The sequence below is a fragment of the Indicator indicator genome, chromosome 26 (genome assembly GCF_027791375.1).
Source record: "Indicator indicator isolate 239-I01 chromosome 26, UM_Iind_1.1, whole genome shotgun sequence".
Taxonomy (NCBI): Eukaryota; Metazoa; Chordata; class Aves; order Piciformes; family Indicatoridae; genus Indicator; species Indicator indicator.
Window position 1 is genome coordinate 10,206,147 of NC_072035.1, and position 70,880 is coordinate 10,277,026.

Here is a 70,880-nt window from a genome sequence, read left to right on the forward strand (position 1 = left end):
TGGAGGTCACTCACCTGAGCTGGGAACAAGGAATTTCCTGCAGGGTTTTACAGCCTGGGAGGGCTGGTGAGGCAGGAATGATGGCAAGGAAAATAAAATGCTATTAGAAACACACCAGAGCATTTTATTTCTGGAGACCTGTCGTGGTGAAGTCACCTCCCACTTGGGAAGCAGCTCTAAGATCCTAACCTGTGTGAGGTGCAGAGAACTGCAAGTTCATGGACTTCAAAAACCTCAAGTCAAGGAGCCTGGGCGTGGTGGGGCAGCTCCAGTGCACAAACAGCTATCTACAGCCACGTGAAAGCTGGACTCAGCAGCATGGAGAGCCTGGGGACTGCCAGTGGCCCATGGCACACCTCAGACCATGGATGGACATAGAAACCCTTCCCTGCATGGAACTTCTGCCTCAGCATAAGAAAAGGGCAAGGAAAAGGTGCCCCATGGAGGAATCCAAGCTGTGGGGCTGTCTGACAAAGGCAGCACGGGCCTGGTTTGGAGGTTCTTCAGGGTGGAAAAAGGAGAGGATGCACCCACCTCATTCTGAGCTTTTTGTTTGTTTGTTTTCTCTTGAAACTGTTAGAAAATGGCGGTGGGGAACAGGAGAAAATAAAAAAGGCAGCTTGGAGGGTGGCTGAAGGGGGCTCAGCAGCAGCCACACTGCAAAGGAAAGCAACCTGATTGTTGAGAACAAAGGATTTCTACAAAAATCACTTCAGGTTTTTTTGTTCTCTGAAGGGTTATGAAGATCCACCAGGTACACACACACACACCCCCAGCACTGTCCCTTTACATCTCAAACACAAATACTGCAAAGTGGCAAAGAAGGAAAAAAAAAAAAAAAAAAGCAAATTTTTTTCCTTTTTTTTTTTCTTTCTTTCTTTCTTTCTTTTTTTTTTTTTTGGCAACTTTTAAAAAAAGAATAAAACTAAAATGATGGTTAAAAACAATGTGGTATTGGTCCCTAAATCTAGGAAAAAAAAAAAGATATTTGGGCACAACACTGAGAGTCAGAAGGGATTTGTTCTGAAGAATTTGTAACATCTGGAGGAAAAAAAAAAATAAAGACTGTAAAAGTAGCACTGGATTCTTTTTGGACTCGTTTGACACAGTCACATAAATTCATTAAAACATCAGGAGGGAAACAAACCCCCCCCCCAAAAAAAAAAAAAAAAAACCCTTTCACTAAAAAGCTTGGCCTTTAATCATCAGCTCTCGTTGAGGTGAATTTAGGAGAACAGGAAAGCTCGTACTGGAATGCTGCAGGCTGCTGCTTGCCAAACTGGGGAAACTGGAATGTGCCTGGGCCGGCGGCAGGGGGCTGGCCCTGCTCAGTCCGCGAGTTTCGCCATCTGCTGCTCCAGCTTGGAAATGCGCTCGTCCTGGCTGCTGATCGTGTCCTTGATGCACCTCAGCTCCTTCAAAATCTCATCCAGCTTGGCTTCGTTTTGCTGGGAGAGAGGAGAGAGGGAAGGGGCAGAGGAGGGAAGGGGCAGAGGAGGGAAGGGGCAGAGGAGGGAAGGGGCAGAGGAGGGAAGGGGCAGAGGAGGGAAGGGGCAGAGGAGGAAGGGGCAGAGGAGGGAAGGGGCAGAGGAGGGAAGGGGCAGAGGAGGGAAGGGGCAGAGGAGAGAAGGGGCAGAGGAGAGAAGGGCAGAGGAGAGAAGGGGCAAGACAAGAGGGGGCAAGACAAGAGGGGGCAAGACAAGAGGAGGGCAAGACAAGAGGAGGGCAAGACAAGAGGAGGGCAAGACAAGAGGAGGGCAAGACAAGAGGAGGGCAAGACAAGAGGAGGGCAAGACAAGAGGGGGCAAGACAAGAGGGGGCAAGACAAGAGGGGGCAAGACAAGAGGGGGGCAAGACAAGAGGGGGGCAAGACAAGAGGGGGGCAAGACAAGAGGTGTTGGTTAGATCAGGTGGCACACGTGCTGCAGACAGGAGGTTTCAAAGCAAGAGGCTCCCCTGATGGGGTTCTTGTGAGCCATAAACATGCCACAGGAGCACATCCTGCCCACCTGCCAGAGACACTGCAGTAGCTGTGGTGCTCAGGACCACAGCTGGAAAGCTGCCCAGCAAAAAAGGACCTAAGGGGCCTGGTTGACAGCTGGCTGAAGATGGGCCAGTGTGAGCCAAGGTGGCCAACAGCACCTTGGATCAGCAATAGCATGGCCAGCAGGACCAGGGTAGGGATTGTCCTCTGTATTGGGCACTGGTGAGGCCACACCTTGAGGACTGGGTTCAGTTTTGGAGTCCTCACTCCAAGAAGGACACTGAGGTGCTGGAGCAGGTCCAGAGAAGGGAAACAAAGCTGGGGAAGGGTCTGGAGAACAGGGCTGGTGAGGAGCAGCTGAGGGAACTGGGGTTGTTCAGCATGAAGGAGAGGAGGCTGAGGGGAGGCCTCATTGCTCTCTACAAGGAGGCTGGAGCCAGGTGGGGCTTGGTCTCCTCTCAAATGCAGTAAGTGACAGGACAAGAGAAAAATGGTCTCAGGTTGCTCTAGGGGCTGCCCATGGGGGTTGTTAAGGCCTGGCCCAGGCTGCCCAGGGCAGTGGTGGAGACCCCATCTTTGGAAGGGTTCCAAAGCCATGGAGACATGGTGCTGAGGGCCATGGTTTAATGGTGACCTGGCAGTGCTGGACCTGCACAGGCTGAGGTTCATTCGTCCTACTGTCTGTGCTGGGTTTTACACAAAAAACAGAGGTGCACAGCAGCTCTGCCAGACAGGTGGGGGGTCTGGACCACCAAGCCAAGCTTCCCTTTGTGTCACAATTCCCAGTAGTTTTCTACAGCTACAGAAACCTTGCCTGTAACACCATAACTCATGTACCACCTCAACTCCAGGTGACCCACTGGCACCCATCCCCAGGGCACTCACATCACACCTGCCTGAGCTTTGTGCTGAGCCCTCCTGCAGATGCAGCACTCTGGTAACCATGTGTCAAGGCCACCACAGCCCCCAAAAGCTTCTGGATTTTACTCACAGGGTTTGAGGCATCAGCTGCTTTCTTTGGAGCATTTATGAGATCACTCTTCTTGTTTGCAGCAGGCTTGTTGTCCAGTATGTTCTTCTTGACCACCTTGAGATCCCTGTTCTTGCCTGGAATGTACCCATGCTTCAAGGAGATGAGAAGGGGATCAGCATTCTTCCCCTCAAACCACTCCTCTGCTTCCAGAGCTGCTTCTGGGCCAGCTGTATCAGGGTACAGATCATCCTGGAAGAGGTCCGACTGCAAGCCAGAAGAGATGAGTTGGTCAAGTGCTTTGGGGCTGGGAGGCATGGGATGGTTTCAAAGCACATAAGCAGGAGGCATCCTGGCTTGGATCAGGAATGCTGTGTCAAGCAGAAGTAGAGAGGTGATTGTCCCCTTGTACTCAGCTCTGGTGAGGCCACACCTTGAGTACTGTGTCCAGTTTTGGGCACCTCAATACAGGAGAGATGTGGAGGTGCTGGAGCCAGTGCTGAGGAGGGCAAGGAAGCTGGGGAAGGGTCTGGAGAATAAATCTGATGAAGAGAGACTAAAGGAGCTGGGGATGGTTAGTGTGAAAAAGAGGAGGCTGAGGGAAGACCTCCTTGCTGTCTACAACTACCTGAAAGGACATTGTAGAGAGGCTGGGGCTGGTCTCTTCTCCCAGGTGATTAGTGACAGAACAAGAGGGAATGGCCTCAAGCTGTGACTGAGTAGGTTTAGACTGGACATTAGGAAACCTTTATTCATGGCAAGAGTGGTCAAGGATTGGAATGTGCTGCCCAGGGAGGTGGTGGAGTCCCCAGGCCTGGCTGTGTTTGAAGGTGGTTTGGCTGTGGTGCTTGGGGCTACGGTTTAGGGCTGACCCTTGTAGAGTAGGGTTGTGGGTTGGACTTGGTGACCCTGAGGGTCTCTTCCAACCTGAATGGTTCTGGTTGTGTGAGTGTGAGGCAGTGCTCACCTTCCGAGGAACCGTCATGATGATGGGCTCGCACTTCCGCTCGTGAAGCTTGAAGAACCTTCCAGAGAGAAAGAAAAGTGTCAGCCAGGTGTCAGGACAGACAGCCTGGAGCAGAGGAGGCCTCCACTCTGCTGCTCTACCAGGAGACACAGGCAATGGGAAATGAGCACCCCTAAGGAGTCCCACGGCCCTGCAAGGGCTGGAGGAAACCATCTGGGTATGTGCAGAGCTCCCTTCTTAGGGTGACCCCAGAGGGTGGCACTCTGGCCAGAGGGGGTTCTCAGTGAAGTGCAGCCCATTGCTTGGATTACCAAGGCAAGCACCACAGCCACAAACTCCAAAGTCCTCAGCCTGGCCACCAGGCACTGCTGCTGGAATATTCATGTGCTCCTGGGCGGTGTGGGCTCTGCTCCCTTTCAGGTCCTGCTTCCCACAAGCAAAAACTTCAGTGTGAGGGTGCTGGAGCCCTGAAGCAGGCTGCCCAGAGAGGTGATTCCAAACTCAACTTGACATTGTGATCCTAGGCAAGCTGCTAGGGGTGCCCCTTGAGCAGGAGGGTTGGACTTTCTCTCCAGAGAAAGAGATCACCTGCCATTTTGGGATTCAGGGATTAATAATCAAAAGAAGCATCAGAAGGCTTCAGGGACAACATCCAGCTAGGTCCCTACCAGCCAGGAGCCATCTCAGTGTCACAGACCTGCCTTCCTGAGCTGCTCCCTTCCTTTGCCACAGCTGCCCTCTGCTCATTGCACTGCTGCTTTAGGTGCTGTAAGGTCTCCCCAGAGCCTTCTCTCCTCCAGGCTGACCAGTCAGGACCTGAATGTCAGAGGTCCCAACAATCATACGGCCAGAGAGCTCTTCCCAACAGCGAGGTCCTACACCCAGCAGGACTTCCCATCTCCAAGGGCCAAGCTTGTGACACAGTGGTTTGCTAAGGGGGCAGGAGGCAGGCGCTGGCAGCCCCTCTGCTTACCTGGCAATCTCACACTTGTTGACATCCAGGCCCCTCTTTGGCATGAACCCCATGCCCCTCTGCGGCTCTTTGCTGCTGAAGGTGTTGAGGTAGTGAACGTAGGGGGACTCGTCCGTGATCTCGAAGTAGCGAATGCTGCTGTCACCCTGCAAGAGAGGCCAGCAGGCACCACTCCACAGGCTGCTCCTTGCTAGCCACGGGTCTCACCCAGCTGCTCTCCCTGCCAGGAGCACCGCCACAGAGCAGTGCGTGGTTTCGTAGATTCACAGAATGGTTTGGGTTGGAAGGGGCCTTCCAGATCACCCAGTTCCACCCCCGCTGCCATGGGCAGGGACACCTTCCACTAGACCAGGCTGCTCAAGGCTCCCGTTCACAGCTAGGTTTGCAGGCTAAAACCTCCACTGCTGCCCAGTCTCACCTCTGCAGCATCAGCAGAACACCCCTAAAGAAGATCCCTGCTGCAACCCCCCTACATCAGCTGAATATTTGCTCAGGAGTAAATATTCAAAATGCTCTCAAAATGTCATGGTGCAGTGACCTGAGCTCCTGTTTCAAGGCTGGAGGTGTCACCCTCCACATCTCCTCATGTGGAAAAGCTAAACTTCTGGTCCCAGTCAGGCAGAAGGACTTTAAGCCAGTTTCTCCTTGATTCCAGGCATTTCCAGTACACTAGCACCTCTGAAACAGCAGATCTAAATCAAGTATCACCTAGAAAAGCTGGAGCAGATGACCCTTGGGGTGCTTTCCAACCTGGCATTCTGACATTTCTCATTAGGTGCTTACAGAGATGGGATTCTTGAACCTACTTGCCTGGATCCTCCTTTGCACTCACATCTTGTCTTTGGCTCCTATTTGCAGGAAGTCCAAAGCTCTGCCATATGAAGTGGGGGACCTCAGAGCACTTAATGCCTACAAGTTGCTTTCAGAAGGGGGCAGTGGTTCCAGTTTTCTAACTCACAGAGTGACAGTGATTGTTGCCATGTGCCCCACCACCTTCAAGCACAAGCAGAACACCTGAAATGCACCTTCCTCCCACACTAATGTACAGTCATAGAATGCTTTGGGTTGGAAGGATCTTAAAGATCATCTGGTTCCAACCCCCCTGCCACGGGTAGGGACACCTCCTGCTAGACCAGCTTGCTCAAGGCCCCATCCAACCTTGAACATTTTCAGGCTTGGTGCCTCCACAACTGCTTTGGGCAACCTGTTCCAGTGTCTCACTACCCTCATGGGGAAGAATTCTTTCCTAATGTCTCATCTCAATCAAGCTTCTTCAAGTTTGAAGCCCTTTTTTCTCATCCTGTCAATCCATGGTTTGTAAGAGGTCCCTCTCCAATCCTTCAAGTCAACAAGATGTTTTGATGATGGTATCTCACTTGTTGCATTAAGAAGAGCTTCACCTAAGTAAATGCACCTCAGAGAAAGATCCATTTAGAGACCAGACCTTCACAAGCTCTCTGTATGGTCCCGCAGCAAGGACCAAACCCATTTCAGAGCAGCCTGATTTGTCTGTAGCTCTGCAGGGCTAACGTTTTGGTTCTACCTTTCTCAACCAAGATCCTTGGGGAACAATTTCCCTTAGCAGCAGTGTCCCTCTAAACACACCCAATGGCTCCCAAAGCTTCTTTTTTACCTTGCCACACAAGTAAATGATGTTGGTATCTGGATCGTAGAAGGGCAGCAGGACCCCGTTGCTGGTGTCCATCTCATGAAGGGCTATGGGCTCCTCCATGTTTTTCTGGAAAGAAAAATGATGGTGATGAAGAATGGAAAAGCTCATCCAGGATCTCAGTTATTATCAACTCTTTGTAGCCAGTGAACACACAGCAGCATCTCCATCCCCCTGAAGGGTCTTTGTGTTCCAACAACAAAAGCTGTCAAGGGTCACAAGCTTTTCATCCCCTGAGGGCATCTTGATCACAGGAATGCAGGAAAAACAAGACCCAAGAAAATTCAGAGCCAGGGGAAACACGTGAGAGTCATGTCAGCAAGTGCCTTGTGCCTGTGGGATGGGATTGTCACTGGATTGCTCTGCACAGCCAGTCAACACCACCCTCCTGGTGTGAAGGGCACATCCAGTGGCCTGGGGTACAACTGACCAATGCACACACTGCTCGTGTGAAGGGCACATCCAGTGGCCTGGGGTACAACTGACCAATGCACACACTGCTCGTGTGAAGGGCACATCCAGTGACGTGCACACAACCCCTCTGGGTACATCCCAGACACTTCAAATGTGCAGCTGCTCCTGGTGAGGCAGGAACTGACAGGAGAGCTTCACTGAGTGAACACCCAGCCTAAAGAACAGCAATATCTTCAGGCAGCCCAGAGAGGTTCTGAAGTCTCCTTCTCTGGAGAGCTTCCAACCCCAGCTGGACATTGTGATCCTGAGCAAGCTGCTGTGGGTGCCCCTGCTTGAGCAGCAGGGTTGGACTGAATGATCTTCAGAGGTTCTTTCCAACCCTGCCATGCTGGGATTCAGGAATTCCGGCAGAGGAAACTTGTGCAAGTGCAGGCAGTAGATGGAAGAAGGACTGCAATCATGACTTTAGCAGGTAACTGCAGGTCTGGCTTATTAACTCAAGGGACATTGGAGGAGGCAAGCAGTACTGGGACAGGAACCTACTGGATTCCACAGGGCCAGCTGCCGTTCGCTCATGCGGCTGAAGCCGGTTGTGAAGATGTTGCCATCAGCAAGGAAAATGGCTCGCATGGGCCGGGCTCCCTCGTGGGCTTTATCTTTCTCCTGAAAGAGATGGAGAGGTTAGCATCAGGGAATGCTTTGGGTTGGAAGGGACCTTCCAGATCATCTAGTTCCAAGCCCCCTGCCATGGGCAGGGACACCTTCCACTAGACCAGGCTGCTTAAGGCCTCATCCAACCTGGCCTTGAACACCTCCAGGGAGAGGGCATCCACAACCTCCCTGGGTAACCTGTTCCAGTTCCACACCATCCTCCCTGGAAAGAATTTCTTCCTAATCTCCAGTTTGGTTAGCTTCTAGTGAGGAACAGGAAGCCCAACTGGAGGTGGCTTCTCCTCTGGCTGTAGGATGTGCTGCTCCTCCATGTAGGTTGCCTTCTACTTGGAGCAACATCCAACAACCTTTGCTAACCACTTGAGGGAAGAACCCAGTTCCTAAAGTCCAAAAGAAGTGGTCATTCCTGGCTCCTTTCAGCTTCCAGGCTGAAGGAAGACTTCTCTGCAAGTTACAACACACAAGCAAGGCCACTGAGTTTCTGCTTTGCTCCCAGAACTTTGGTTGTGTAATTACACCAAAGGATTAGATGTGGAATTACAACTCCTGCAGGTTTTAAAACTGAGCCCTAAAATCCGAGTTCAAACACTAATCCCAGCAAAGCCAGACAAATCCTTCCACTGCTGCTAGCCCTCCTCAAACTTCTTCCTCCCTTTGAAAAATGCAGACTAGGACATGGGAAACACCAAGCAGGGAAGTTCATGGTTTTCTTTGGCCTATCTTTTAAACTGGGATCGAGTGCATCAGCAGCAGCTTTGCAGATGACACCAAGCTGTGTGGTGCTGTTGATACACCAGAGGGACAGGATGGCATCCAGAGGGGCCTGGACAAGCTGGAGAGGTGGCCCAGGAGAACCTCACGAGGTTCAACAAGAGCAAGTGCAGGGTTCTGCAGCTGGGCCAGAACAATTCTCACTATCAATACAGACTGGGGGATGAGGTGATAGAAAGCAGCCCTGTGGAAAAGGACTTGGGGGTGCTGATGGATGAGAAGCTGGACAGGAGCAGGCAGTGTGAGCTTGCAGCCAGAAGGCCAGTGACAGCCTGGGCTGCCTCAAAAGCAGCGTTGGCAGAAGATCCAGAGAGGTGATTCTGCCACTGCTCTGCTGAGACCTCACCTGGAATACTGTGTGCAGGTCTGGAGCCCTCAATATAGGAAGGACATGGAGCTGATGGAGAAGGTCCACAGGAGGGCCATGAGAATGATCAGGGGGTTGGAGCACCTCTGCTATGAAGACAGGTTGAGGGAGCTGGGGGTGTTCAGCCTGGAGAAGAGAAGGCTCTGAAGAGACCTAATAGCAGCTTGCCAGTACCTGAAGGGGGCTACAAAAAGGATGGGGAGAGACTGTTTACAAAGGCCTGCAGTGACAGGACGAGGGGCAATGGCCTCAAACTAGAGAAGAGCAGATTTAGATGGATATTAGGAACAGGTTCTTTACTATGAGGGTGGTGGAACACTGGAACAGGTTGCCCAGGGAGGTGGTTGGGGCCTCAAAGTGGAGCTTGACAGAGCTCTGGGCAGCCTGATCTAGTTGAGGATGCCCCTGCTGAGGGCCAGAGGGGGTTGGATTGGATGACCTTCGGAGGTCCCTTCCAACCCAGAGCATTCTGTGACTCCTCTGCATGCTCCTGCTGGTTCTCTGCTGCTCCTGTGACCATCATGGCAACTTACAGCAACGATTTCTTGTTTCCTGGGGTCGATGACTCGAACCTTCTTGTCTTTGGAAGCTGTGCAGATGAGGCTGCCGTTGCGATTCCAGCTCACGTTGTAGATCATATCCACGTGCATGTCATCCAGGGTGATCAGGGCTTCACCCGTTCCCACGTTCCAGATGATGATTGCATTGTCACAGCCTGGAAGAGAAAACAGCAGCTGAAGGCACAACGCTGCGGCGGCGGACGGCAAAAAAAAAAGTTAGCCCCAGAACAGCAGCAGGGAGCAAGGGAGAAAAGCTGCTGCAGCTCCAGAGCCTCAGGTGGTGACTCTCAAACAGGTGGGGCCAGTTCTCTTCCACATCTTTATTGGTGATCTGGATGAGGGAACTGAGTGCACTCTCAGTGAGTTTGCTTGACACTACGTTAGGTGGCAGTGTTGATCTGCTGGAGGATAGGAAGGCTCTGCAAAGGGATCTGGCCAGGCTGGATGGATAGGCTGAGGTTCAACAAGGCCAAGAGCTGGGTCCTGCATTTGGGTCACAACAAGCTCATGAAGGCTTCAGCCTTGGGGCAGAGTGGCCAGAAACTGCCCAGCAGAAAAGGACCTGGGGGTGCTGGCTGATAGTGGCTGAAGATGAGGCCAGGGTATGCCCAGGTGGCCAAGAAGGCCACCAGCATCCTGGCCTGGATCAGCAATAATGTAGCCAGCAGGAGATGGGAACTGATCATGTCCCTCTACTGGGCACTGGTGAGGCCACAGCTTGAATCCTGGGTTCAGTTTTGGGCCCTTCACTCCAAGAAGGGCACTGAGGGGCTGAGGCAGGTCTAGAGAAGGACAACAAAGCTGGTGAAGGGTCTGGAGAAGAGGGCTGGTGAAGAGCAGCTGAGGGACCTGGGGTTTTTTAGCCTGGAGAAGAGGAGGATGATGGAGAACTTCCATCTCTCTACAGCTCCCTGAAAGGAGGCTGGAGTGAGGTGGGAGTCAGTCTGTTTTCCCAAGGAACAAGGGACAGGACAAGAGGAAATGGCCTCAACTTGCCCCAGGGGAGGTTTAGGTTGGACATGAGGAACAAATTCTTCCCTACTCCCTGAAAAGGCTGTGCTAATGGACAATGACTTCTCCATTTAATTCCCATAATGATGGGATTGTTTTTCAGTGCCCAAAAGGATCTCATTGTACAGATCATACCAGGCAAGGAGAAAACTGATGAAGAGCCAGATTCTGGGATACCTGGCAGGGATCAGTGAAAAGGAGAAATAGTTTAGCCTTCTATAGAGGTGGATGGAAAGAGGGATGAGGAGAGTGCAGAAGGAAGCTATCACAGATGAAACCTGCAGATCAAACACAGCATGGAACAATTTCAATCCTGGAATTCATTCCTCCAGACAACCTCCTGACCTCTGTCCCTGGAGTGAGTAAAAGGCCAAGAGAAGGAAGGGGCTGCGAGCCACACGTCCTGGTGGTCCTAGCTGTTAGTCTTGTGATTCACCAGCCTTAAGCTGGGAAAGGAGAGAAGGAAAAGGAGCCCACAAGCTCTCCTCTGGGTGTGCAAGCAAAAAGAGGCAGGGAGGTGCTTGTGGGGGCACAGACCTGCGCTGAGCAGCACGTTGCGAGCCGTGGGGTGCCAGGCCACGATGCCAACTCTCTTGGAGTGACCTTCTAGCACCACCACCGGCTCCGTCAGGGACAGGGTCAGGCCGTTCTCGGGGATCTGCCACACCTGCAGAGGGGAAAGCAGAGATGGTTAGCCAAGGGCTGCCCCCCCTGAGGAGTGTGGTACCCAGCTGCTTCCTAGAATTGAATTGTTTGCGTTGGAAAAGATCCCCCAGTCCAACCAGCAACCCAATACCACCATGGCCACCAAGCTGTGTCCCCAGGTGCCATTGCCACACCACCAGGGATGGGGACTCCACCACCACCCTGGGCAGCCTGTTCCAATCCTTGACCACCTTGCAGCAAAGACAATCTTCCTCATCTCCAACCTAACCCTCCCCTGGCACAGTTTGAGGCCATCTCCTCTCTTTCCATCACCTGACCCAAGGAGAAGAGACCAACCCCACTTCACTGCAACCTCCTTTCAGGTAGTTGTAGAGAGCAATGAGGTTTCCCTTGAGTCTCCTCTTCTCCAGACTAAACAATCCCAGCTCCCTCAGCTGCTCCTCACCAGCTCTGTTCTCCAGACCCTTCACCAGCTTTGTTGCCCTTCCCTGGACACCCTCTGGCCCCTCAAGGCACTTCTTGGAGTGAGGGACCAAACGTGAGGGGCCTGCTCTTCTGAGGGAAGATGCTGCAGCTATGGTGGTGCTTACTTTACATCTCCTCTCTGCTGCCATTTAACTGGGGAAGAGCAGTTTGGTCCTGGCAAAGGTTAAAGCTGTCCAAGCCAGCGCTAGAGCAGCCACCTTTGAGAGGAAAGGGAGGTACTTGAGGGGAACAGAAATGAAAAGGAGCTTTCAAAAGCCTCCAGAGGACAGACAGATTTATTGTTTTCTTTAAGGGAATGCAGCAAACTGCCTGCCTGCTTCTTTCCTTCTGTTGTTCCTTCAGGAAAGCACCATCAGGACAAGGAACAGACCCCCAAGGATCACAGAAATTCCAGCTGTGGGGTCAGAGTAGGTTTATGCAGCTTCTCCAACTGGCAAGGTCCAGAGATGGGATAAACAAAACTCATCACCCCGTGCCCCAAGGGCAGGATCAGCCCCACCAAAACTATTCCTACAATTCAGCACTGGACAATCAGCTTTGAACTGGATTTGACCTAGATACAGTGCATGAAAAGCTGGAGGAACCCATCAGAGAGCAATTGTAGCTCCCTGTAGGTAGATGGCAGCATCAGAGCACTTTTGCTTCTCCTATTGTTTGCTGGCTCTGGAGTTGGAGAACAGACCCTGCCCACTGTGCCCACGCAAGCTGTGGGACCCAGCAGATGCGAGCAGAGTGGATTTGGGAAGCCAGGCAGACAGACAGTCAGACATGCAGGAGGGGGAGATGGCTTTTGGAGCTAATCCCAGTTTCTCCCTTTTCCCAGTGGTGGCTGCTGCTCAAATAAAGCCCCCCCGAGATGCAGAAAATCTCAGAGGGTACCAGCCCACTCCTAAGTAACCTTAAAATGATGTCACTTCACACTGACATGGCTCTTGGTGACATCACAGAATCACAGCATGGTAGGGGTTGGAAAGGACCTCTGCAGATCATCCAGTCCAAGCCCCCTGCCAAGGCAGGGGCACCTAGAGAAGGTCACACAGGAACACATCCAGGAGGATTTGGGATGTTTCCAGAGATGGAGACTCCACCACCCCTCTGGGCAGCCTGCTCCAGGGTTCCAGCACCCTTAAATTCAGGAAGTTCCTCCTCATGTTCAGATGGAACTTCTTCTGTTCCAGTTTGTGCCTGTTATCCCTTGTCCTCTCACTGGGCACCACTGATAAAAGCCTGGTGCCATCCTCCTGACACCCAGCCTTGAAGTATTGATCAGCATTGATCAGATCCCACCTTGCTCTGCTCTTTCCCAGCCTAGAAAGCCCCAATTCTCTCAGCCTTTCCTCATCAGAGATGTTCCAGGTCCCTCAGCATCTTTGTAGCCCTTGGCCAACCTCTCTCCCAGCAGCTTCAGCATCCAAGAAGAATGGAGCTGCAATGAGCACACAACCTCTGCAGGCAACTTCTCTGCCCTCTCCAAGCAGCCTGTTCCAGTGCTGGACCCAGAGGGGTGGTGGAGTCTCCATCTCTGGACACTTTCAAGGCCCATCTGTACTTGTTCCTGTGTGACCTTCTCTAGGTGCCCCTGCCTTGGCAGAGGGATTGGACTGGATGATCTCCAGAGCTCCCTTCCAACCCCTACTATAGTGTGATTCTGTGAGCATGTGCAAGACCATCTTCAGAGCAAACTCCTGTGCCAGGAAACTCCAGGACCACGTCTAAATGGCAGCCAGCAGGAAGGGGGAGAGAGGAAAAGGAGGTAAAATCCCACAGAAAAGGAGTTTTTCAAAGCCTCTGGAGAACAGATTTTTTTTTTTCCCCTCCAAGTGAAAGCCCCTGTAGTTTACAGCAGCTGCAGAGCAGTGTAATCCCTGGCAGATTACACAATTAACCTAATAATCCTGCTGGGGACTGAAACAAACCCCTATCAACCTACAACCCAACCACCTGGGAGTGTGAAAGGTCAGGGAATGCTCCTGAGGGATTGAGCCCACTCATTCCTGCACAGGGTGGGGTGCCCCCATCTTCAGCGTGGGATGGAATGAGATCCACAGGGTAAATGAAGGAACTTTCCCTCTGGGTGCAGGAACCAGCTTGCTGAATCCTAGAATGCTTTGGGTTGGAGGGGTACTTCAAGATCATCCAGTTCCAACTCCACTGCCATGAGCAGGGACACCTGCCACCAGAGCAGGTAACTCGAGGGCCTCTCCAAGCTGCTGATGGTGAGAACTCAGGATGTGCACACACCACCGCAAGAGGAACGTGACAGCAGTAGCAGCTTGTCAGTGGTCTCACTTGAAGGGGTTTTGGGGTTGGTTTGGGTTTTGCAGGGTTGTATTTTTAGCATTAACCTGACTGGTTTGTTTGTGATGGAGGAAGTGAAGTCATGGCACGGTGGCAGGCAGAGGTTTGGGTCTCAAAAAAGCAAGGTTTTTGCACCAAGAGCATGTGAGAAAGAAAACAAAGCCCTGTAAAGAGAACCAAAACTCTGCACCAACCTGAGGAGAAGCTGAGATCAGTTTCTAGACAGATCAGCAATTCCTCTAGTCACATTTTGGGAGGGAACAAACGAGTTTTCTTTACAATGTGAGTGGTAAAATTCTGCAACAGGCTACCCAGGGATGTAGTTGAAGCCCTGTCCCTGAAGACATTCAAGATCAGGCTTGATGTGGCCCTGGGCAGCCTGATCTACTTGGAGATGTCCCTGCTGCCTGCAGGTGGGTTAGACAAGATGACCTTTGAGAGTCCCTTCCAACCTGCTGCAATCTGTGCACGTGAGTTGGAGCCCTGGGTTTCATCTCCATTGCTGCTCTTGTTTCACTGGAGGAAGAGGCACTCCATGTTTTGGAGCTCTGGTCTTGGTTCATCTTGCCCTGCTATCACATCTTGACTGTCTTCTGCCAGGTTGGTGGCCCAGGGTCACTCCTTGCACTGTTCCACTTTTAAAGCAATTTGCTCACTCAGATGAACTCCACTCTGACCATGACATGCAAACTTCTTCTTCTCATGAAGCAAGCTTTCCATACCTTACAAAGACCCTTTGACACCACCTACAAGCCCTTCTGCCACCCAACATTTTCCAGCTGGATTCAAAAGCCTGCAGTGCATTACACTCATCCAGCAGAACGTCAGGCATGAAGATTTAAGTAATTCCTTATTTGCTGGCACAAGAAGATCATTCTTCAAAGGGAACACCAGAAGAGGCCAATAGAAGGTATGTGTGTGTTTTCAAGGAAGGTTTGCTGAGGAGATGGGGAGTCCCTACCCAGCTTTTCTGCAGAAGAAGGGAGAAGTCTGGCAAGAAACCCAAAGGTCACTGCTGTTGCCTACATGGTGTCACTTGTCTTGTCCAGGCTCTTGTGTGACCTGGACGTATGAAATGAGCCATGTTCTGGAGAACAAGGCAGAAAGAGGAAACACTCTGCCACTTGCAGACTATAAGCATTCCATTATATCTCAAACCACTTCAAGGAAGTTCTGTTTGCCAGCTCAAAAGGAATCTGTTGGCTTCACACTCCAACTGGCAAGGGCAGGAAGGGATGGAGGCCAAGGCATGCCCCAAGGAATACCCAGTGTGGGATGAAAGAAGAGTGTTCACTTCTCCACTCCCACCAAGGATAAGGCAGGCAGGGCTTTGGAGCAGCCAAACTTTTCCCTCTTTCGTTTTCCCCACACTGGGATCAGACAAAATGGCCAATGGTCTCCTGCAGTGCATAAAGAAGAGTGTGGCCAGCAGGACAAGGAAGGTTTCCTACCCCTCTACTCTGCCTTAGTTAGGCCACATCTGGAGTGCTGGCTCCAGTTCTGGGCTCCCCAGTTCAAGAGGAACAGGGACATGCTGAAGAGTGTCCAATGGAAGCTATGAGGATGATGAAGGGACTGGAACATCTGTCTGATGAGGAAAGGCTGAGACACATGGGGCTGTTTAGCCTGGAGAACAGCAGCCTGAGAAGGGATATGATCAATGTTTGCAAATATCTGAATGGTAGGGGGCAAGAAGAGGCCAGTCTCTTTTCAGTGGTGTCCTGGGATACGACAAAAGGCAATGGATACAAACTGGAACCCAGGCAGTTCCACCTCAAGATAAGGAAAAACTTCTTTGCTGTGAGGGTGCTGTAGCCCTGGAGCAGACTGCCCAGAGGAGTTGTGGAGCCTCCTTCTGCAGAGACTTTCAAGACCCATCTGGATGTGTTCCTGTGTGACCTGCCCTGGGTGACCCTACTTTGGCAGTGGGGTTGGACTTGATGATCTCTGGAGGTCCCTCCCAACCCCTAACCATTCTATAGTTCTATGACTCTATGACAGTGGTGTGCTCATATCCCATGACCTGCACAAAGGTGGTCTCTGTGCTAAGCACTGCCCTTCCCATCATCTTTTTCTACTCTACCTCCAAATGATCTCTGAATGCATCAGATGTGACAGCAAAATCAATGTGTATCCTGTCAGATCACACCTATCAAGGGCCTTTCACCAGAAGAACCTTGGTGCTGCTACAAAGTTAAATCTCTCAAGCTGTCCAAGCTACAAAGCCCAGCAGTACCAGGAAAGATGTCTTCTTCCTCAATCCTTTATTTCAACCCCTAGCCTAAGGACCTCCAGCACCATACCTGCAGTTCTCAGGGTATTTCCACCTTCTATAAATCTGAGGTTTTGTTTATAGGGAAATGCTTTTAGCACTGAAAAGAGCCAAGTTAACCAACACAAAGGCTGCAGACAGCTCAAAATTATGGCTGGAGGGAAACAAGCCTCTTCAACCCAGAGACACTGGTTAGATAGCATCTCAAAGCCATGCTCTCTCCCACAGCAAATGTCTGCTTGGCACTGATGAGAGCTGTTAGGGCTGAGGGTGAGATCCTAAACCCTTGAGTGCCAAGGCACAGAAGGTCTTCAAAAACACCCAGTGACTGATTTTCAAAGCAGCTGCCACTTGTGCAGGAAGCCCCATGGCTCCTCTACCACATCAACCTTGTCTCATTTCACTTGGCTACTGAAGAGCTCTGAGCTGATGAACAACCACTTGAAAGCCAGAGGAGTTTACTCAGTGACAGACTGTCCTCAGGAAGCAGGGACTCCAAACCCTCCAGTGAAGACAAGCAAAGCAAACAGGATGCTAAATTAGCTGTGCCAGGACACACCAGTGATTAAAAATGGGAAGGCTCATTAGCTCATCCACTTTGTTTCCAAACAGGCCAGGCCAGGGTAGTTCTTCACACACTCTAGCTCTGTCCAGCCCAGTTAACAACTCTCCCAAACGATTTGGGATACATCATTTCCCATCAGACGTTATGCAACACTTACAGCAGAGTCAACTTAAGCCTTCAGTTCTCTTTGCTTTCTTCATTGCTATGCTGGCAGCTGGCACTAAGCTTCAAGATGATTTAAACCTCCAGCTGACACACACCTAACATCTTCCAGACCATGAGCTGTGTGTGGTTGTTCCTTCAGGCACAGTAAGAACTTCATTATTCACAGATTCACAGAATGGTTGGGGTTGGAAGGGACCTTAAAGATCATCTAGTTCCAACCCCAACACCTTCCACTAGACCAGACCACTCATGGTTCCAAGCTGGCTTTGAACACCTCCAGGGAGGGGGCATCCACAACCTCCCTGGGCAACCTCTCCAGCTGCTCAGTGCCTTCCTCTGAAGACACAGTTGGGCCAGCAGGTACCACACACAAATACAAGCATGCAAGCTCACACCAGCTACACCACAGTGCCTGTCCACACATGAAGTCCACAGGGATGGAGGGAAGTTCACCTCTCTCTTCAGTGGGGGTAGATGAGCAGACAACCCACCATCAACCCAAGCCCCAGGGAGCTTTTTCTTTTTTGTGCAGTTGCAGGCTCAGATCCTCACAGACACTTTGTGTCTATGTTAGGAGCATCTGGACAACTTGTAATTGAACCTTGCTGGATTTTCTGCATCATGCAACCCCTCTGGAGCCTCACAACACATTTCTCATTGCACTTGGATTAGAGACTCATTTTGCCTCCAAAAGGCAGATCTGGACCTCAGCTTCACCTGCTTCTGTTGATGCTCACGTTTCAGAGAGCCCTTCCCCTGGATCCTAGCTTCTGGAGGGACATTCCTGCATCCTTGCTTCTAGCCCAGTAGTGAAAGTTTCAAACACAGAAGCTTGTTGTTTTGGTTAATATTAAATATAGGACATTTTGTTAACATGCTTCAGCTTCCAAGACTGCGAGATCACAGGCAAAGAGCTGTCCCAGGAAAAGCCTCTTGGGATGAATCCCCTCCCAAACATTTGAAGGATGAACAGAAGCAAAGGAATTTATCTGCCATGATCTATAATAAGATTTCAATATAACATTCAGCCTACAGCATTTCTAAATATGGCCAAGGATCCCTGAAGTTATTTGGCATTCTTTCATCTCCCAAGGATTTTCTTTCACTCTTTTCCTGCCCTATTTCCATACAGAGGGTTCCACATCCATCCCAGAGCAAGGTCTTCTATTGTTCAGTGGGCTCTGACCAAGGGAAAAGAGGTCTCAGGACCCAGGCTGGCAGGTGCAGAATTTGGATTGGGTTTTACTTATTAGAACAAAAAAATATCCTTCTGACACCTACTCACAACCTGTAGATACAGGAAAAAAATTAAAGCATCACCCTCAAATCAAGGACTGAAGAAATTCTGAACCTTGATGGGCTTGTTCCCTTCCAACCCTCACCTCTTCCTGACACACAGCACTGCATCCACTGGGTTATTTGAGGTAAGGAACCACCTCTGCCTTCTGCAAAAGCATTGCCAAGCAAAACACCTCACCACTGACCAGCACTTTCTCATCTCTCCTCTTCCCAAACATCAGGCAAATCCCCAGGGGAAGGAAAAATACAAGAGCAGTGGAAGCCAAAGCCAGGAAGACACAGGGCAAGTCCATGACACAAAGTTCCACCTCAGTGGAATCATGGAATGATTTGGGTGGGAACAGACCTTTCAAGGTCATCCAGTCCAACCCTCTGGCAGTCAGCAGGGACATCTGCAACTAGAGCAGGTTGCTCACAGCCCTGAACAACCTGACCTGCAATGGTTCCAGGGATGGGGCTCCTCCCACCTGTCTGGGCAACCTGGGACAGGCTCTCACACCCTCAGTGCCAAACACTCCTCCCTTCTCTCCAGTCTGAATCTCCCTCTTTTAGTTTAAACCCTCATTTCTTGTCCTGCCACCACAGGCCCTGCTAAGAACTCTGGCCCCAACTTTCTTCTTGGACGCTTTCAGCATTGAAAGGCCATCAGAAGGTCTCCCAAACTTCTCAGAAGTCTGAGGTTGTGCCTTCTCAAGCAGTACCATGAGAAGAAAGTGCCAATCATGAGAGCCCAAATCCTGCTGTTGTGCAGCTAACAAAGCTGCTCATCTCTACTCCAGTTTTCAGCGAGGTCCTGCAGCCAAGACAACATCATTCACTCAGCTGAGACAAGATGTGCAGAACATCCATGATGACTCTCACACCTCCAGACTCTGCTCTTGAGGTCAGATGAGATGTTCTTCAGCTAGACAAGAGCCCAGGGCAGCAGCATTCTGAGCAAACGAAAGGCACTCACCATGACAGTGCAGTCCTCGGAGCCGCTGGCGATGACCTGGTCATTATGGGGACACCAGTCTATGTCCAGCACTGGTCCTGTGTGACCACACACTGTTGGGTAGGACTTGTCAATCCTGCCTGTCTGGAGGGAGGAAACAAGAAAAGAGAGCTGTAATCCACACAGCACATCTCAGAGCAGAGGAAGATGCTTCCTTATCGTAGATTCACAGAATGGTTTGTGTTGGAAGGGGCCTTCAAGATCATCCAGTGCCAACCCCCTGCCAGAGGTAGGGACACCTCCCACCAGCCCAGGTTGCTCAAGGCCTCCTCCAACTTGACCACAAACACCTCCAGGGAGGGAGCATCCACAACCTCCCTGGGCAACCTCTTCCAGTGTCTCACCACCCTCACTGAAAAGAATTTCTTCCTAACTGCCAGTTTAAATCTCTCCTCCCCAAGCACCAATCCATTCCCCCTTGTCCAGTAACTCTTTCCTTAATTAGTCCTCCATTAATTTAATTAATCCTCCATTAACTCTTTCAGTATTCAGAATGTCATCAAATTGGAATCATCTCATGGATTGGAGGAGGAAACAAACCAGCACCTCTCCTCTCCAGCACCAACTAGCTGGAAGCTCCTGATGGTGCAGGGAAAGGGCTCAAGGTTCAGCACAGCAGGACTTGGCTGCCCATATCTCAGCAACTGCTGTGACATCTTCCCTTTGGCCATCCCCAGTGTTTTGGGAAGAGGGCTCTGCCCCACCACTGAAGCTCTGGCTTAGTCTGGGCTTCACAGCAGTGGACAGGGACAGCTAAAGACAACCAAGCTAGAATTTTAAATGGAGTTGCTGGTCACTGAGTTCACCAAGCCTGCTTGTTTTCATCACTGAAGGACTTAACCTGGACTGAGAGTTTTGAGGACAGAGTTATGCAGAGGAAAACACTGATTTCAGGAATCAGTTCTGTAGACACAGCCAGCCCCAGCCACCCCCTCCTGATGTGAGCCTCTCTATGGCCAGAACACCAAGGCCACCAACATGCTGACAAAGCCAGGCTCACCACACAGACAAGAGAACAAGCTAATGAGATCTTCCCATCTGAGCAGAGATACACCCAGTGATGCCACCCAGTTGCTGCCAAGACACCGACTTTGCCACTTGGGTCTACCCTTTCCTGATGGAGCCCCTTCATATCCTAAAGCACCTGACCATGCCCAAGCTGCTGGTGCACCCAAAACTTCAGCTTCTTCCCTGAGCAAGGAAACAAAATCACTCTAGCTGATCATCTTGGGCAAGTCTTGCACACGTGGGAAGCAGCACCTAAAATCCTGAAGACACAAAGGCAGGGTGAGCAAGAGACACCTGTACTTCCAAGGTCTTGCTCCAAGAGGTTTTGTTTCCTGGGAATGCTGTTGTGGCCTTTTCAAGAGCTATGGGAGAAGAGAGGCAGGAGGAAAAGGTCTGGGATGAGGTCTTCTTCTTTTGTGTTTAAACATGCAGAAAAATGGCTGGCATTTCAGCTCTGCCATTCCACAAGCACATTCCCCAACCTTGGAGGTTCTATCTCCTAATGTATGCCTCCCACCCAGCTCCATGTGGAAGGCTGGTCCTATTCAACACTGCCTTAGGTACAAAAGATCCAAAATAATGCTGGATCTTGGCTTTTAAGGACTACTGACCTGAAGACCTCTACTAGCAACAAAACAAGACATGGGTCCAAACAGGCTGAGCTACAGAAACAAAACAGAAACAAAATGGGCAGATTTTGGAAGAAAAGAAGGGAAAAAAGGCTAAAAAAGCTGTCTCAGTGAATCAAATGCTCCTGAAATTATTACAAGTGAAAGTGTTGTGGCTGAAAATCCATAAAGCAGACATTAAAAAATTAGAGTCTCTGTAATCCCTCTTGGATGTGAAATAGGATTAAACCCAAATAATATGAATACACCCAACTTGCCATGTGGAGTCCAACAATTTTAACTGATCTAATTAAAAGAGAATCATGCAGAGCATTATGCCCATGGATTTCAGAAGGCACATTGCAGGCTAAATACAAACAGAGACCTAAAAAAAAAAAAATACAAAAAGGAAGAAATATGATTACTAGTGTGATAAGTCAGTGACTACCTGCTCTGGCTCCTCAGCAGGGCTGAGAGTAATCCTCTAAGAAGCAGGCAGGATAATGATTTGCAGGCTGCACGAGTGCCTGTCACTTTAGGTTAGAGGTTTTTACAGTAATTTATTACTGGAAGGAGGCAAAAAAAAAAAAAAAGTCAAAACTAAATTCAATTTGCACAAATTAAACCTGGAACTTCACCTTTCAGTTTTGATCAGGGTGAACCTGACCAGCCTCAGCAGCAGCAGCAGCCAACTGCCTGTGACAGGCAGCTGACCCCAGGGAGCAGGCAAGCCCAGGGGCTGCTTTTGATCATCTCCAGAGGAGCTCCTGTCTCTAACAGCCCATCTTGTACTTCCATCAGCTCACTAAACAGCTGAGGGCAACGAGGAAAAGGAGACAACAGAGCCTCTGCTCCAATGCAGAAGGGACCTGCACAGCCATGGGCTTCCAGCTCCCACAGAGTGAGGCCCTTTGCTTCAGCAGGCAAAGATTAGGTTAGACACGAGGCAGAAATTCTTCCCCGTGAGGGTGGTGAGGCACTGCAACAGGTTGCCCAAGGAGGTTGTGGATGCCTCCTCTCTGGAAATGTTCAAGGCCAGGATGGATGAGGCCTTGAGCAATCTGGTCTAGGAGAAGGTGTCCCTGGCCCATGGCAGGGGAGTTGGAACTAGATGATCTTCAAGGTCCCTTCCAACTCAAATCATTCTGTGACCCTACGAAAGCAGCAAGCCAGATGAAAGCTCCACCTTGTAACGATAGAATCACAAAATTGTTTCATTTGGAAGAGACCTTTAACATCACTGAGCTCAACCCAACACCACCATGGCCATTGAACCTTGTCCCAAAGAGTCATGGCCACATTTCTTGAACACCTCTCTGGGCAGCCTGTTCCAATTCCTGTCCACTCTTGCAGCAAAGACATTTTTCCTCATCTCCAACCTAAACCTTCCCTGACACGATTTCCAGCCATTTCCTCTCCTTCTATCACCTAATACTTGGGAGAAAAGACCAACCCTCCCTCTCAGGGAGTTGTAGAGAGTCACAAAACTGAAAGAATCACTGCTTCCTAAATGGGCAAATTTGGGGGGGAAGGGAGAAAAAATAAAGGGAAAAAAAAAAAAAAAAGGCCTCCCCTCAGCCTCCTCTTTTCCAGACTAAAGCTGGAATCAACCAAGCTGAGATCTAGCTCCACCAAGCTGGAGTCAACCTCAGTCTTGGCATCAAGGTGCAGGTCTTTTGGAGAAGGACAAGATACACTCCTGAGGTCAGAGCCATCTAGATCAAGCAGAAATTGCAGCTGCACAAAGGGGAAGTTGAACCAATCCAGGCAGACATCTCCCTGCACTGCCTCAGAGATGAGCAGAGGCTTATCTTTGTCATCTGTAAAGCACAGCCTTCTCCTGCCTGGATGTGCCTTGTGACATCTGAAAGCCATTTCCAGCAAGGGAACAGACAGAGTGAGGACAGGGGAAATGAGAGGTTATTTAGAAGCAGTGTGGGAGATGCAGCAACCTCAAGCTCATTTATTCACCCAAAGGTACAGAAGCAAGCTAGCAAAGTGCAAACAAGAGGAGGAGATGTCACACTGCCTGCAAACATGACAGCTCCCCACGGGAAGACACCACCAGGGAGATGCACAGCTCAGCACCATCAGCTTCTACACTGGGGCATGGTACTGCTGCATGAGGACCCAACTCAGCTGCCCACCAGGGGTCACAGCAGGCTCCAAACAGCAAAATGAGACTAAATAAGGGTTCACAGAAAGGTTTGGGTTGGAAGGGACCTTTAAGATCATCTAGTTGCAACCCCCCTGTCATGGGCTCATCCAAACTGGCCACAAACACCTCCAGGGAGAGGGCATCTACAACCTCCCTGGATAATCTGTTCCAGTTGCAACCTCACCACCCTCACTGTACAGAATTTCTTCCTAACCTCCAGTCTAAATCAGCTCTCCTCAAGCTTCAATACATTCCCTCTTGTCCTATCACAACAAGCCCCAGGGACAGAGAGGGAGAGAATGGGTGACATTAAAAGGTTGCAGAGCTGCTGCAAGCTGCAGTTGAGCAAGGAGGAGTCACTTTCAGAGAAGCTACTGACTTGTGGTTAGAGACAAAACTGTCTTTGCAGGGCAGAGGAAGCCACAGAGCCTTGCTGAACACATCAAGAGCAAGAGTTCCCCTCGGTAAGGCTTCCAAATGCTCCTCATCTGCTCTGCTTTAAAACCCCCAACACTTTTATTAGAAAGGGGACAACCACCTGCATCACCACCCCAGGGCCTGCCCCAGCACACTGCCCCTCAGCCACCCTGCAGGGTGAGAAACAAGTGGTGTGCAACTGGGATGTGTAACTTCACCCCCTCTCCAAGGCAGCCTTGCAAACACCATCCATGCAGGTTAGACAACAGCCTGCTTCCTCCTCTCAGCAGCATTTCCCCTCTCCAGAGCAGGGCATCCCCACTCATAACATCACAGAATGGCTTAGGTTGGAAGGGACCTCAGACATCATCTACTCAGAGATCATCATGGGCAGGGACACCTCCCAGCTAGATTTGGCTGCTCAAGGCCTCATCCAACATGGCCTTGAACACCCCCAGGGAGGAGGCAGCCACAGCCTCCCTAGACAACTCATTCCAGTCTCACCACCTTTGTTCTGAAGAACTTCTTCCTAAGCTCCAGTCTAACCCTGCCCTCCCTCAGCCTCGAACCATTCCCCCTTGTCCTGTCTCTAGACACCCTCATGAAAAGCCCCTCTGCAGCATTCCTGTAGGACTCCCTCAGGCATTGGAAGGCAGCTCTAAGGTCCCCCCCACAGTATCCTCTTCTCCAGGCTGAACAATCCCAGCTCCCTCACCCTATCCTGACAGCAGAGGTGCTCCAGCCCATGGATCATCTTTGTGGCCTCCCTCTGGGCTCACTCCACCAGCTGTGTGTCCTTCTTACGCCAGGGACACCAGAACAGGATGCAGCACTTGAGGTGAGGTCACTCCCCAGAGCAGAATAGGGGCAGAATCCCCTTTTGTGACCTGCTGGCATCATCCACAATTAGCTGTGCACAGAAAAACTTTGAAAACCACTATCTGGAGAGGTTTTACCAAAAGGGAAAGACCAGGGTATTAAAAACCCCTCACCAGCCTCTAAAATCACCAAATGTCATGTTTCTAAACCCAATTCCCTTGAAGAGATGCCTCTGCCACAAGGACACCACGAGGCTTGCAGCTTTGCTGCCAAATGGGTGAGTTTTCATGCTGCTGTTAATACCCCCAGGTTTGGGGCTTGCTTTAGTTATTTTCCAAATGTAAGCTTTTAATTAGGGAAGGATTGAAAAATAAATCTCAAGTGCTGATTCTGAGCTTAAAATTAACTCATTCTGACTTCAAGAAATTCAATCCTCCTCATAAGCCATCAGGACACTCTGGCTGAGCAACAGCTCACAGTAAGGACTTTGGAAACTTTGAGTTGTGTTTTGTAAAAAAAACAAACAAACAAAAAAACAAAACAACAAAACTCAGCCAAAAGAAGTGGAATTTGAGATTATTGATATGCTGGATGGTGGTGACTAGGGGCACACTCAATATTCAGGGGCTTCCCAGGGATGTGGTGATGCTTTTCACTCCTCTTCTTCTCCCTCCTCCCCACTGAGGCCTTTGGAGTCTCTCCTCTCAAGACCTGTTCCTTTGCCTGTCCTACTGCTGTGGGATCCTTCCATCATTCTTCACCCATCCATCATCCACCCATGATGATGCTGAGGGGCCTGGAGCATCTCTGTGAGGAGGAAAAACTGAGAGCCCTGGGGCAGCTGAGCCTGGAGAAGAGCAGCCCCAGAGGTGATCTGAGCAATGCTCAGCAAGAGCTAAAGGACCTGTGGGGGGCAAGAGGATGGGGACAGACTCCTGTCAGTGGTGCCCAGGGACAGGACAAGGGCAGTGGGCACAAAGTGGAACCCAGGAGGTTCCATCTGAACAGGAGGAGAAACTTCTTTGGTGTGAGGGTGCTGGAGCCCTGGAGCAGGCTGCCCAGAGAGGTTGTGGAGTCTCCTTCTCTGGAGAGCTTCTAAACCCATCTGGCCATTGTGGTCCTGGGCAAGCTGCTGTGGGTGCCCCTGCTTGAGCAGGGTGGGTTGGACTGGATGATCTCCACAGGTCCCTTTTAACCCCTATCACTCCCTGATTCTGTGCAGAGGGGGTAAGCTGGCCTCACCAAATGAATTAATTGAGTGCTTTCATATAGCCCAGATCAATGAAAAAAAAAAATAATGAGAATGATGAGAATAAAAAAACCACCACCAAACAACCTGTTATTAAATCCAGAAGGGCCAGCAAAGTGGCACAGGAAAACTCTTCCTAAAAGTGGTCATTTTATGAATTAATTTGACTGCCTTACAATCACTTCTCTGCCAAAAAAGGGCAATTGGTTGCAGGAAGCAGCTAATGGATTATGGTAAAAATATCATGGAGAACAGCTGCTTCCCCCAAGCCAGGGCTGCACTCATTAAAGTCTCCCTTTAAAAGAGGGAAGTGGCATCGAGTTGCACAAGCCAAAAAGCAACTCCCCCCACCCTTTACTCTGCAGAAGTTTGAGGAAGGAAATCAGGTCACAACTGCAGTTTGAAATACCAACTGGCTGGAACCTCCTCTCTGTTAGAGCAAACACCCCTTTCTTTGTCAGCCTAACTGTGCTGCTTTCCTCCACCAAAGTTTCACAGAGAGTCCAGCTGAGTGAAGTTTAACATGCTCTGGCCACTGAGCCTCCATCACTGCCTTGCAGCAGCTGGCTGGGCAGGAAGAAAATACTGCAGGAGAGTGTAATAAAGGGGCACTGCTCTCTTGTGACCATGACAAATAGACATTAGTCACCCAGTGAACCAATCAAGGCATCCAGAACTAATTCAGAAGATTACAGACAGTGTGGTTCCCCCTAAAGGTCTTACTGTAGTGTCAGGCCACGGGAGGCTTTAAAGCCTTTGTAACTATGTAACTGCTCCCAAACCAGACCACTCTCAGCATTCCTTCTGCCCTCCAGGAATTCCTCAGCGTGCTCCTGATCTCCTTTTAGCACCTTGACAGCTGCAGGGGCTGTGACATTACAGTAGACATTACAGCCTGCTACAGAGCAAAGACAAAGGTCCTTGTTCTGGAGTGCCCAGGCTTCAGTGGATGCACAAAGAGGGAAGAAAAATGCAGTGACAGGCAGGGGTCGTGCACAAAGCCAACCCTGCCCTGAGCAGGGAGAGCAAGGCTGCAGAAACCATGGCACTGTGCAGCCCCTGAAGATTTGGCATCACAGTTTGGAGGGGTTTGGGTGTGTGGGCAGGATGGTGGAGCTGGCAGCAATAGAACTGCATCAGCTGGGGGACTTCATGGTTTGCAGTGGGTGCTTGTAGCTGACTGGAGCAGCACCTTGAGGACTTCATGGTTTGCAGTGGGTGCTTGTAGCTGACTGGAGCAGCACCTTGAGGACTTCATGGTTTGCAGTGGGTGCTTGTAGCTGACTGGAGCAGCACCTTGAGGACTTCATGGTTTGCAGTGGCTGCTTGTAGCTGACTGGAGCAGCACCTTGAGGACTTCATGGTTTGCAGTGGGTGCTTGTAGCTGACTGGAGCAGCACCTTGAGGACTTCATGGTTTGCAGTGGCTGCTTGTAGCTGACTGGAGCAGCACCTTGAGGACTTCATGGTTTGCAGTGGCTGCTTGTAGCTGACTGGAGCAGCACCTTGAGGACTTCATGGTTTGCAGTGGCTGCTTGTAGCTGACTGGAGCAGCACCTTGAGGACTTCATGGTTTGCAGTGGCTGCTTGTAGCTGACTGGAGCAGCACCTTGAGGACTTCATGGTTTGCAGTGGGTGCTTGTAGCTGACTGGAGCAGCACCTTGAGGACTTCATGGTTTGCAGTGGGTGCTTGTAGCTGACTGGAGCAGCACCTTGAGGACTTCATGGTTTGCATGGCTGCTTGTAGCTGACTGGAGCAGCACCTTGAGGACTTCATGGTTTGCATGGCTGCTGGTAGCTGACTGGAGCAGCACCTTGAGGACTTCATGGTTTGCAGTGGCTGCTTGTAGCTGACTGGAGCAGCACCTTGAGGACTTCATGGTTTGCAGTGGGTGCTTGTAGCTGACTGGAGCAGCACCTTGAGGACTTCATGGTTTGCAGTGGCTGCTTGTAGCTGACTGGAGCAGCACCTTGAGGACTTCATGGTTTGCAGTGGGTGCTTGTAGCTGACTGGAGCAGCACCTTGAGGACTTCATGGTTTGCAGTGGGTGCTTGTAGCTGACTGGAGCAGCACCTTGAGGACTTCATGGTTTGCAGTGGGTGCTTGTAGCTGACTGGAGCAGCACCTTGAGGACTTCATGGTTTGCAGTGGGTGCTTGTAGCTGACTGGAGCAGCACCTTCAGGACTTCATGGTTTGCAGTGGGTGCTTGTAGCTGACTGGAGCAGCACCTTCAGGACTTCATGGTTTGCAGTGGGTGCTTGTAGCTGACTGGAGCAGCACCTTGAGGACTTCATGGTTTGCAGTGGCTGCTTGTAGCTGACTGGAGCAGCACCTTCAGGACTTCATGGTTTGCAGTGGCTGCTTGTAGCTGACTGGAGCAGCACCTTCAGGACTTCATGGTTTGCAGTGGGTGCTTGTAGCTGACTGGAGCAGCACCTTGAGGACTTCATGGTTTGCAGTGGGTGCTTGTAGCTGACTGAAGCAGCACCTTGAGGACTTCATGGTTTGCAGTGGCTGCTTGTAGCTGACTGGAGCAGCACCTTGAGGACTTCATGGTTTGCAGTGGCTGCTTGTAGCTGACTGGAGCAGCACCTTCAGGACTTCATGGTTTGCAGTGGCTGCTTGTAGCTGACTGGAGCAGCACCTTCAGGACTTCATGGTTTGCAGTGGCTGCTTGTAGCTGACTGGAGCAGCACCTTGAGGACTTCATGGTTTGCATGGCTGCTTGTAGCTGACTGGAGCAGCACCTTGAGGACTTCATGGTTTGCATGGCTGCTTGTAGCTGACTGGAGCAGCACCTTGAGGACTTCATGGTTTGCAGTGGCTGCTTGTAGCTGACTGGAGCAGCACCTTCAGGACTTCATGGTTTGCAGTGGCTGCTTGTAGCTGACTGGAGCAGCACCTTCAGGACTTCATGGTTTGCAGTGGGTGCTTGTAGCTGACTGGAGCAGCACCTTGAGGACTTCATGGTTTGCAGTGGGTGCTTGTAGCTGACTGTGAGAATGGAGAGGTAAGATCTGGTTGCAGCTGCAGAATGCTTTCCACTGGACAAACGTAGGTTTAGCTGAAGTATCCTTCACAAAAATCAGCTACTCATGTGCTGGCTTTAAGACTAAAAAAAATAAAATGAAAAGGAAAAAAATAACCCAAACAACCCCCCCTAAACTGCTAACTCCTATCAGGCAGAGCTGGGTGTGCAGTACAGGTCCAGCATTTCAGCTACCACGCATCCCAGTTTCCAGAGGAAAGCTCTGAACAGTTCCAAATGAAATCTCAGCCTCAGCTAACTTCTGGCTGAAGAAGCCCTTGGAGCAGAAGATGCTGAGATTCCAAACAAAGAGACCTGCTGCCCAGAAATGACTTTACAAGTGATCAGATAAAGAGGAGCTCTTTTCTTCTGTCCCTAAAATATGATTTCACAAGTAGTTAATTCCCCTGTTAGTACAACAGGAGTAAGGAAAACTACTCCCTGTCCTACAAGTTTAGGCTTGTGGGATAAAGTAGTAAAACCCCACTGCAGCTCAGAGGTGGTAGAAGATGAGCACCCATCTGGAGAGGGCAGAGGTGCTGAGCAAGGAGACAGCACCCAGAAAGGATCCACAGGAACAACAGCCTCATGGCAGGATCATCCTGCCCTGGCAGGGGGATTGGACTCAATGATCTTCAGAGGTCCCTTCACACCTCTATGTTTCTATGATCCCCAAGAGCTGGGAACAGACAACCCAGGTCTCCACTACCAGCCACAGTGAAACTGGGACCAGTAAAAAAAATAAATGCAGATGGGGAAAGGAGACAGAAGAAAGCCTGGACAGATCCCAGGGAAGAAGCCCTTCTATTTCAGCTCTTTCTGCTGAACTCATTTTGTCCTTGGACTTCCAGGACTTCAGTTTATTTGGAAGTTTTGACCAGCTAAGGCAGGATTTCACCCTCCACTTCAGACCCACCTGCAGCCCTGCCCCAAGTGTGCTTATGTCCAGTTGTATCCCACACAAACTATTATGCCATGGAGACAACAACTCAAGAAATTCACACTGCAATTCATCTGAATATTGGACAAAACCACAACTCAAGAGGACTTACTCCACTCCTTACACTCTGTTGTAAGCACAGGAAGAGAGAAGTGGATCAGGTGTAATGCTCTCCATCTCTTAACATCAGCTTTAGGGAAAAATCCAAGGTGAAATAAAGGAAAGGAATCCAAATTAGTGCCCAATCCAAGGAAAGGAATCCAAATTAGTGGCCCATGAAGGAAGGTGCAGTTACAACTCAAGTCCCTAGCCCTCCTTCATGGCACAGCTGGGCTTATGAGGCACCCATGGGAGATGGGCACGTGCTGATAGGCTAAGAGAGAATGGATGTAGAAAAAAAAATCTGCAAAAAAAACAGGTTTTAGCAATTGTCCTGGTCACTTAAACCATTAAAGCCCATCAATGCCTTGCTTTTTTTCATCAGTTGCTGCAGAGCTGTCTTGAATTTTAAGCTCCTCCACCCAACATCCAAACCCACTTGGAGCTGCATGAAAACCTGACCAAAATTTAAGGGGAAATCTCTCTTCATAGCCTTCAACTTTGCAAACTTCTCTCCTGGGGACACTGCTCTGAAACAGACCTAGAACACCAGTACTGACACTGAATTCATTTTAATTCATATCCTTCCATCCCAACTTGCTGGAAGGGCCTGATGAACCCAGCACAGCTTGCACCTCCTGGTTTTCTTTCACACATTTCAGAAAAAGGATGATTTTTTTTTTGCTTTCATTCCTTCCTCCCTGCAGGAATGCAAATGTGGCCCAGCTGATGAGCAGCCTGCCTATGCCATGGGTGAACAGTAAGGCATGTCACTTGCAGAACAACATATTCCTTCAAGAAGGTCATTCCTGAGGTGTGTTGCACTCACCCACCCACATGCTAATTGCCTCTCAGGGCACCCAGCTGATCACAGCTCCTGCAGGAAGGCTGCCTATGGAGCTTCTGCAGGCACACAAATGGAAAAGCTAATAAAAGGTATATCCAAAGGGGACTGGAAAAAAAAAAAAAAAGCCTCTTCTAAAAGCCTTACATAACACAACTTGCAGCTGAAGGCATCTTCCTAGAGGAACTGAAACAAAAAGGAATCTTTGAGGCAGGTTTTTCATTCACAAGATATATAATTGCAAAGGTTTTTTTTGAAAAGGTGTGGAGGTGTGGGGGGAAATGCTAAGCCACTTCTGATGCAATGTAGAGACCAGCACCAGGACCATGCACAAAACCCAGGTTACTGACAAGGTCTCCTCAGAGCATCAAGAAAGGCACAAAATTTCCCTCTGGGTTGTAAAACAAGGACCATTCATAGAGTCATAAGATTGTTTGGGTTGGAAAAGACCTCTAAGATCATCCAGTCCATCACCCAGCACCACCATGGCCATCAAACCATGTCCCAAGGTGCCATGGCCACACTTTTATTGAACACCTCCAGGGATGGTGACTCCACCACCTCCCTGGGCAGCCTGTTCCAGTGCCTGACCACTCTTGCAGCAAAGAAATTCTTCCTAACTCCAACCTAAACCTTCCCTGGCACAATTTCAGGCCATTTCCTCCTCAAGTTGGACATTTCCCCCTCAAGACCCCTCTCCTTTGTGAGCAGAGGCTTTCAGTTGCCATCTGATGGGAGATGAGTGCACTGAGCACTGCACAGTGAGGGGCACAGCCCTTCCCAGCAGTATCCCAGGGGATAACCTGCAGTCCTGGGTTCATTCAGCCAGGAATGACATGGAGAAGTGAAGACAAGCCCACCACCACACCACCAAGCAAGATACCCATCCAGATTGAGCCTGGAAGAAGGCAGAAGGACCAGCTTGGTCCTTGCACAACACTTGTGAAAGCAGCCAACCTGCCAGCTAAGCACACACCCATCCTGCTCACACTGGAGAGAGCTCTGAGGGATGTGAGCTGGAGAACAGCTTCTTCCCTTCCCTGCCCAACTCCTCCCAATGCCCCAGCAAGGGAGACTACCCCCAATTCCATAATCCCAGCATCATAAGGGTTGCAAGAGACATCTGAAATCATCCAGTCCAACCCCCCTGCTAAAGCAGAGTCACCCACACCAGCCTGCCCAGCATCACAACATCCAGGTAGATTTGGAAGCTCTCCAGAGAAGGAGACTCCACAACCTCCCTGGGCAACCTGCTCCAGGGCTCAGCCACCCTCACAGCAAGGAAGTTTTCCCCATCCTCTCTTCTTCCCATGCTGGAGATGACCTCCATCTCACTTAGCAAGGAAGGCTGAGGCACACACCACTTATGTGAAGTTTGATCCTGAGATTCCCCCCTTCCACATCCACTGTTTTGCCTGGGATAAGGCTCAAAGAAAATAAACTCCAAAACTCCTGCAAGTGTCCAGGTTAATGAGGATATTCCACACTAACACTTAGCTCAGGCCCAGTCACCCACAGCCCAGAATAAGCAGCAACTTCTCAGTGTTTTGTCCCTGGTGTGCACACTAAATGCTGATTAGCTCAGCTCTTATCATCTACAGGCCATTAACTGATTTAAATTACAGCCATTTACAAAGACATGGTTCATTCCAGCAGAGACCATCTCCCTGCAGACCAACCAACCTGTGGGAATTGCAATTTTCAGCAAGCCAGCCACAGCTCTGGCTGGAGCATGGGAATGGGGAGAGTTTTCCTGGCAGAGCCCCTGCACATGTGCATGCAAGAAAACAGGAAGCTCAGACAAAGCATTTCCACAGCCAGCAAACCCAGCTCAGCTGCACCAGCCCTGGCTGCTGCTCTGCACTGTGCTGCAGGGAGCCCTGGGGAATGAGGGTTGGATAGAAGATGATAGAACCACTGAATCATTACCTTTAAGATCAAGTCCAACCTTTAACCCAGCACTGCCAGGTCACCACTAAACCACGTTCCCCAACATCACATCTCCATGGCTTTGAAACCCCTCCAGGGATGGGGACTGCACCACAGCCCTGGGCAGCCTGGGACAGGCCTGGACAACCCTTTGGGGGAACAAATTGTTCCTCATGCCCAATCTAAGGGCCACTTCCCCTTGTCCTATCACTTGTTCCTTGGCAGAAGAGACCAACCCCCACCTGCCTCCAGCCTTTCAGGGAGTTGTAGAAAGACAAAAGGTCTCCCCTCAGCCTCCTTCTCTCCAGGCTGAACAAGGCGAGTTCCCTCAGCTGCTCCTCACCAGCCCTTTTCTCCAGGCTGAACAAGGCGAGTTCCCTCAGCTGCTCCTCACCAGCCCTTTTCTCCAGGCTGAACAAGGCGAGTTCCCTCAGCTGCTCCTCACCAGCCCTTTTCTCCAGGCTGAACAAGCCCAGTTCCCTCAGCTGCTCCTCACCAGCCCTTTTCTCCAGGCCCTTCACCACCTTTCCTGCCCTTCCCTGGACCCACTCCCTCACAGTGTCCTCCTTGGAGTGACGCTCCAAAACTGAACCCAGTCCTCAAGGTGTGGCCTCACCAGTGCCTAATACAGGCTGGTAATCCATGCCCTGGTCCTGTTGCCTACGCTATTGCTGATCCAGCCCAGGCTGCCGTTCGTCTTCCAGGCTGCCTGGGTACACACTGGCTCATACTAAGCGATTATCAACCAGCACCCCCACGTCCTTTTCTGCAGGGCAGCCGCTCTGTCCCAAGCCTAGAGCAGTGCAGGAAGACGCAGGCCGCAGTCCCGTGGGTCTCCCTTCCCTTATCGGTAACCCCAGGGCGGCGGCTGAGGCGGAAGAGCTGCAGGGCTGCACGCAGGGGGGTTAATGGCGGCGGCAGCGGCGCGGCGGGCGCGCAGGGGTTAAAATGGCGGCGCACTTGCCGCGCCCCGCCCCCGCCAATCAGCGCGCCGGCCGCGAGCGCTGCCATGACCATATTAGGTAAAAAAGCCGCGGCCGCCGCAGTGCCGCGGGCGGGGAGGGGCCGGAGGGAGGCGGAGCCAACCGGGCTGCTCGGCCACACCCCCGCGTCCTCCTGCCCTGCACATGGGGGCTGGATGCGGGGTCCCAGCTCCAAAAATCAGGCCCCCCCAGCCCCTGCAAACAACTAGGGAGGGAGCTGGCAGCTGCTCACTCAGCTGCAAAAAGCCACCGCGGCGATAAACCCCCCCCCAAAATATTGGTGAGAACTGTAAAGGAAAAATAAATTTAAATGAGTGAAAAATACATTTAAATGGGTAAAACTTAGTTTTTTAAAGGGGTAAAAACCCCTTTTTTTGGGATTGCACAGGTCCTCCAAAGACGGGCTGGGCTCACCTCTCCAAGAAGGTCAAGCCACATCTGCAGTAATTCGCAGTAACCCTGGCCATGATGCAATTAAGCTCTAGCTGGGCCATTTCCCTGCAGCCTCCTGAAGGCTCTGAAATGCAGCAAGTGTATTTTTATGGCTCAATTTTAAAGCCATACCGAAATTATGGTTTAAATTAGACCCCTTCTTGTATTTTTCCCCCTGAATATAACAGCGAGGACCTAGCTGTGGGAACTCAATGAATGCCTCCAACTCAAGGGGCTCTCACAGAAATCAAAATGTTTGGGTGTTAAAATGCACAATTTCATCAGCAGAGGCGATAAAAATAACTGAGGAAGACAGGAACTGTTTAGAGCAAAGCCAATGCTGTGCTGCATTGCAAAAGAACATGTCAGGGTGGGGGGTTTAGGAGCAGAATTCTCCAGCTTCACATGAAATGTATCAATTATTTCTGCCAGTCCCTGTTGAAAGCACTCCATCGTGATTCCAACCTCTCTATGTTCATTCCACACAGTAATTAACAGAGTGAACCTTGTCATTGAAGTCACAATTTCAGACATTCATATTAAAATCACTTTTGTTAATAGCTTTGCTTCTTTCAGTGATGTAAAACACTCATCTCCATTTAAACCATGCACCTCCAACATCATCTAGGTGAGTGTAAAATGGACGTGACATGAGCATCACTGAGGGCACAAAGGCAATGACAAAATATAGAGAAGGGCAGGAGGAATAACTGAATAAACCTAAAAAAACCCAAACTAGGTGGTACTTAAGAGGCTAAATCACTCAGAATTAGCAGGAATTTCTGCCAGGGACTGAGGAAACAGATTCACAGAATGCATGTGGTTGGAAGGGCCACTCAAAGGTCATCTTGTGCAACCCCCTGCACTCAGCAGGGACATCTCCAACTAGATCAGGCTGCCCAGGGGCACATCAAGTCTGATTTTGAGTGTCTCCAGGCCTGTGGCTTCAACCACATCTCTGGTCAACCTCTTTCAATATTTTACTATTCTCAGTGTGAAGAACCTTGGGAAGTAAGAGAGAAGAAGAGGGGTGTGCATCCTCTCCATCAGCTGTGATGCAACAGGAGTGCAACTGCGTCCTGTGTTGAGCAAGGAATTCCTGACTGAGATCTCTGCCACCGTGTGGGGCTTGGGCAAGAGCAGGACACGTGGCCTGAAGATGAGCAGAAACCAGAATGCTTGCAAAGAAGGGCTGGAAAGAAGATGAGGGAAACGGGAGAGCTATTTAAGGAGGCTGGGGGTTTGGCTTGTTCTGCCTCAGCACACCCCAGGCACAAGTGGGAACTGTCTGCTGTGTTCCTGCAATGCACTCGCCAGCTGGGATGCTATATTCAAGTCTGGTCACTACTGCTATATATAAACAGAGCAGATTAAGAGACAAAGGACAGGGCTGATGACAGACTGAGGACATCTCGAAGGGTATAGTTAAGAGAGAAGCTTGGGGGTCACGGAGAAGATAACGCTACAGAAAAAGGCTTTTCGTCACAGGAATGTGCTGGTTAAGCATCACAGACTCACAGAATGGTGGGGGTTGGAAGGGACCTCTGCAGATCATCCACTCCAACCTCCCTGCCCCCAGGGTCACCTAGAGATGGTCATGGAGGAACGTGTCAAGGTGGATTTGAAATGTCTGCAGAGATGGAGACTCCACCACCTCTCTGGGCAGCCTGCTCCAGGGCTCACTCACCCTTGAGTTCAAGAAGTTTCTCCTCATCTTTAGATGGAGCTTCTTATGTTCCATTTTGTGCCCATTACCCCTCATCCTGTCACTGGGCACCACTGAAGAAAGCCTGGTGCCATCCTCCTGACACCCACCCTTGAAGTATTGATCAGCATTGATGAAATTCCCCCCCAGTCTGCTCTTTTCCAGACTAAAAAAAGCCCCAATTCTCTCAGTCTCTCCTCCTCAGAGATGTTCCAGTCCCCTCAGCATCTTTGTAGCTCTATGCTGTACCCTCTCCAGCAGTTTCCTGTCCTTCTTGAACTGGGGAGCCTCAACCTGGAGACACTGCATCCCAGGAAGGGAGAGAAGATCATTGCTCTCCACCAAGGGTGGAAGAAGGATGCTCTGCAGCTTCTTCCATGCAGTATCAGGGAGAAACAGGAACTTATTTCAACCTGAGTCACTGCTCCTGCTCATCTGTGTGCTTTTAAACCACAGCATTGCCAGGAAGACTTCTCTACCCATCTTTTCAGCCTCCCTCCAAAACTTTGATGCAGCCATTGTCAGGCTGATGAACAGGAATCCAACCTCTCTGTATGTTCCGAGGGGTCTTGAATACAAGCCCTATAAGGAGCAGCTGAGGGACCTGAGGTTCTTTAGTCTGGAGAAGAGGAGGCTGAAGGGAGACCTCATTGCTCTCTCCAGCTCCCTGAAAGGAGGTTGGAGACAGGTGGAGGTTGGTCTCTTCTCCCTAGTATCAGGTGATAAAATGAGAAGTGGCTTGAAATTGTGCCAGGGGAGGGTTAGGTTGGAGATGAGGAAAAATTCCTTTGCTGCAAGAGTGGTAAGGCTGCCCAGGGAGGTGGTGGAGTCACTATCTCTGAAGGTGTTTAAAAGATGTTTGGATGAGGAGCTCAGGGACATGGCCCAGCAGTTGTGTACAGGAAGATGTTAGGTTATGGCTGGGCTCGAAGATCTTAAGGTCAGCCAGGCCATTCTATGATTCTGCAAAGCACACCCCTGGGGTTCTACAAATCAATTTAAAGTATAAGGGAGAAAAGTAGAGTGTATCTACAGGCTCTCTGAAAGATGATGGATTGGACACTCAGCAGCAGAACCCTCAGAACGTAAGGGCTGCCTCTTTGCCCAGGATCAGATGAAGCCCCTCTCTTTGGTATCTCATGGGATAACAAGATCTGGCTGAAGCATAACAAAGCTTGGACACCACCTGGAGAACTGCAGGACAGCTGTGATGGTCCTTGGAGGAGCTGTTTTCTTCCCAAGATTATTCTTGTCTTATACCACCTAGAGAAGGAGCAAGCAAAGGGGCTGGCAGCAGCATGGACCAGCTGAGACGCCAGCTCTCTCCTTCACATCCCTCTGATGTAGGGCTGCAGGGAGCAGTCTGGTTCAGAACATTCCTGAATTAAGTGATACTCAGAGAGCTGAAAATGCTGAGCCATGAGAGTGGAAGAACCTGACCGACTGCTGTCATACCTAAAGAGCCTTCATTAGGAGGATGATTCCACGCAGAAACTTCTGCCATAAAGAACTGGCTCAGGTGAGCCAAGCAAACCACTTATTTACTGTGTTTAACATGCAGGAATCACCACACTGATTACAGAGATGTCACATGGACTTCTTCTATGGCACCACTGGGCAGTATTTGTCACCACACACAGCTCAACCTCGATGTTCTTCACAAACAAGTGCTGAATTGACAACACAGATTCAGAGAGGTGATTTTGCCACTCTGCTTTGATCTGATGAGACCTCACCTGGAGTACTGTGTCCTGCTCTGGTATCCTCAACACAAGAAGGACATGGACCTGCTGGAGAGGGTCCACAGCAAGGCCACAAAAATGATCAAAGGGGCTGGAGCATCTCTCCTACAAGGACAGACTGAGGGAGCTGAGGTTGTTCAGCCTGGAGAAGACTCTAGGGAGTCCTAATAGTGGCCTTCCAGTACCTGAAGGGGACCAGCAAGAAGGCTGCAGAGGGACTGTTTACAAGGGCCTGCAGTGATAGGACAAGAAGCAATGGTTGGAACTTAAGAGAAGAGGAGATTTAGGTTGGATGTTAGCAGGAAGTTCTTTACCATGAGGAACACTGGAACAGGTTACCCAGGGAGGTGGTTGGGGCCTGATCCTTGGAGATATTCAAGGTGAGGCTCAACAGGGCTCTGGGCAACCTGATCTGGGGTTGTTTAGCCTGGAGAAGAGGAGGCTCAGGGGAGACCTTATTGCTGTCTACAACTACCTCAAGGGTGGTTGTAGCCAGGTGGGGCTCTTCTCCCAGGCAACCAGCAACAGAACAAGAGGACACAGTCTCAAGCTGCACAGGGGGAAGTTTAGGCTTGATCTTAGAAAGAAGTTCTTCCCAGAAAGAGAGATCACCCATTGGGATGGGCTGCCCAGGGAGGTGGTGGGGGACAGCATCCCTGGAGGTGTTTAAGGAAAGCCTGGAGAAGGCTCTTAGTGCCATGGTCTAGTTGATTAGTTAGGGCTGGGTGATCGGTTGGACTTGAAGATCTTGGAGGTCTCTTCCAACCTGGCTGATTGACTCTGTGATCTAGTGGAGGATGCCCCTTGCTGACTGCAGGGGTGGGGGTGAGGTTGGACAAGACGACCTTCGCAGGTCCCCTTCCAACCCCAACCCGCTTTCCGCTGCTAGGGCAGGGCGAGAGGCTGGGAGCGGAGCACTTACCTTGTGCAAGGGCAGCACCAGGAAGGCTCCCCCGCCGCTGGCGTCGACGATGATGGCGACGAAGCGAGGGTTGACGGCGCAGAAGGAGCTGTCCCAGGTGACGCGGGACACGCGGATGTCGTCGTAGCACTGATCGTTCTTCACCGCCTGGCCGAAGACGTGCCGGAACTTGCTCTGCCGTACCACTCGCCTCATCGTGTCTGCGGAGCACAACAGCGAGAGCTCAGCTGCCAGCGGAAGGGGAAGAGCAGCCCAGGCTGCTGCAGGGAGGGGATCGTCCCCCTCTGCTCGGCACCGGGCAGGCCACGCTTCCCGCTGCTGGGGGTCGGTTTTGAACCCCTCGAACCAAAAAGGGCATCCAGGGGCTGGAGCGGGTCCAAAGAAAAGCAATAGAGGTGGTAACGGGTCTTGAACAGAAGTTTTGTGGGTTGGAAAAGAGCTTTGAGATCATTGAGGCCAACCATTATCAACACTTAAGAGGTCTTCAAACTCAGGATTATCCCCTCCGTCCTCAGCACTGGTGAGGTTGTACCTTGAGTACTGCATTCAGTTTTGGAGCATCACTCCAAGAAGGACATGGAGGTGCTGGAGCAGGTCCAGAGAAGGGCAGCAAAGGTGGTGAAGGGTCTGGAGAACAGGGCTGGTGAGGAGCAGCTGAGGGAACTTGGGTTGTTTAGGCTGGACAAAAAGAGGCTGAGGGGAGACCTCATTGCTCTCCACAACTACTTCTAAGGAGACTGGAGCCAGGGTGAGGGTTAGGCTTTTCTCCCAAGGAACAAGTGATAGAATGAGAGGAAGTGGCCTCAAGCTGTGCCAGTGGAGGTTCAGGTTTGATATTAGGAACAATTTCTCCCAACCCTGGAACAGGCTGCCCAGGAGGGTGGTGGAGTTCCCATTCCTGGAGATATTTAATAGACATGTAGATGTGGTGCTTAGGCACATGGGTTAGTGGGAGTGGTGGGATTGTGAGCTCCAGCTGAGCTGTTGGACTTGACGATCTCAAAGGTCTCTTCCAGCCTCAACAGTTCTATGATTCTACAATTCTATGACCATTCTATGACCTCCTGCTTGCCCAGAAGATGCCAAGAACCTCCACAGGATCCTCCACCCACACCATGGCTGAGCCTCCAGCAAACAGAAACACAGCATCCTTCATTACCCCAGCACCTTGCTCTAAAATCCTGCCAAGTTCTCAGCCAGTTTCCCCCTTTTTTTCTGGGGGAGTGTTTTACATGAACTTTCAGGCCCTCTTGCACCAAGCACAACTGATCTGCACTTCCAAGGATGTCTGACAGAAAGAATTTGCCGGTTAGGCATCAGTTTTCCTGTTGTAAATGTATTCTCTCTGTGCAGCAAAGGAAGTTCCTAATCCTGGAAGCAGTTTTTAGACAAGTCTCCACATATTTTGGAGGATAAATCTGGTCTCAGATTGAACTTGTTTACTTTCAAGTCAGACAGGGTCCAGAAGATGTAAATAAAAATGCAAGCTCTCAAAATCCGGTGTTCCTGTGAAGTGGTTCCACATGTTCACTGCCTTCCACCTCTTTCTTCTAACTCCAAAATCTCACTAAAAAAAAAAAAAAAATCATAAAAGTGGTTTCCTAGGCAGAAAGGAGTAATGGAAAGAAGCTAATGACTCAAATTAATTTGGTGTGTCTGTAGCACTTCTCCTGAGGAAAATCGTTTTCAAGAAGGTTTGAGTTAGAAGAGAAGGAAAAGGACTGGCATGGAAAATTCCAGCTCTAGAAGAAGACATGGGCACAATGCTGCATGTGAACATCAAGTCTGGAAGCCTGTTCTACCCTCCAGGCTGGCCAGGGAGGTGCTGGAATCTCCTTCTCTGGAGGCTTTCAGGACCTATCTGGATAGGACAAGAAGAAATGGCTTCACGTTGCACCAAAGGAGGTTTAGGTTGGAGATGAAGAAAAATTTCTTTGCTGCAGGAGTGGTCAGGCATTGGAACAGGCTGCTCAGGGAGGAGGTGGAGTCCCCATCCCTGGAGGCATTAAAAAAAAAACAAAACCCAGCACGTAGACACAGAACTCTGGGGCATGGTTTAGTGGACATGGGTTGATGGTTGGAGTTAGATGATCTTCAAGGTCCTTTCCAATTTGAATGATTCTATGATTCTAAGATTTTTCTCCCTCAGTGCTCACAAAAGGAGGAGCCTCTGTACAGCATCTTGCTTTTACATATGAGAAAAATGTTTCTGCCCCAGTCCCTAGGGAAAGCAAAACAAAATATGTAAAAAAAATAAAATAGAAATAAGCAGAGTTCACCTCCTATCTCTCTTCCCAGTAGGTCCCAAAGCACATGAAGAGGCTGGGAAAAAAAGCACTCAGCTTCCCAGAGCATCTTGCTCCAGACCCACCAGGCTGCTGCTGATACACTGGAAGGTGGTGCAGCCATTCAGTAAGATGTGGACAGGCTGGAGAGCTGGGCAAAGGGGAACCTCATGAGGTTCAACAAGGATAAGTGTGGAGTCCTGCACCTGGGGAGGAACACCACCATGCACCAGTACAGAGTAGGGGTTAACCTCCTGGAAAGCAGCTCCATGGAGGCTGGTGGATGATAAGTTATCCATGGGACAGCAATGTGCTCTCATGGCCAGGAAGGCAAATGGTCTCCTGGGGTGCATGAAGAAAAGTGTGGCCAGCAGGTCAAGGGAGGTTCTCCCTCTACTCTGCCCTAGTGAGGCCACATCTGGAGTGCTGGGTCCGGTTCTGGACTCCCCAGTTCAAGAGGGACAGGGATGTACTACAGAGTGTCCAAAGGAGGATGATGAAGGGACTGGAACACCTGTCTGATGAGGAAAGGCTGAGAGACCTGGGGCTGGTGAGCCTGGAAAAGAGCAGCCTGAGAGGGGATCTGATCAATGTTTACAAACATCTGAAGGGTAGGGGGCAAGAAGAGGCCAGGCTCTTCTCAGTGGAGTCCTGTGATAGGAATGAGGGGCAACAAAAATACAAACTGGAACCCAGGCAGTTCCACCTCAACATGAGGAAAAACTTCTTTGGTGTGAGGGTGCTGGAGCCCTGGAGCAGACTGCCCAGAGGAGTTGTGGAGCCTCCTTCTGTAGGGCCTTTCAAGACCCATCTGGATGTGTTCCTGTGTGACCTGCCCTGGGTGATCCTGCTTTGGCAGAGGGGTTGGACTCAATGATCTCTAGGGGCCCCTTCCAACCCTCACCATGCTGTGATTAGAATCACAGAATCACAGACTTGTTTGGGTTGGAAGAGACCTTTGAGATCATTGCTTCCAACCATCAACCTAAGACCACCAGGGCTATTAAACCATGTCCCCAGGTGGCATGGCTACATGTTTCTTGAACACCTCCAGGGATGGTGACTCCACCACCTCCCTGGGCAGCCTGTTCCAGTGCCTGGAGTCTATGATTCCAAGATGCTCTCCAGTGAGAGCCTCGTCAGGCAGCTCCAGCACGACTCCCCTGTCTGCAGCAGACGTGATAAAAGCTTGTAGGGCTGTCTGCAAGCTGCAAAGGCTTCGTGTGAGAGCGTAATGATCCCTGTTTTGTAGTCTCTGAGGTGAACAGAAAAACTAAACAGCAACAAGAAACTGAGTAAGGCAGGGAAAGTGCTCATCAGAGCTGGGAAAGCAGCAGTCAGAGCCTTTGAAGAGCAGAAAAAACGTTGCAGTTAATGTAGCAGCCAGTGAGTGAAATACTCCCCTTTCCTCGCAGATAAGAACAAATAATCAGAGTGCTTCCCCTCCAGCTCCTACCAAACATGTCCAGATGAAGCCTTTGGGAATGGCCCTGGCCACCTTCCCAGCAGCTCCATGCCCACTCGAGGCAGCTGCTGCCAACACGGACCCCAAGTGCCACCAGGGGCTTTGGGGTGATGGTGTAAGAGCAAAACCCAGACCGTGGGGCAGCCCAGGCAGCTGGCTGGGAAGAGCCTCAGCAGCTTCCCTGCAGACATGGACAATGACTGCACCAGCTGGGGGCTGGCTTTTGGGACATCTGTCCCCAAACAAGGGGTGGAGGCCACTAAGTGCTTTGACATAGGCCAAGCAGATGGCAATGGCTTCCAGCCACCCATGTGCTGGACTCTGCAAGAGCTGGCATGAAGGGTGTCCAGCCACTCCTGACCTGGACTCACTGATGGCCTGGACTCCCTATGAACTGGCATGAAGAGACCTCTAAGATCATCCATTCCAACCATTAACCCAGCACTGCCAAGTCCCCACTGCACCACGTCCCTCAGCACCACACCTACGTGGCTTTTACAATCATAGACTAGACTCACAGGATGGTTAAGCTTGGAAAAGCCCTCTAAGATCATCCAGTCCAACCTTCAACCTAAGACCATTGTGGCCACCAAACCGCATCCCAAAGCACCATGTGTACAGGTTTTCTGAACACCTCCAGGGATGGGGACTCCACCACCTCCCTGGGCAGCCTGTTCCAATGCCTGACCACTCTTGCAGCAAAGACATTTCTCCTAATATCCAACCTAAACCTCCCCTGATGCAATTTTGGGACATTTCCTCTTGTCCTATCTCTTGTTCCTTGGGAGAAGAGGCCAAGCCCCACCTCACTCTGACCTCCTTTGTGATGTGGGGTTTGGTTTTGTTTCCAGGCAAAGGCAGAGATGAAGTTATCCCAAATGGAGGGAAGCAGCTCTGCTGAAGCAGATGGTGCATGGTGCTGCCAGCGTGGGAAGCTCAGTGGGACTCATGCGTGGCTGTCCCCACCACAGAGGGAAGGTGGGTGGGTGGGTGGATGGATGAGTCAGGGCACAGCTCCATCCAGGACCACCAGCCCCATTCCCTGAGCATGATCCCAGCCCCACCAAGCCAGACACAAAAGTGAATTTCAACTGCAGGGTGCCCAAAAGACAAGAAACTCTGCACTATCAACCTGCCCGAGGCCCAGCGAAGAGGCAGCATTAAAAAATGCAGCTCCACACCCAGTTACTAACTCACTGCTGCAGACTCATTTGGAGACCTGTCAGACATTCCCACCCCCAGAAAGCTCCTCCCAGTCCCACACTGTTCAGGGCTCTGCTGCCCCAACTGCTCTGCATCCACCACTTTGATGCTGCTGAGTCCTGCAGCAAGCCCTAGACAAGAGCAGCAGCATCTTCTCCCTCCCTGCCACCTTCAGCCCTCATGAGGTGACACCAGGCCACCCTGAAGAAGCCAGGGATGCTCTTGCAAAGCCCAACATGCTGCCACACCATGGGAAGCCTGCAAAAAAGCAGCAAACCCCTCCTTGCTCCTCTGCCTAGGGTGTGTAGCTCACCTTGGAGAAGGGAAAAGTCCCCTACTTTGTGGAGAGGTTTTTCCTTACTGTTCACCCACTGGCAACATTCCCACCCCACTGTGCATCAAGATTAAAATCTGATGGTTTAGGAGAAGGTAAATGAGGGCTTAACCCTGCCTTGCTGAGCTAGCACTGAGCAAATTGCCCAGTGCCAACCCATCATGGAATTGTTTTGGTTAGAAGATCATCAAGTCCAATCACAAACCCAAGACCACCATGGCCATCAAACCATGTCCCCAAGTGCCACGTCCACATGTTTCTTGAACACCTCCAGAGACTCCACCACCTTTCTGAGCAACCTATTCCCATCCCAGGGGTTTTGCAATTTGTCCACTTTAATGCTGGGAACGTGGCTATGATAGCCAAGGAGGAGGAGGATGATGGTGATGTGGGATAATGCCATCTTCCCTTTGCTTCATCAATACCAGAACACTACAAACAAACCCCAGACCTGCTTGTCTCAGAGAGTGGGAGGTCTGCCACCCCTTCTACTCCAACAGAAGGGGAGCAGAATCCCATGGTAGACTTTGGGATGGTTTAGTGGCCATGGTGGTGTTGGGTTCTTGGTTGGACTTGATAATCTTAAAAGTTCTTTCCTAGCCTTCATGATTCTATGATATTCTACCACTTAATTTTCCTTATTTTTACCACCTGATGGGAAAAAAAAAAAAAGAGGAATTTTTGGTTTCCTCTAAATGACATTTTAAAAATGCAAAGAGGCAGATGAAACCAGAAATAGCCTTAATTTGTTCTGAAGGGATCTGCTGGAGCACACCTTCGCTGCCCTCTTCCCCACCTACAGCTCATCCTCCTTAGCAGGAACTCTCTGATGAACACATGGTGAGCAGCCTCCAAGTCCTCATTTCCATAGCAAAGGGAGTGAGCCTTGGCTCCTTGGATCCCAGCCATTTTGATCTGGCTGCTCTCCAAAGAGAAGAGAAGGGAGGGGGGAGGAAAACGTGCAGTTGGAAAGAGCAGCCACTGTGGAGCGTTCAGCACAGAAAGCAAGCAGGTGAAAAACAAAATAGGGGTGAAGCTTCATCCTGAGCACCCCAAAAATACCCCAAAACCCAGGCACCTTCTCCCTAGCTCAGCCTCTGGTTAAACCAGGAAGGGTAATTAGCACCCTCATTTAGTTCTCGATACTGCAGTGGAAAGGATCCATCCCCTCCTCCACCATCTGCAGGGAAGCCACAGCTGAGTGTGGTTGCCACAGGTTCTCCCTACAGAGCCATGTGCAGGCAGGAGATCCCAGCTTGGCCACTTGTAGGATTATCAGGTGAGATACCAGCAGCCTTTGAAGACCTAAAGGTGATAAGAAAGTTGGGGACAGACTTTTGAGCAGGGTCTGCTGTGACAAGACAAGGGGTGAGGGTTTAAACTCAAAGAGGGAGATTCAGACCAGAGAGAAGGAAGAAATGTTTGACACTGAGGGTGGTGAGAGCCTGGCCCAGGATGCTCAGAGAGGTGGGAGATGTCCCATCCCTGGAACCATCCCAGGTCAGGTTGTTTGGGGCTGTGAGCAACCTGCTCTAGTTGAAGATCTCCCTGCTGATTGCAGGGGGATTGGGATAAATGACTTTTAAAGGTCCCTTCCAACCCAAAGCATTCCACGGTTCTCTGATCTGAGATGATTCACCAGAAGGAAAAGCTGATTCAGCCTTTATCAGATGGCACCCTTGGGAAATACCCAAGTGGGCAGGAAAGCACATCCATGGCTGGTGGGGCTGTGCCAGGGATTTATACTCAGGAAGGAGACTTAGAGCAAGTTTTAGAAAAAGGAAGTTCATTAGATCATTGTCTGTGCTGTAAATCTTCACTAAGGAGCTGGAACAACCTCCCTGCACTTGCTAGACAGGAAATATTTTCTTTTCTTTAATTATTTCTTGGAAAAATACTTTTTTTTTTTTTTTTTTTAAATCATAGATACACAAAATCATTAAGGCTGGAAAAGCCCTCAAAGATCATCAAGTCCAACCATCAGCCCTCATGCCCAAATTTGGAGGCTTTAAAGCCTCACAACTAGAAGCTGAAAGGAGTTTCAGTGTTGCCAGAGTTACAACCCTCAGCAAAATTAAACCAGAAGCGTTGGTCACCCTGCAAAGACCACGACAAAGGAAGTGCTGACAGATCTACAACCACACTGATCTCCTGGATCCAGCTCCATGACACACAGCATCTTACATGACCTGAGGAGGACAGGGGGAAGAGCCTTCAAAACTCCTCTTTTTTGTTTTCCCTTTGCCCCCCTGAAATGTCAAGTGACTTCCAGCTGAATTTCCTTCCATCTCCCCTTTCTACGTCTTTGTGTCGGCATCTAAAAGGACTTTCAGAAAGTCAGGCTACCCATCAGCCGTGCCCACACAGTGATACTTTTCATTCCACTTCTTTCTGATCCCCCTCCATCACGATGTGTCACAAGAGTTGCCATGAGTTGGCCCATTTTTTCCTGTTTATAAAGGATCTATCTGTCTCGAGAACCCAACAGATGTATTGCTGTGGCTTTGGAGGGTTTGCAGCCCGCTTATGCAAGAGGAAATGCATCCTGCTAGGGAGCACTTACAGGAAAACCCCCCACTAATGGCAAAATCCTGCTCTGCTCATGTGATTGTGATCCCTGCTGGAGTGGGAGACACTGGAAATAAAAGGGCAGTTTAAGTCACAGCCAGCTGGAGGCTACTGTTAAATGGGGCGAGGAGATACAAACCCATTGGAGAGGGAGAACAGCACTTAGGGAGGGCTGGTCCTTGGGACTGGGAAGGGCTCTTCCTCTAGTGCAAACTGTCAAGATTAGCTCCATGTGTTGATGGTGAACCCCATGTGTCGATGGAGAAGCCCATGTGTGGATGGAGAGCCCCCAAAAACAGAATGAGAGGTGGTGTAAGCTTCAGGGGCAGCTGAGGAATCAATGTCCAGTGTCAGATAACTGCTGAGAAACAAGGGGGCAAAAATAATCATGATACAGAATTCCAGCATGGGGAGAGTGGGGGGGTGTTGGAGGGGAGCTCTGGAGATCATCCAGTCCAACCCCCTGCTCAAGCAGGGGCACCCACAGCAGCTTGCCCAGGATCACAATGCCCAGGTGGGTTTGGAAGCTCTCCAGAGAAGGAGACTCCACAACCTCTCTGGGCAGCCTGCTCCAGGGCTCCAGCAGCCTCACAACAAAGAAGTTTCTCCTCCTGTTCAGATGGAGCCTCCTGGGTTCCAGTTTGTGCCCACTGCCCCTTGTCCTGTCCCTGGGCACCACTGACAGGAGTCTGGCCCCAGCCTCTTGCCCCTCACAGTTCCTTCATCTCTTGCTGAGCATTGCTCAGATCCCCTCTGGGGCTGCTCTTCTCCAGGCTCACCAGCCCCAGGGCTCTCAGCCTTTCCTCCTCACAGAGATGTTCAGCATCTCTGTATCCTCTGCTGGACTCTCTCTGGTAGTTCCCAGTCTCTCTGGAACTGGGGAGCCTAGAGGTCACTCACACCATACATTCCCTGTTCACTACAGACAGTGTCACCAGTGGCGGTTGTAGATGACAACTCATAGTAGGGGCACCTGCCTTCTTCAGGGTGATGGGGAGACAGGGAGAGGGCAGAGTCCCACCAGAGATGCTGTAAGACCAGGCAGCCCACACCATGGGCACTTGATGCTGGGAAGTACAGAGGTTTCTCAAGACCCAAGACATTGTGGAGCCCAAGGTCTCCCTGAACACCTGGGCTGAGGTGGTGGGGCCTGATCTGCAGAGTGCTGAGTGCTCAGACCTGAAAGCTTTGTTTAGTGAAATAATAGAAAGTATTTGTATAATCCTAAAGCAATAACCAAGCCAGGGATGGGGGTCTAAGTGCCCCCAGCATGGAGGAAACCCCCTCCCTCACCACACTGCTCAGCCACACCTGCAGAACAGTTGACCATCAGGGAGATAAGCACCAGAGAAAAGCCCACTGTGAATCTGTGGTCATTCACTCCTCAGAACACATCATATGGTAGATTAAGGTACAGAGCCACACAGGGAACAGGGGATTGAAGCACTCAGAGGCTTTCACACCCCATAGACCACCATCCCAGCACACCTCCTGCTCCACACAGGCTCACCTTACGACTTCACCTGAAACCTTTTGGCAGAGAACAAACAGAGCAGACACCAACACCTTGGGGCAGCCTTCTTCTGAACACCACCCAATGGCCTCCATGGTAGCACCACTTCAAACCATTCCCATGTAGCCCACGGCTGACAGAACTTGTGTTTTCAGCTGTTCAGAGCTCTGTAAGCCAAGGGGGAGCACCACTGCAGCTGGTCACTGTTCCAAAAGCCACCAGCTTTGTGCACAGACTGTTTACAGTCTTGGGTTACTTCTTGTCTAGAGTGAGCAAGCCTCTGCCATCTGATTTCACTTCATTGGAAAGACAAAAAAGCTGGAATATGAACTTAATACTGAAATTTCCAGCTGTTATACACCACTGGTGAAGCTCTATTTTGGGATAGGAACCTAAACCACAAACTAGCAGGGAATTTGATTCCATCTCAACTGGGGAGCCCAGCGTGTTCAAGAAGGTAACACAACCCCAACTTATAATAAGCTGGAATTGTTCTTCTGGCCAAAGTGCAAGGTGTTGGTTCTGACCTGTGAAACACTTGAGATGATTCTAGGCCCCTCAAACAATCACACTAAGACTGTTATGATATCATAGAATAGTTTTGGTTGGAGAAGACCAAAAAAGATCATCCAGTCCAACCATTCTCTAACTCTGCCAAGGCTGCTGCTAAACCATGGCCCTCAGCACCACATCTCTGCTTCTCTGAAAGACCTCCAGGGATTGGGATTCAACCACCTCCTGGTTCCAGGGTTTGAGAACCCTTTCAGTGATGGAGTTTCTTCTAATATCAAACCTGAACCTCCACTGGCATAGCTTGAGGCCATTTCTTCTCATTCTATCACCTGATACTAGGGAGAAGAGACCAACCCCCACCTGGCTCCAAGCTCCTTTCAGGGAGTTGGAGAGAGCAATGAGGTCTCCCCTGAACCTCCCCTTCTTCAGACTAAAAAACCCCAGTTCCCTCAGCTGCTCCTCACCAACCCTGTTCTCCAGACCCTTCACCACCTTTGCTGCCCTTCTCTGGACCTGCTCCAGCACCTCCATGTCCTTCTTGGAGTGATGCTCCAAAGCTGAACACAGTACTCAAGGTAGGACCTCACCAGTGCTGAGTACAGGGGGGGACAACCCTGAGTTCTGAAGACCTCTTAAGTGCTGATAATGGTTGGACTCAATGATTTTAAAACTCTTTTCCAACCCAAACAATTCTATGATCCTACAATGTTTAAGTCTTCTGGGCATCACCAAGAAGCAGATCTCACTTCCTGAGTTTCTACCCCCTGCTCATCTCAGGTGCACATCTCCCATGCTCTGGCTGATGCTCCTTTCCTGTCACATCAAGATCTCCAGGTATGCAATCCATCTTCTTGGAGGATCTTCCTACTCATTCCATTTGGTAGCTTGGTCTAACATGACATCATTTCCCATAATTTACAGGGACAAAAGGACACCACAGCTGAAAGTCATTACCCTGAAGAGAGAGCATTGTCTGGCTTCATTTAATCTGTGTCATCTACTATAAAGCTCAGGCAAGGAGTGCACACAAAAATCATTAGACAAAACAATTTATCAGGAGGCTACAATGGGATGGGCAACCAGCAAAGAGGATCACTGGAACAGTTACACCCTGGAGCTGAAGTAGTGAGGCAGCTGAGGAGCAAGAGCAGGTGCCAGAGCAACCTCCTCCTTTGGGTTTAGATTCATAGACTCATGGTTTGGGTTGGAAGGGACCCTGAAGATCATCTAGTTCCAACCCCCCTGCCAGGGACAGGGACACCTTCCATTAAACTAGCTGGTCCAGGCAGCAAGATGTGATGTATTGGAGATATTTGGATGGTGACAATTTAGCTGGGCCAAAAAGGTCAGGAAAAACTAAAAACAAAGCCAGAGGAGAGCAAAGGGGAGGAAAAAAAAGAAAGCTTGAAAGGCAGGACTGAACCTCAGAGGTAAGGAACATAGTTAATATGTGGGGAGAAAAGAACAAGGTACCTGTGGATGAAGCATCCCAGCTCCCTGAGTTTGTCTCTGCATTTTGGCTTCCACCAGAGACAGTGATCCAGCTGGTGGGCACCAAACCAGCTTGACTAGGTAAGGAAAGGGAAACCTTATAGAATTGTTTGGGTGGGAAAAGCCCTTTAAGATCATCCAGTCCAACCATTCTCTAACTCCACCAAGGCTGCTGCTAAACCATGGCCCTCAGCACCACATCCCTGTGGCTTTTAAACACCTCCAGGGATGGGGATTCAACCACCTCCCTGGGGAGCCTCTTCCAGTCTTTGAGAACCCTTCCAGCCAGGAAGCTTCTTCTAATGTCCAGCTTGAGGAACTGGAGGCCATTCCCTCTCTACTCCTTCCATTGGAGCAGAGAGATTCCCACCTTCTGACACTGCTGACCATAGAGGGCCATAGCCTTTCATATGCTCCTCTCCAAGAGCCTTCCTTCTCCTCCACTTTTTCCATTGGAGCAAACACCAGAGATGCTCATAGAACAAAATCATGGAATCATGTGGGTTAAAAAAGACCTTTCAGATAAGAGTCCAACCATTATCTGGTCTAACAGTTGTGCACAGGGAGATGTTGGAGGTGTTCAAGGCCAGGTTGGATGAGGCCTTGAACAACTTGGTCTAGTGGAAGGTGTCCCTGCCCACAGCATGAGATGATCTTTAAGGTCCCTTCCAACCCAAACCATTCTCTCAGTCTATGTTAGGGTATGGTTGGACTCAATGATCTTCAGGTCTTTCCCAACCAGATGATTTTATGACTTAACTACCAAGTCTGGTGCTGAATCATCTCCCCTCAGCACCACCTCTCTGCTTCCTTCATGCACTGTATCCTCAACCACTGCCAAGAGACACAGCAAAGACTTCCAGAGCTGGACAACAGCCCTATGAACTTCATAGAATCATAGAATCAGTCAGGGTTGGAAGGGACCACAAGGATCGTCCAGTTCCAACCCCCCTGCCATGGGCAGGGACACCTCACACTACAGCAGGCTGGCCAGAGCCTCATCCAGCCTGGCTGCAAACACCTCCAGGGATGGGGCCTCAACCACCTCCCTGGACAACCCATTCCAACCCATTCATCCAAGGACATCACACCAGCATGATGGAAGATGCTGCTTGCACCACCAACAGCCCTATGAACTTCACCCAGGGGCATCACACCAGCATGATGGAAGATGCTGCTTGCACCACCAACAGCCCTATGAACTTCACCCAGGGACATCACACCAGCATGATGGAAGATGCTGCTTGCACCACCAACAGCCCTATGAACTTCACCCAGGGACATCACACCAGCATGATGGAAGATGCTGCTTGCACCACCAGGACTGAGGGCATCACCTCCCCCCCCGGTAAACGCCGAAAGGAAAACCACAGAGGGCTTCAGCCCAGGCTTTGACCCCGAGGAGAACAGGAGGTGGAGAGCACAGCCCCCCATGCAGAGCTGGGAGTCAGCAAGCCTCCTGCCACAGCCAAGAGGCAGGATTCCAGTGAGGAGAAGAATGCAGATAAAATGCCTTCTCCAGAGCTGACCTACTTCTCTTATCAGTGCGACTGAGCTAACAAGGAAGCACCAAGCTGTTCAGAGCCTGCTACCCCAATTTGCTGCATTCTTCTGCTCTCCTGAAGGTTACACACAAGCTTCTTCCAGATCAGATCCCTGAGACACATCACAAACTAGGGGTTTTTTTGTTGTTGGCAGTGGTTTTTTTTTTAACCTGGTTTTGGGCAAAAGTTTAAAAGCAGTGGTTACAAAGAGAGAAAGAGCTCTTCCCACCACAGCTTCTTGTGCTTCTTGCATGTCTCACCAAATCACCACCATGTCACAGAATCCCAGCATGGAAAGGGGGATGGGGGGCTGGAAGGGAGCTCTGGAGATCATCCAGTCCAACCCACCCTGCTCAAGCAGGGGCACCCACAGCAGCTTGCCCAGGATCACAATGCCCAGGTGGGTTTGGAAGCTCTCCAGAGAAGGAGACTCCACAACCTCTCTGGGCAGCCTGCTCCAGGGCTCCAGCAGCCTCAAACCAAAGAGGTTTCTTCTCCTGTTCAGATGGAATCTCCTGGGTTCCAGTTTGTGCCCATTGCCCCTTGTCCTGTCCCTGGGCACCACTGACAGGAGTCTGGCCCCAGCCTCTTGCCCCCACAGCTCCTTTAGCTCTTGCTGAGCATTGCTCAGATCCCCTCTGGGGCTGCTCTTCTCCAGGCTAAACAGCCCCAGGGCTCTCAGCCTCTCCTCCTCAGCATCTTTGGAGCTTCCACTGGACTCTCTCTAGTAGTTCCCTATCTCTCTGGCACTGGGGAGCCCAAAACTGGACCCAGTACTCCAGCTGTAGCCTTCCTAGGGGCAGAGGAGAGGAGAAACTCCCTTGACCTGCTGGCCATACTCTTCTTCATACACCCCAGGAAAGGTGCAACCTTTCCCAACTAACCAGCTAAGGCACAAACACTTTTTGCTAACACAGCAAAAGAGAACTCTATTTCCTCCTACAACTCCAATCAGTCAGTCATGGCCAAATGAAAGGAAGGGCAAACATAATTCTGTGTGCCCCAGGAGCTCACTGGTACCCACTAGACCTGAAACAACTCCTGATGCAGGACATACTGCACCCTCTTCAGGGATGAAGTGAAGCTAGAAGCCAAGCAGACAGCAGCACCCAGCTGCTGGGAGCCTACAGCCCTGAAGGACTAACGTGTGCAGGACTTCCCATCCTGCAGAAGTGCAGGAAGAGGAGCAGACATGAAGCTAATGTGACTAAAAAGGTATTTTCTAAGGTAGGCACATCTCCTGCTAAAGTCCTATGGCTTTAAGACATCACTGGAAACCCCACACTGCTGCTTCTTGCTTCCAGTTAATCCAGTTAATATTCCTTAAAATGATCAGAAGGGTTGTCAAAAGGAGGAATCTCCAAAGGACCTGAGAAACTGTTTTCTACTCCTCCTTAACTCCAACATGTTGTGGTATCCACAGGAAGAAACTTGAATGTTACAGATGTTCTAAGGAGATAAAAGCCCTGTAGCACTACAGTCCAAGAGCCACCACCATGAAAAAAAAGCCCTCAGAAAGCCTTCTGTGATAAACACAAAGTGAGCTGGGACACAAATTCCTCCCGGCTTCGAAAGAAGGCAGAAACAAGAGATCAGCACAACCCAGGTCCCAACCAGAGCAGCCAAGTGTGAGTCAGACTGACCAAGTGAGGATGCAGCATTCTCCAGATGGCCCTGCCTGACCACAAAGGCTCCACTGGTCTGCTGGATGGAGCTCAGCACCCCAGCCTTCCAGGACCCTGCTGAAAAGACACCCTTGCCTTGAGGGCCATGATGAGAGAGGAGCAGGAAGGCCAAGTGTAATGGTAGGTCCTCTCAGGGCAGCACTGCAGCCACACACTGTTGCTGTGGTGCCTGGAGTTTGTTTCCAGCCCACATGATGGGCCAGAGAAGTGGACAATGTCGTGGTGAGAGTGGAGCTCCAGCACAGACCAGTGTGGCTCATCACACTGCTCTCCAAAAGAGCAATGGGCTTGGTTAGCATACCCTGAGGGACACCTTCACCCAAACACCAGCTAAAGCAGAGCCACATTTAGGGGCTTCCACCTCTCAAGGTACTCAATAACACCCACCCAAGAGGGGAGGCACTCGTGGTGAACTTCTGATGTTCTCATAATGGTGAATTGTCAAAGCCAAGACAACATCCTCAAGCCAGGAGGCAGCAGAAGGTTCAGGCTGGACAGCACAAACACCTTTCAGATTTCAATGTCATACAAACAAGCTGCAAAACGAACCTCAACTCTCCCAGTTGGAACTGGGCTGTGTTTCTCCAGAGTTCCATTTGCTGGCCTGCCAGCTCCTCTGGCCAAGCAGCCTGTAATTCAAAGGGTACCATTGTCATTTGGTCCTGTTTCTGTAACGTGCAATTTGGAATCAGGGCTGGGGGAAGGAGGGAGGGAGGGAGGGAGGCAGAGCCTGCAGGAGGCTACCACTCAACTCTGCAGAGTTCAATCTGCCAGCTTGATTTTAAATCCCTATCTCGTGGTACCAATTACAGCCCCTCCAACATCTGTTTTAGCAAAGGGTTCCAAGCTCAAACACATTTCCTCTGCCCTACAGATGTCCTTTGTCGTGGTCCAATTCCATGCCAAGGCTGCTTGTCCTGCCCTTAACCACCATGGCTAAGAAGGTAAAAGGTGAGCTGGTGTCAAACCATGAGAGCAACACCAAGCACCTTCCTCACCTTTCCAGAAAGGCAAGAAGAAAATAATCTGACCCAGGAAAGCACATTCAGATCTTTGAGCAGCTTTAATCAATGTTCCTGCTACCATCATAGAATCAGAAAATTGTCAGGGTTGGAAGGGACCTCAAGGATCAGCCAGTTCCAACCCCCCTACCATGGGACACCTCACACTGGATCAGGTTGCTCACAGCCACATCCAGCCTGGCTGCAAAAACCTCCAGGGATGAGGCTTCTACCACCTCCCTGGGCAGCCTGTGCCAGTGTCTCACCCCCCTCATGGTGTAAAGCTTCTTCCTAACATCCAACCTGAATCTACCCATTTCTAGTTTTGCTCCATTCCCCCTAGTCCTATCACTACCTGACACCCTAAAAAGTTCCTCCCTAGCTTTCTTGTAGCCCCCTTAAGACACTGGAAGGCCACAGTAAGGTCTCCTCAGAAGGAAGATTTCTCCTCATGAGGGAAGATTTCAGGTGCAAGAAGGAAGAACTCCTTCCTAGACCCACCAGCTTCCTGTGCCAAGGACAAGGGGCACAGCTGCTGGCCCCAGCACATCCCAGCTCTCCACTGCCTGACTGGGAGAATCACACTGGCCTAAAGCTGATGTCTTGGGGAAATGACCTGCAGCTGGCTGCTCTCAGCTGAAGAACTTGTTTTCAGGGAGAGCCAGGAGCTTGGTGACCTTTAAGCTTTACTTACCTGTTGGTTTGACAGTCATGTCACTGCCTGTGCCACCCACACTCCAGCCCTTTGAGACTCCCTGTAGCATTTACAGCAGTTCTAGAGGACACCAGCCAAAACAACAGGAAGAATTACAGCAAGATAAGCCCCAGCTGGATTTTATTCGACCAAGAATCTCCCTGGCAGACCAGAAGATCAACAGTGCAAGCAATGCATGTAAAGAACAAGACAACCTTTACTCCCAAAGAAATGCCAGGGAGCAAAGTGAAGAGGATTGAAGCATAGAACTGTTTGGGTTGGAAAAGCCCTCTAAGATCATCCAGTCCAACCTTCAACCTAAGACCATTATGCCTACTAAACCATGTCCCAAAGTGCCATGGCCACACATTTCTTGAACACCTCCAGGGATGGGGACTCCACCACCTCCCTGGGCAGCCTGTTCCAGTGCCTGACCACTCTTGCAGCAAGGAAATTTTTCCTCATCCCCAACCTAGACCTGCCCTGGCACAATTTCAGGCCATTTCCTCTCATTCTACCCCTTGATACCAAACAGAATTGAGATAAGACAAATCCATAGGAAAACAGGAGGTCAAGGCAGGGCAGCTCATCTTTAGACGACAGCACCTCAAAACCAAGCAGAACTTTCCCAGATGGCTTCCAAAAAGCACCAGTGGGCAGGAGAAAGATGCTGGAAGGCACAAGGAGACTCAGCTAGAAGGATTTTTTTTTTGTGCCTACACTTCCCACGGTGCTAAAGCATAAAGAGTATGTTGCTGAAGTACGTCTGGCAACTTGTGTTTGTCTCAGCTGGCTCTGGGTTTTCTTTCTGCAAACCAGTCTCAGCAGATCCAAAAAAAATGAAAATAGACCTTAAATGTATTCACTGAAAACTCAAAAACCCTTGGATCCACCTCCTGTTGTGAACAAGACAGCTTTGTGCCTATTTACCCTGTCCTCCAACACCCACTCTAATTAAAGCACTGCATGAGGAATGAAGAGTTGAACAGCTAATGGTCATTTCTCCACCTGGACACATGTCCCACCATGTCTGCTGGCCCTCAGCACCACATCTCCAAGGCTCTGAAACCTCACCAGGGATGTGGACTTCATCACTGCCCTTGGCAGCCTGGGACAGGGCTTAACCACTCTCACAGTCAAGAAATTGTTCTTCATGTCCACCCTAAACTTCTCCTGGTACAACTTGAAGCCATTTCCTCTCATCCTATCATTTGTTCCTTGGGAGAAGAAACCACCCTCCACCTAGCTCCAACCTCCTTTCAGGGAGCTGTAGAGAGCAATGAGGTCTCCCCTGAACCTCCTCCCTTCTCCAAGCTGAACAACCCCAGTTCCATCAGCTGCTCCTCACCAGCCCTGTTCTCCAGACTCTCCACCAGCTTTGTTGCCCTTCTCTGGACCTGCTCCAGCACCTCAATGTCCTTCTTGGAGTGAGGGGCCCAAAACTGACCCCAGTACTCATGATGTGGCCTCACCAGTACCGAGTACTGGGGGGACAATCCCTGCTCTGGTCCTGATCCAAGCCAGGATGCCGTTGGCCTTCTTGGCCACGTTTCATCCAGGCAACTGGAAGAAGAATAGCTGACAGGCCCCAGTGTGATGAAAAATGGCAAGTCAATGCCAAGTGTGTACCCAGAGTCAGCTGGGTGTTCAGGATTCCAGCCTGAACCAACTAACTGTGAGGTTTTTAAGTATCTAAAGTGAAAGATGGGGGAAGCCAATGTCAAGAGGTAACACCAACACTGGGCTGGCTGAGTGCCTTCCCATCGAGCCTGCACTGATGATTATCTTCCATATCGAGTGATCATCTGCCCAGCACTGCCAGTCTGCCCAGTTCCCAAGGGACAGAGTGCTTACTACAGCTTGAATCTGCTACTGCCTGCTACTCCCTGGTGGTGCTAATTGCACTCATTATCAGCCCAGCTGATTGTGCCTGACGCACGTCCAACGTGCAGGAGGACCGCAGGATGTCAGCTCCCTGCAGAGCTGGTATCAGGAGGGGATGGGTTCAGCTTTGGGTCCCTCACTACAAGAAGGACATCCAGGGGTTGGAGTAGGGCCAGAGAAGGGCAACCCAGCTGGTGAATGATCTTTAGAACAGGGCTGGGGAGGAGCAGCTGAGGGAACTGGGGTTGTTCAGCCTGGAGGAGGCTGAGGGGAGACCTCATTGCTCTCTACAACTCCCTGAAAGAAGGCTGGAGCCAGGTGGGGATTTGGTCTCTTCTCCCTAGTAGCAGGTGATAGAATGAGAGGAAATAGCCTGAAATTGTGCCAGGGGACAGTTAGGTTGGAGATGAGGAAGAATTTCTTTGCTGCAAGAGTGGTCAGGGATAGGAACAGCCTGCCCAGGGAGGTGGTAGAGTCCCCATCCCCTGTTCAAAAAACCTGTGGCCATGGCACTTGGGGACATGGTTTGATGGCCATGGTGGTGTTGGCTTGATGGTTGGACTGGATGATCTTAGAGGGCTTTTCCAACCCAAACAATTCAATGATGCTATGATTCTATGCTTCAAAGCATGATGCCTCAGCCCAGCAGGTTTCTACAGTTTTAGGAGACACACAATGGATTCTCAAGGACTCCAGAGCACAGTCTCTATGGCAACTATATGCAGAATGAGGGGGAGTTCCCACATTTCCAAATCACTCTGGTTGGAGTATTTAAGGTCCATTTTCTAGGCACTCCTTACACCAGGAATTGCAGATGAAATGCATTGCCTAGGTTCATACAGGGGTGCAAAGGTGGTGTGGGTTTAGGCACCCCACTCTCCACTGTTTCTCTGAGCTCTGCTCATAAGCTGGTTGGACTTGATGATCTCAAGAGGGCTTTTCCAACCTTAAGGATTTGATATTTGATAAGAGTGGAGAAATGGTGGCCTTAATATCCAGCTAAGAAGAACTGCACATACATTACCTACCTGCTCATACATACAGAGACTGCAGACAAAGATGCTATAGCCAGACAAGATTTGGAGAGCCCCAAGGAAACCATGGTCCTTCCATGGTTTTCCTTTGGGAGATTTGGAAAAATTCTGTGCTGCAAGAGTGGTCAGGGATTGGAACAGGCTGCCCAGGGAGGTGGTGGAGTCACCATCCCTGGAGGTGTTGCAGAAACCTGTGGACATGGTACTTAGGGACATGGTTTAATGGCCAAGGTGGTGTTGGGTTGGTGACTGGACTCAATGATCTTAGAGGTCTTTTCTGACCAAAATAGAAAATTCTATAATTCTGCGTTTCCTAAAGGGAAGGTTTGGCCTGAAGCAGCTCAGCAATGCTCCAGATGAAAGCTGGGAGCTCATCTCAGCGTGCCTGACCACATCAGTCTGAACCTTAATCATGTTAGCTCAGCTCCCACCACTCTTGTATTTCCATTGCTTTTTCAAATTCAATTATTAAAAGGCAAAACAAGAACAACCTAATTATGATGGATTGAGAGGCCCTAGCTCAATGTCAAACAGTCACTAGAACCGATCCAAGCACAGCCAGCTTCTCCCACTGAGAGCCAGGCCTCAAGACTCATTACATACTCAGAGCAAAAGCTTATTATTTATCATTTATCTTATCACCCCCAAACCTGGGATAAGACAAAACAAATAATGTTGGAACAGCAAAGTGATGATGCTGAAGGAATGCCATCATCAAAGGATGCAGGTGATCCCACCATAACAAAGAAGAAAAGCAAAGAGGAAAAATGGTCAAAGAGAGTCCATGTTGTACTTTGTCACCTCTAAACCAAGGAGACCTTTCTCTTGATGGGCACCATGAGAGCATCAGCAGGCTGAGAGCCTTCAAAAGAACAATGTGGGGTTTTCCCCCCTCAGAGGCAGTGGCAGATACCATTTTCATTCCTTCTCTGTCAAGTTCCTGATCTGCAGAGTGGGATTTTAAAAGCTTTTCTGGTATTCCATCACAAACCCCTCTTCCATTTCAGGAACACTTTGTGACTTGTCACCAAGATGTCTGCTGTAAAGAGATGACATCTGTCTTGCTGGCATGAAGAACTGCATGGGAGATGTGTGAAGTAAAATTATCTGTTTGAAGAGGTGTACAGCAGTGCCCAACATCCAACTTCTACTTGATACCTCCATCATCACCTCCATCATCACCTCCATCCACAGCCAGCCATTAATTCTGACCAGATTTCTAGTCACTACCCAAAGCTACAGACACACACAGAGCTAATGCCTGATATACTCCATGAGGAACCTCTCCAGATAGTTTGCTTCTCCTGAGGGACCACCAGACTCAGCATCAGAGTCCTGCAGCACCAAGCCAGACCTGTTGCTGGGACCTCCTGGGCTCGCCATGGCAGTGCCAAGAGGCTGAGTAATTCCAGGGTCACCCTGGTATTTTATATGCTTTTAGATGACAGCATTAGGCACATAAAGCCAAGGACTGAATTATGACAACCTCAAAAAGCAGCAAATCATCCATTTTTAGTACAGCTGCTCACATGAGGAAAACCAGAACGACACCATCCTATGAGCTAATGGAGAGAAGGAGCCCAGGACCTGGTTCCCAACCATACTGGTACACTCAACACATCCAGAACAATCAACCTTCACTGCTAGATTTCCTGAGACACTTCAGCTAATCTCAACCACAGTTCTGACTTGGGGTTCACCCCAGCAGTGCCACCATCTCCTGCATCTTGTGACCAAAATAGATCGGTTCACATCCTGTCAGCCTCAGCTGCCACCAACAACCTGACTCTTCCCATGCCCAGGGTGACTGCAAACTGAAGCTGGCAGCAGTTTCTGATCAGACTCATTTCAGGAGTTAACAACCAGAATATAAGCAGAGCAAAGAAGACAAATCTGAGGTAGGGTGACTACAAGGAAAGAGCTAGAGGAGAGCACAGACATTTAATTCTTGTTCCTATGCCCTGTAAAGGCTTAAACTGGGGCACTGCAAATCCTCAGTGAGTTTCTGTTCCAACAGATCCTTCGAGGAGGACTGAGATTATCACAAAAGCCTCCGTAAAACAAACCCAAAACAAACAAACCCACACTTCTGCAAAAGTCAAGTGAAAAATGTGCCCTGTGAGTTTGCCTAAAAGGACATTCCTAGCCCTGGGAGTGGTGCGTTGATGACCTCACCAAGCTGCAGACGCAGGCCAGGAAGTGTTTTGCTCAATGGCTTCAGAATAGGAAGCTGGCTTATTGCTGGTGATGTCGCTGAGAATCGATCACCAATCCCTAACCAACGACATAAATCCTCTTCCAATCATAACACCACGCCGTGCTTTAATGAGCCACTTCATGAAGCCATCATTAAAGTCTGATATTAATCCTGGAGATGATGCACAGCACAGTTAGTGAGGGGAAGATCTCAGCAATTCCTCGCTGCATCACTCAGGCAATGACAGAAGAAGCAAAAACCAAGCTGATATTTTACCCTTCTGTGCATTCCTTCTCAGTGCCATTACACTGAATCTCTGCCTCTTGCTTGGAGTGCATCCCAGAAGTGACAGATGCAATAAGCATGAAGATTTAACTTGAAAAAATCCAATGATGGTTGAAAAGGCAGCTCACTAAAAGACAGAGTCATGCCAGCAGACACACAACTGCTGATTAAAGCAATCTGTAATCAAAGGCTACAAGTGACCACTGAAACAAAAAAAAAAAAAACACACTATCTTCAAGTGCTGGAGTGAAATAAAACACAAAGCAAACGCTCCCTGACACCTACCTGAGTGCAGCAGGTGGCTACCAACAACTCCTGAAAACAATGTAAATGTACCCACGGAGGAGAGATTTAGACTGGAGATGAGGAAGGAATTCTCTCCAGTGAGGGTAGTGAGACACCAGAACAGGTCTCCCATGGAGGTTGTAGATGCCCCATCCCTGGAAGTGTTCAAAGACAGGCTGGATGGGGCCTTGAGCAACCTGATCTAGTGGAAGGTGTCCCTGCCCGTGGGATTGGATGATCTTTAAGGTCCCTTCCAAGCCAAACCATTCTGTGATTCTATGATATACCCAAAATAAACACACGTTGACTTTATCACAACAGTGTTTGATCTACCTTTGTGTATGCAGCCTTTAGCAAACAGGAATATTAGCTGCAGTCAAACATCTCCAGGAGCACACAGCCATCTGTCTTCTCCCCTTTCAGCAGAAAAAAACATGACTCAATGCTTGTTATTCAAATGAAAACCATGTAGATCACAGAACCATAGAATGGTGTGAGTTGGAATGGACCTTAAAGCTCATCTAGTTCTAATTCCCCCCTCCTCCTCCCCCACCACACGCAGGGACACCTTCCACTCGACCAGGTTGCTCAAAGCCTCACCCAACCTGATCATAAACACTTTCAGGGAGGGGGCATCCACAGCCTGCCAAGATGCCCTCCTGCCTCACACACGAGCTATGCACTGTCTTCTCCAGCCATCATATACCCAAACATGCTTTGTGCAGGATGGACTGTGCCAGTTCCCACCGTTTCCCCCACACTCAAGCATCTTTCCTGCCTGTGCTTGGAGAAGCACATGAAGAGAGAGAGAGAGAGAGAGAGAGAGAGAGAATGTGTGTGAGGAAATTTGGATGCAGCCTGGCCTAAAATTCAATCAGAAGAGCTACCAGCAGACTGAAAAAGCAGCCAGAGCTGCCTATATTCAACATATAACTCCCTCAATTCGGCTCCAACATCCTTGGTCTTGCTTGTCCTAATCCCCACACACATCTGCCTGAATAGCCTTGAATGGACCTGGCTCAAACAAACAGACACAAGACCACAACTACAGCTACAAAAACTCCCACACCACTAATGCAGATCAACAATAAAACTGCATCAATCAGTTCTACTTTTGTTTCCAACTGCTTTCAGTCCCTTTTGGATTTATTTCCCCCCCCCCTCCCCAGCTCGGTCTCTCTGGGCAGCATCACATTGTCTAGAGCTGGGTACCACGGTGGAACGTTGTGTGGTTGCTTGTTGATGCCTTCCCCTGCATCCTGAGCAAAGAAACATCGAATTTCACCCAGCATAAGCAAGGACTAACCTTTAAATCCTGGCTTTTGACATATTGCTACGAAAACAATGTGGCTTTCGGCAAAGGAAAACAAAGCCCAGGAACATGTCACACAACCCAGGGCTTGACACATCTCCCGGACACACTCAGAAGAACCAATAATAACGGCGTGATATGTACCCAGGCAAGAAAAAAAAAAAAAAAAACAAAATTAAGCCCTCTGGTCATCTTTTGTCCTCTGCAACGTTACAGGGTGGCAGCAGGGACGCGGCGCTTCGGTGCCACCGAGCTGCTGCTGCATCGCCATGAAAAAAAAAATGGGGAAAATAAAGAGAAAAAGGGCAAAACCTGCCGAACAAAAAGGAAAAAAACCTTCGTTCTCGCCATGCAGGAGGCAACTGGAGCTGGCAGCGGGCATCAGGTGTTGCGGTGGGCTGCGGCGGGATTGCTCGGCCCGGCCCCGGGGCCGCCCCGCCCGGGCCATGCCCTGCGGCAACCTGCGAACCCCTGCCGGATACCGGAACCGGCCGCGACCCCGCTCCGCTGCCTAATAAGGAGGAGAAGAGCCAAGAAAAAAAAACTGGCCTGAGCATAGCGCGGGGAAGGCGCTTCCTCCCCCCAGGCCCGTGTGCTGACAGCGGCCGCCGCCTCAGGAAGGGCTCAGCGGGGCAGGAAGAGCCCGCCCGGCCAGACCCCAAAACCCGCCCTGCCCGGTCCCTCCCCGCGGGCACCACCACCACCGCCGCCGCCCTCCCGCCCCACCAGCTTCTCCACTTCCCAGTTCCTTTCCCCCCTTCCCCCGGTCCCCGCCGCGCACCGCGATCCCGAGCCGCCTCCCCGCGTCCGCTCCTCAGCCCGGCGGAGCCGCCTCCGCCGTTGCCGCTGCCACCGCCGCCGCCGCCCGACTGAGCGCCGCGGGGCGGGGGCGGGCAGGGCCGCCGCCAACCCACGCCCCCTATTGGTCACGCCCCCTCGTGGCCACGCCTCACTCTCGCGCCAGGACACGCCCCCTCCTTTACCGGCCCCGCCCTGCCGCCTCGCTCTGCGGAGGGCGGGGACTGTGCGGTGAGTGGCGGCTCGCTTAACCAATAGCGACGAGTTCTTCGCCACCACGCGTGGTCGCGCTCCCGCTCTATTCCTCCCCCGCCTGAGGTCCGGCACGGAGGGAGGGCACCGGCACTGCCTCCTGGCCTTCGCTGGGCTGCTCCTCCTGGCTTGGTTCCCCCGAGAGCCCTCAGCCTGCCTCAGGCTAATTCCCCTCGAGCATTCAGCCTCTTTGCCGCAGGTCGGTGCTCGGCAGTTGCCCTTGCTACTCCCCACTCTGCCTCAGCCCTTTCCTTCATAGCCCGGTTTCCCTCCGGCACCGAGCCAGGTTGGTACCCCCGGTGCCTGCCACCCTGCCTCAGCCCTCTTGCTTCACAGCCCGGTTCCCTTTTGGCACTGAGCTGCTTTGGTGCCCCCGGAGCCCCCCAGGCTGCCTCAGGCCCCTTCACAGCCCAGTTCTCAAGCACTCAGTCTCTTGGCTGTAGCTCGGTGCCCAGCACTGACCCCCACCGCTCCCCACCTTGCCTTAGGCTTCTTCCCTCCCAGGCCCACCTGCAGCTGCCTGTGGCACAGCACCCTGTCCTCTGCTTCATACACTGAACTGGCAAAGGTGGGGCTGTACTGCCAGAAGGGAAGGGTTTAGGGCACGACAGCAACAAAACCCCACAATGGTGAGCTCTGATAGAATTGTGGAACTGTTTGGGTTGGAAAAGCCCTCTAAGATATCCAGTGCAACCTTCAACCTAAGACCATTATATCCCCACTAAACCACCTCCCAAAGTGCCATGGCCACAGGTTTCTTGAACGCCTCCAGGGATGGGAACTCACCACCTCCCTGGGCAGCCTGTTCCAATCCCTGACCACTCTTACAGCAAAGAATTTTTTTCCTCTTCTCCAACTTAACCCTCCCCTGGCACAATTTTAGGCCGTTTCCTCTCATTCTATCACCTGATACTAGAAGAGAACACCCCCCACCTGGCTCCAGCCTTCTTTCAGGGAGTTGTAGAGAGCAATAAGGTCTCCCCTCAGCCTCCTCATCTCCAGACTAACCCCAATGATGTGGTTCTCCTGAGCCAAGCAGGGTGCAGACAGAACCTGCTGCTGCCCACAGCAGCACTGAGGAGACCCAGCAGCTCAGCAAAGGAAAACAAACCAAGACTCCTGCAATAAAAAGAACCACACTGCCTCATTTTGTCATCCTAACTTGCTGGGGCCTGTAGCTGCTGTGAAAAAGGGGCACTGCCAGCAAGATGGTGACAAAAGCAGAGCTTCAGCCCCTGCTAAAAATCACAGCTGATTGAAAAAAAAAAAAAGCACAGGATAGTGGCTTGAAACTGAAGATTTTCCACATTGTGCTGAAAGTAAAGCTGCTTCTGGGGATGCTGGCTTCATGTGGTTGAAAAGACACGGTGGGGGGGTTATCTCCACAATCGGATGAAAGAGGCTGATGGTGATTACTACAATAAACAGTGAGAGGGTGAGCACCTGTGCAGCAAAGCCCTCCAGGCACACAGGGTGATACCAGCCTCACAGGCTGCCTGTTCCTGTTCCTCCAGGCAGCTCAAAGAGCGGATGAATGATGCTAGAGCAGTGCCCACACTGTGCAGTGTTTACCATACATGGCCAAAACCAAAAGCTAGTCTAGCTTCCTTCTCTGTTTGGGCCAGGATCTGCACATTCATTTGCATGTGGTTAGGTGCTTAAGGGGCCTGATTTTCTCAGGGCACTGAGACATTTGTATCTCAAGGTTTAGAGAAAATAAGCATGTCCTGATGAGCTGAGCTGAGCACTCCCCTCACAATATAGGCTGGGTGAAGAATGGCTTGAGAGCAGACTTGAGGAGAAGGACTTGGGGGTGTTGGTTGATGAAAAGCACAAAGTGAGCTGGCAATGGGTGCTTGCAGCCCAGAAGGCAGCAGTGTGCTGGACTGCAGCAAAAGCATTGAGAGGAGCAGGGTGAGGGAGGGGATGCTCCCCATCCACTCTGCTCTCAAGAGACCCCACCTGGAGTACTGCCTCCAGTTCTGGTGCCCCAGCCACAAGAAGATCATCAAACAGTTGGAGAGGATGCAGGCGAGGCCACGAAGATGATCAGAAGGCTGGAGCCCCTCATCTATGGGGACAGGCTGCGAAAGCTGGGACTGTTCAGCCTGGAGAGGAAAAGGCTTCAGGGAGACCTTAGAGCAGCCTTCCAGTACCTGAAGGGGGCTACAGGAGAGCTGGGGAGGGACTTTTGACTAATGATAGGACAAGGGGGGGATGGCTTTGAGCTGAAAGAGGGGAGATTTAGACTGGAGATTAGAAAGAAATTCTTTCCAGTGAGGGTTGGGAGACACTGAACAGGTTGCCCAGGAAGGTTGTGGGTGCTCCCTCTCCAGAGGTTCAAGGCCTGGTTGGATGAAGCCTTGAGCAACCTGGGCTGGTGGGGGGTGTCCCTGCCTGGGGGGGGTGGAACTAGATGATATTTAAGATCCCTTCCAACCCAACCCTGATTCCTCCTTCCCCATGAAACTGCAACCGCACCGTGAGCTGCCCCCTGTTAGGTGGCAGCTGAGTGTTCAGATGTGCAGGAGGCCTCCAGGGATCCATTTCTCACACCTTTGCTGGGGACTTTGCAGCTGAGGGAAGCATCAGACACCAAAGCAGCTACAAATTAATCAAACAAACCTTAACCAAGACTTCTTAAACTTTGACACTGGGTGAACCACACAGCCAATAAGCAGGAAAGCCTCTCTGCTACGTACTGAGCAGCACCTTGATAACAAAACTCTGCACCAATGAGCAGAGCTGCAGTCCTCCTGGATAACAAAACTCTGCACCAATGAGCAGAGCTGCAATCCTCCTGGATAACAAAACTCTACACCAATGAGCAGAGCTGCAATCCTCCTTGATAACAAAACTCTGTACCAATGAGCAGAGCTGCAATCCTCCTGGATAACAAAACTCTGCACCAATGAGCAGAGCTGCAGTCCTCCTGGATAACAAAACTCTGCACCAATGAGCAGAGCTGCAATCCTCCTGGATAACAAAACTCTGCACCCAATGAGCAGAGCTGCAATCCTCCTGGATAACAAAACTCTACACCAATGAGCAGAGCTGCAATCCTCCTGGATAACAAAACTCTGTACCAATGAGCAGAGCTGCAATCCTCCTTGATAACAAAACTCTGCACCCAATGAGCAGAGCTGCAATCCTCCTGGATAACAAAACTCTGCACCAATGAGCAGAGCTGCAATCTTCCTTGATAACAAAACTCTGCACCCAATGAGCAGAGCTGCAATCCTCCTGGATAACAAAACTCTACACCAATGAGCAGAGCTGCAGTCCTCCTGGATAACAAAACTCTACACCAATGAGCAGAGCTGCAATCCTCCTGGATAACAAAACTCTGCACCAATGAGCAGAGCTGCAATCCTCCTGGATAACAAAACTCTACACCAATGAGCAGAGCTGCAATCCTCCTGGATAACAAAACTCTGCACCCAATGAGCAGAGCTGCAATCCTCCTGGATAACAAAACTCTACACCAATGAGCAGAGCTGCAATCCTCCTGGATAACAAAACTCTACACCAATGAGCAGAGCTGCAATCCTCCTGGATAACAAAACTCTGCACCCAATGAGCAGAGCTGCAATCCTCCTGGATAACAAAACTCTACACCAATGAGCAGAGCTGCAATCCTCCTGGATAACAAAACTCTGTACCAATGAGCAGAGCTGCAATCCTCCTGGATAACAAAACTCTACACCAATGAGCAGAGCTGCAATCCTCCTGGATAACAAAACTCTGCACCCAATGAGCAGAGCTGCAATCCTCCTGGATAACAAAACTCTGCACCCAATGAGCAGAGCTGCAATCCTCCTGGATAACAAAACTCTACACCAATGAGCAGAGCTGCAATCCTCCTGGATAACAAAACTCTACACCAATGAGCAGAGCTGCAATCCTCCTGGATAACAAAACTCTACACCCAATGAGCAGAGCTGCAATCCTCCTGGATAACAAAACTCTACACCAATGAGCAGAGCTGCAATCCTCCTTGAGAACAAAACTCTACACCCAATGAGCAGAGCTGCAATCCTCCTGGATAACAAAACTCTACACCAATGAGCAGAGCTGCAATCCTCCTGGATAACAAAACTCTGCACCCAATGAGCAGAGCTGCAATCCTCCTGGATAACAAAACTCTACACCAATGAGCAGAGCTGCAATCCTCCTGGATAACAAAACTCTGCACCCAATGAGCAGAGCTGCAATCCTCCTGGATAACAAAACTCTACACCAATGAGCAGAGCTGCAATCCTCCTGGATAACAAAACTCTGTACCAATGAGCAGAGCTGCAATCCTCCTGGATAACAAAACTCTGCACCCAATGAGCAGAGCTGCAATCCTCCTGGATAACAAAACTCTACACCCAATGAGCAGAGCTGCAATCCTCCTGGATAACAAAACTCTGTACCAATGAGCAGAGCTGCAATCCTCCTGGATAACAAAACTCTGCACCAATGAGCAGAGCTGCAATCCTCCTGGATAACAAAACTCTACACCAATGAGCAGAGCTGCAATCCTCCTGGATAACAAAACTCTACACCAATGAGCAGAGCTGCAATCCTCCTGGATAACAAAACTCTACACCAATGAGCAGAGCTGCAATCCTCCTTGATAACAAAACTCTACACCCAATGAGCAGAGCTGCAATCCTCCTGGATAACAAAACTCTACACCCAATGAGCAGAGCTGCAATCCTCCTTGAGAACAAAACTCTGCACCCAATGAGCAGAGCTGCAATCCTCCTGGATAACAAAACTCTACACCAATGAGCAGAGCTGCAATCCTCCTGGATAACAAAACTCTACACCAATGAGCAGAGCTGCAGTCCTCCTGGATAACAAAACTCTACACCAATGAGCAGAGCTGCAATCCTCCCTCCCCAATGTCAACAGATCAATATTTTGCTCCTGAAAGCCAGCCCAGCACACCTACTCCCTCAAACAGGCTCTTTAAAAGGCTACAGAAGAAGAAAATGAAAGCAGTTTGGGCAGGCTCAGAGCAGACCTGCAGGTAGTTTGCACTCTGGTGGGTTTGAGATGGTGATTCATGGTTTCCACCTAGGTACGTGACTTGCTGAAGGTCACACAATGACTCAGGGAGAGAGTTGAGTGTCTTGACTGCCAGATCCATGGCCAATAATTTATTGAGAGCCTTGAATCTGTGTTTGTGGCTTGAAAAAATATATATATAAAACTATTAATACAAGCAGATAAAATGGTAGTTAAAAATTATAGGTACAGTTCCTTCTAGCTTTAAGCATTGGGTGAGCCTGCAATGAGATTTTAGTCGTGTATCAGGTGATGATTTACCCTGGACTGAAAAACAAAGGTGAAGGGAGAGCAGTAGACAACAGCTCAGAAAAACCCAGGAGGGTTTTCAGCACCCAAAGGAAAAGAGAGAGAGGCACAGAGCACACAATGTGAAATTTGTCCTGAGGAATCTTACCAAAACCTCAGTATCTGCCACCTGGTGCACATCGTGATGGATACTCCTGCAGCACAGGTTGCTCAGCATAGAATCACAGAATGGTTTTGGTTGGAAGGGACCTTAAAAATCTAGTTCCAACTGCCCTGCAGGGACACCTTCCATCTTCAAAACCACATCCAACCTGGTCTTGAAGACCTCCAGGGAGGCTTCATCCATAACCTGCCAGGGCAACCTGTTCCAGTCTCTCATCACCCTCACTGGAAAGAATTTCTTTCTAATCTCCTGTCAAAATCTCCTCTCTTCCAGCTCAAAGCTATTGTCCCTCATCCTATCACTATAAGGCCTTGTAAAAACTCCCTCCCCAGCTCTCCTGTAGCCCCCTTCAGATACTGGAATGCTGCTGTAAGGTGTCCCTAGAGCCTTCTTTTCTCCAGGCTGAACAACCCCAACTCTCCCAGCCTGTCCCCACAGGGGAGGTGCTCCAGCCTCTGATCATCTTTGTGGCTCTCTCTGGACCTACTCCAACAGTTCCAGGTCCTTCTTGTGTTGGGGGCACCAGAACTGGATCTAGTGCTGGAATGGACTCGGAATGAAACCATGTCTCAGTTTTTGCTAGTGAAATACTTGAATTTTCACTCATGCTTCCTTAACCTTTGGGTGGAATAGCCCCAAAGATCACCTGGATCCTGACCTGGATGGTTAAGCCATTTATATCACAACAGCTCATCATACAGCTGGATGAAGAAATTAATTTAGAGTCATAGAATTGTTAGGGTTGGAAGGGACCTCAAGGATCATTTAGTTCCAACCCCCCTGCCATGGGCAGGGACACCTCACACTAGATCAGGTTGCTCACAGCCACATCCAGCCTGGCCTTAAAACCCTCCAGGACTGAGGCTTCCACCACCTCCCTGAGCAACCTGTGCCAGTGTCTCACCACCCTCATGGTGAAAAATTTCTTCCTAACATCCAATCTGAATCTACTTACGTCTAGTTTTGCTCCATCCCCCCCTAGTCCTATCACCACCTGACACCCTAAAACGTCTCTCACCAAATTTCAAGCTGAAGCCTTCCACAACTACATTTTTACAGCAGCTTTTCACTCCCACTGTAACCTTCATCACTTCAGCTGAACCAAATCATCCCCACAAGCAGCCCTGACATGGCAGCCGAGGCGCCAGAAGCCCAACACCTTGCCAAAATACACCACCAATCCTCACTGTCACCAAGGGAAACATCCTCTTACCACATCCTTCCAGCTACAAGGACCCCCACAAAACAAACTCTCTGTCCTCTTTGATCGATACCAACACACCCAACTGTTCCATTTGGCAGCCAGGATTCCCACTTGAGTCCAAACCACCCCTTGCCGCCGGTACCCACCCCGCAGGTTTGAACCCTCCGCCACGCCGCTGCCTGCTGGCTGCAAGCAGCCTCTCCCACCACAGCCTTTCTGGGGAAGCAGCACCCTGCCTGCAGGCTCCACCTCTGAAACTTATGGCAGCAGCTAAATTTAGCTTGCCTGCAAATGTGCATCGGTTCCATCACTGCAATAAATCACCTGGGTGAAGCTCCCTCTGCCTTATAAGTAATGTGCTTGCTGCGCCCTGCAGCCTGCCAGGGTGCTTGGAGAAGGGAAAGAAAGAACCAAACACCTGCAGCACCTCAGCCTAGGAGGAATTTTGGTGGCTTCTTTGGCCTCCAGGTAATTATGCAATCATAGGATCATTTCAGTTGGAAAAGACTTCTAAGATTATCAAGTCCAACCTCGAACCCAACACCACCATGGGCACTTAACCATGGCCACAAGTGCCATGGCCACAGGTTTCTTGAACACCTCCAGGGACGCTGACTCCACCACCTCCCATGCCTGACCACTCTAGCAGCAAAGAAATCTTTCCTCATCTCCAACCTAACCCTCTCCTGGCACAATTTCAGGCCATTTCCTCTCCTTCTATCACCTGATACTAGGGAGAAGAGACCAACCCCCACCTCACTCCAATCTCCTTTCAGGGAACTGTAGAGAACAATGAAGTGTCCCCTCAGCCTTCTCTTCTCCAGGCTAAACCATCCCAACTCTCCCAGCTGATACTCACCAGACCTCTTCACCAGCTTTGTTACCTTTCTCTAGACCTGCTCCAGCCCCTCAATATCCTTCCTGGGGTGAGGGCCCCAAAACTGACCCCAGTATTCAAGTTGTGGCCTCACCACCACCCAGTATAGGGGGACAACCACTTCTCTGCTTCTGCTGGCCACACTATTCCTGACCCAGGTCAGGATGCTGGTGGCCTTCTTGGCCACCTGGGCACACTGCTGGCTTATATTCAGCCACTGTCAACCAGCACCCCCAGGTCCTTTTCTGCTGGGCATTTTCCAGCCACTCTGCCCCAACCTGGGGCATTCATTGGGCTGTTGTCATACAAATGCAAGACCTGGCTCTTGGCTTTGTTAAACCTCATGCCACTGACCTCAGCCCATCCACCCAGCCTGGCCAGACCCCTTTGCAGAGCCTTCCTCCCCTCCAGCAGATCCACACTGCCACCCATTTACACAACTCAGCACGGAGTCTCCGAGCGATCTCAGACCCACGGCAAACACAGTCAGTCAGAGCCCTAAAGTCACTTGGGGGATGAATTTGTCTCAAACATTTCAATTTGCCTAAAACCTCCTTGCTAAATATATGCTGAATTAAGGAAAACCAGCTTATGGAGGGCTTAGGGAGATCAGCAACAGGAAGTCCTGTTATTGTGCAGCTTAACAGCTAAGTCACGCAAAATATGATGGACATCGAACACGGACTCAGGGAATGATGGAGGTTGGAAGGGACTTTAAATGTCATCCAGTCCAACCCTCACCCTCTGCTCAGCAGGGACATCTGCAACTAGAGCAGGTTGCTCACAGCCCCAAGCAACCTGACCTGGAATGGTTCTAGGCATGGGGCATCTCCCACCTCTCTGGGCAACCTGGGCCAGGCTCTCTCCACCTTCAGTGTCAAAAATTCTTCTTTCTGCTCTAAACCTCCCTCTTTCAGTTTGTGTTTCAGGCCTGGAGTTTGCAGCTATCCAAGTTCCACAGCTCCAGAAGAACATTTGCAGCCTCTATTTCTTGAAGT

The 70,880-nt window shown here is 50.4% G+C and overlaps 1 protein-coding gene across 4 annotated transcripts; it reads right to left on the reverse strand.

Annotated features, from left to right (window-relative positions):
• Positions 1-1,183: 1,183 nt before the first annotated feature.
• CORO1C (coronin 1C) lies at positions 1,184-38,183 on the reverse strand. Of its 4 annotated transcripts, none has more exons than XM_054392928.1 (10): positions 37,989-38,183; positions 19,065-19,187; positions 10,896-11,025; positions 9,321-9,502; positions 7,521-7,640; positions 6,528-6,632; positions 4,895-5,040; positions 3,922-3,979; positions 3,042-3,221; positions 1,184-1,487 (listed from the first exon to the last, which is right to left on the reverse strand). In XM_054392928.1, the coding sequence occupies exons 1-10, from the start codon at positions 38,181-38,183 to the stop codon at positions 1,329-1,331; spliced, it is 1,398 nt and encodes a 465-aa protein (XP_054248903.1). In that variant the 3' UTR covers positions 1,184-1,328. The 4 variants fall into 4 exon arrangements, with proteins under 4 accessions (XP_054248903.1, XP_054248902.1, XP_054248905.1 ...); XM_054392927.1 differs by having other exon boundaries at positions 1,184-1,500; positions 3,040-3,221; XM_054392930.1 differs by lacking the exon at positions 7,521-7,640 and having other exon boundaries at positions 1,184-1,500; positions 3,040-3,221.
• Between the last annotated feature and the right edge of the window lie 32,697 nt (positions 38,184-70,880).

What these genes read in the sequence shown, in the direction of transcription:
- CORO1C (XM_054392927.1), bottom strand. Translation starts at nt 38,183, where the DNA reads ATGAGGCGAGTGGTACGGCAGAGCAAGTTCCGGCACGTCTTCGGCCAG. An exon ending in AACAAGTGTGAGATTGCCAG is followed by an intron (nt 3,980 to 4,894) that starts GTAAGCAGAGGG and finishes TCTCTCTGGAAG; the next exon opens with GTTCTTCAAGCTTCACGAGC. An exon ending in AACATACTGGACAACAAGCC is followed by an intron (nt 1,501 to 3,039) that starts TGCTGCAAACAA and finishes CCTCTGCCCCTT; the next exon opens with CCCTCCTCTGCCCCTTCCCT.